This window comes from Amblyomma maculatum, chromosome 4, assembly GCF_055883805.1.
Source record: "Amblyomma maculatum isolate TAMU_Amacu chromosome 4, ASM5588380v1, whole genome shotgun sequence".
Classification (NCBI taxonomy): domain Eukaryota; kingdom Metazoa; phylum Arthropoda; class Arachnida; order Ixodida; family Ixodidae; genus Amblyomma; species Amblyomma maculatum.
Window position 1 is genome coordinate 123,444,066 of NC_139347.1, and position 72,089 is coordinate 123,516,154.

Genomic DNA, 72,089 nt, shown 5'->3' on the forward strand with positions numbered 1-72,089 from the left:
TGAGCAAGTTGAGAAGATCGCGTTAACCAGCATTTTTCACAATCTTCCCGGGGCAGACTAGACCACTGTCCTGTCTAGTTCAGGAAGGAATTAAGCCCTAATGAGTTTGATTTGAGGCTAGCCTGAAAGGTCTGTCCTACATTGTGCTCTCATCATACAGAAGGACTCCACAAGCACGAATACTGCATTTTGTGACAAGCCTTTAGAAGTGCACACATCAATGAAAGATCTTGCAAAGTACCCTAAGCCAACCGCAATTTGGATTTCGATTGGAAAGTCTCTCTTCACAAAATCTGAACACTGTCTCCAAGCATACCTCACATGCTTCATGAAAGGCACATTCATTAGCATACAAGCATACGAGGTAAAAAAGCAGCCTCCGTCAGTCATGACATTTCCCCCTGCATTCCACTTTTGAAAGCTCCAATTAACCTGTATGTAAGCTGGGAGAAAACATTTGAAGCAAATGCTTTACGGCTTTTCTTCTTTCCCCGCCGGGGTGGCGCAGTGGCTACGGCGCTCGACTACTGTTCCCAAGGACGCGGGATCGAATCCCGGCCTCGGCGGCAGCTTTTCGATGGAGGCGAAAAGCAAGGCGCCCGTGTGCTGTGCGATGTCAGTGCACGTTAAAGAACCCCAGGTGGTCGAAATTACCGGAGTCCTCCACTACGGCGTCTCTCATAGCCTGAGTTGCTTTGGAACGTTAAACCCCACAAACCAACCAAGCTTTTCTTCTTTCACAGCGGAAAACTCAAAAGCCTAATTCTGAGCTTGAATGAATGACTGTGTAGCTCAAAGCACCACACTGCGAAAAGAGGAGAGACAAGTGATGCACAGAAGCATTCCGTTGGACAAAGCAGGTGCACTATACTCCGTTTCATACATCAAGTGCACCGTAGCGAAAGCTATGCAAGTAGCCCGTCAGAAAAAAAAAAAGAAGGCGTATCACTACGCGCTCGTTTTGTGGCCGAATGGTTCCTGAGGAAACGGGCTCTATTCCGGCCATACATGTTTGCAATAGCTTGCTTCGCATGCCTAGACATCTTAGCAGTGCGGATCTTATAGAAAAAAATGCGCACCGAATAACCATTTTCTTAAAAAGAGATGCGCAGTGTGGAGGGCACAGCCAGCGCCATCTAGTGGCACAGGTGGCAAGGCTGCGGGGCCGCGAAAACGCGACACGAACGAAAACGGCTCAAGGGTGCCTTATTCTTGCAATCTATCAATTTGCACGCCAGCGAACAAAACTAGCGAAAAGAAATGAAAAAAGCCCTTAATTTGGAATGAAATATATTAAAAAAACTTAGTTTAAAAAAGCATACGTGCGAACAATATACACTTGAGTTAGAAAGTTCGCTCACGGCCTGTTTCGATCCCCTGGTTCTTGCTCATCAACTGTGGTCAGTCATTCAATACTTGTTTTTTTTAGGGTATTAATTTAGTTCACGCAAAGAAAAAGTTTTCAAAATGGTGGCAGTCCATGCTAGCTCATATACAACACAGTCAACACAGCGCTCATAAAAGTGACCCCCCCCCCCCCCCCCCCCGCCGGTTCCGGTGTCCCTGTGTGGGCTACCATGCATAACAAACATCACAGCTGATCTTGAGGGCACTCTAACACAATGCTTACTGCGAAAATGTTCAATGCGGGCTCAATCACAGGACCTACGCATTACCGGGCGTAGCTTGCATCGCGGCCCAGTAAAACAGCAGAAAGAAAAGAATAAAACGAGGAAGAGAGTAGTTTCCAGCGACGAGTCCGTGAGAGAAAAAAAAACAACATACAGTGCTTGTAATGCATAATAGGTCGCGTGTCCCTCAAGTTTTTTCGCTCCTCTCGTTCTGCGTATAAACCAGCCGTCCTCGGTCAAACGCTTCCCGAAATGTTTATATACAAATAAGATTTAATTACCAGCAAAATATTGCCGTCGCTGCGGCACTTGCTGCTATTGAAGCTTGGTCGCATTTTTTTTCCACTGAAGGTTTGTGCTACAGCTCCGTGTTCAGCGAAAATTACGCCCACGCTAGCAGAGCATCACCAAGAGCCGGCGCTGGTAAATTTGCCAGATATGCCAAACTACACGTGTTAAAATGATTCCAGTGCGCATAGGCTTCCAGAAAATTATGTGCAAGTCGTGAGAGCAGGCAGCAAGCTTTAATGGCCAAGAAGTTATAATTGTTAGAGCGGAAGTAATGGGCCTGTACACTTCTAAACATGCAAGTCCCAATATTATAAACGCGGTCATGACGTAACATGCAATAATATTTCAAAGACGCCAGTTGTCGCCCAAACGATTTGCCAGTGTGTCTTGGACGACGGCCCCAGGTAGGTACTTGGGAGTTCTGCTTATGGCTTACCGTGATGGTGAACAGTATTGGAAAGGGCAGGCTGATGAAATAAAGGACAAAGCTTAAAGGTGGAGAAGGACCAACGTATATATTTCTGCAAGGGCCACAGTTTGCAATTTGTTCTTCATCAGTAAGCTCTGGTATGTTATGGAGGTGGTGCACTGTTCACGGGTAAATATTCAGAAGCTGCACAGGAATTTCGCCGTATTTGTCTGGGCATCTGAATGGGAGCGCTGCATCCGAACTAATTCTTCAGACGAGTAAAAGATGATGGGCTAGGATTGGGCCACCTGTTTTTGCGAGAGCTGGCCAGTCGTTTTTTTTGTTTTTTAGAGACACGACTGACCCTTTCTTGCGCACCGTACGCCAAGTCAGACCGTGGCCGCTGCTATCAGAGTACGTTGTTTTAACTGAAGATATTTTCGCAGGGATTAAGGGCTTTTATAGAGAAGTCGAAGCAAGTGTTCGGTTCCTTTCACCATGGTTTTCAAGTGATTCTTTGTCCACAGTAAAACGAAAGAAATTGTACCGTGCATTGTGTGACAATATGTTCCCTGTGCCTTTGTACAGGGCTTTGTACAATGGACGTCCAGGTGCAGATGTTTTAAAAAGGGTAAAAAGAATGCAGGTAACGCCAGGAGAAAAATCTTTCTTTTTTAAATTGCACACCGGAACCTTGCCGGTAAAAACATGTTTGGAGAAAAAGGGATTATTTACACCCTGGGGATCATACTGTTTAATATGCAGGAACCCAAAAACAACAGACCATGTTTTTTACACTGTTGGGAAGGAGTATATTTTTAGGATGTATTGGGAAGAACACCAATGTAAGATTTTCCACTAGACCCGCATGACAATCGGTACTTATGCGTAGAAAGGGAGGATGGGGTGACATTTGATTTAATTATGCTCATGGGCATACACTGTATATGGCGCTAAAGAATGGCGGGTTACCATTGCAATAAAGATGCACGGCCTGCCAGAATTTATTTTCGGGAAAGCGGAAACAGGTTTTCGGCAAACCAGAAAGCAGCAGCAGAACCTCCCCAGTGGCTCTCAAGGCTAGAGCCTTTGTTCTATATGCATGAATTTCAGGGTGGCATATGTAAATAGCGTATGTAAATAGCATTTGTATGATTTTCGTTGATTTTGTTCTCGTGAAATGCAATGTGTCAAGACCAGGCAATAAAGAAAAAAAAAGTCGGCGTGGCTGAGTGGTTAGCGCAGCAAGCTAGTAAGTATGAGGTACCGATTTCGAAGCGCGCTAGTGCAGAGGTTTGCTTTTCTTCACCTAGTGGTATTTTTTTTCGATTTTCTTAGCTTTTTAATGCACTTGAGGTGCCTGGTTAGTTTTAGCTTTTACCTTTTATCTGAGGCGTTTTTTTCTCCGGACGAACAGTGCCATGAGCGCGGGGAATGCCAGTATGCCGCGTCCCAGTACGCCCAGTCTCCAGCGTCATACTGGGCCCACAATCAGGTATGGCGCTGGGGCCATTTTCAAGGAACAAATGTTAGTCTCTTGGGGAGCATCTGCAAGAAGCAACCATTCCTCCTATTAAAGTTCATCCTTTGAATACTAAGTGTTTATCCCCTTGCAGTTGGTCCCCAAAAGGATGAATGGTTGTGGCAAACCAGTTGGTCCCCAAAAGGACTAACCTCACTACCCCTTTTAGTCCTTTTTTTTTCTTAGAGTGCAGAAGTCATGCAGAATGGGAACCAAATGATCGAAGACACGAACTTTATTTTATTCCAAATGTCACGAGAACACGTGGAAAGACACAGCTAAGCAAAAACAGGGCAGGCTTGCGGAAGATAGGTGGGTTGAGTCCCCAGTGAAAAAGCACTATGAGTCACAATAACCTCATACAAATTCTCATACTAAGCTCGTACAAATCTCATACCATAGCATACAAATCTCATTCAATGCATGAGAAATATATGAGATTGTATGAATTTAGTAGGAGAAATCTGTATGAGGTTATTGTGACTCATACGGCTTTCTTTCACTATGGGTGTGGGGCTCTCTGCAGGGTCAAGGGGTGGCAGAGACAGCCGACAGGTGGGCCTGTAGGCAGGGGATGCGCGCCATGGATGCGGGGCGCTGCCCAGCGGAATGGCCCATCACAAGGATTCGCTGCTAGCGCCGAGAAGCGAGAATACGGTCTTGCTGGAAGAAAGTTTCGTCTTGAGCGTACCTTGGATTGAGGCTCCTGGCAGCCACTCTTGCATAACTCGTTACCGCCAGGTCCACCGCTGGCTTTACGCATATAACATCTGCGCAAGGAAATTGTGCAATGAAAACCAAGAAAGAAATTTCTCAGCAGCACACTCTGCACGCAAAATAAATCAAGTTTATTATTTGCAGATAAAAAAGAGAAGAGCGCTTGTTAAAATAATAGAGGATGTCGCGTAGTCATATATTGTATAGAATATTTACCCATTCATGGACCCAGTGTTCTGAAGCACTCGTGAAATATTGTCAAGATGTTGCGGTAAACTATACTTTGTGAAGGGCCGCCTACTATTACTGCTGATTGATACCTGCATTAAGTGACTATCATCGAAAAGCGGCAACCAGTAACGCGAGGCTTCTTCTGCGGATGTGCGCTTTCTTGAGTTTACCCGACTGGAAGGCCCTAAATTAAACACAGACAGTTAAATTAACAGCATATTCATCATATGTGAACTATCTGACAAACAATGCACAAAACAGTGTAGAAAACTCTATTACGTGTTTAGAGTTAATATTTCGATGATATACTGAAATCAAATAGTAGTGAAAGTCAGATTGAAATTTGCCTGGTGTACCCTGCACAGCTTCCAAACCTCATTTCCCAATCTGCCGCAGACACGGTGAAGCCACTAACTGCCACCGCTAATTCTAGGCAATCTCCTTCAGTTCATGTCCTTATATCCAGATGTAAAAACTGTAAATAAACGTTGAACAATGCTTTATTTTTACATGGGATAAAGAGTTTCTGTCCGAAATGAGAGCAGAATCGAGTGAAATACGCAGAACACAAGAATCGGAAGCCACTTATATATAAAAAAAAATGAACTTAAATAGTATGACTATGTCGCACCGGGTGCACGCAACTGTAGGCACGATTGGGTTGTCTGGAAACCCTTACAAAACAGCTGCCTGATAAGCGAGAGTTATAGCTTTTTCACTTAGAGTAAACTTCTGCAAAATTAGAATTTTTGTTGCGACGCCACCTCCTTCTGGCTGCGTTCGCTCAATCTCTTGCATGTGAACAAGTCTTGAGTGTCCCGCTGAACTGCAAAAACAAGCGTGTAAAATTCTTGAATTGCATGAATGATAGATGACCTACATTTCCACGATCTCATAAGATGCGATACCACATTTTACCGGATCCCGCTAATTAACAAATTTGTCAACGTCCCATGAACGCTTGCTAACAAAAGCAAATGTAATAATGCTCTCACCATTCCTGAAGAATTACTTAGCGTCCGACGTAATTTAGATATTTCTCAATGACAGTTGTCCCGGAAATCGGTATGCGCATCTGTTTTCCTCCTGAAAAAAAAAAAAATTGAAATGCAACGCTACATCGAAAAATCAACAAATCCGCCCAGAACATTATTCATTTCCGAAATAGCCTGAAGGTAAACAGATGGTGGTACTCACAAATAGGACTTTGTTGACCGGCTTCAGAAACATGCCGGAGCTCTCGTAAGGTGTCACAGATGTGGCTTGCCTTTTCGCTTGCACAGAACCACGGCCAAACGTAAGCCTCGACTCCAAACACAGACGTGCGTGGCGTCACCGGCACCATGGGGAACACGAACAGGTCACCTCGAGTGAGCAAGAATTCTTGTTGCGCTGGTTGTCAGGCGGGATACCAGACCAGACTCATCACCTATTGTACTCAACTGCTAGAGCGCACGCCAGCCGAGCGGGGCATACCGACCGAACACTGGGGAAGCACGCGAGAAGAGAAGGTATGCAGCTGAAACATTTGTTGAAGGACGAGGAGAAAGGCAGTAAGCTACGCGCAGCATACTCAAGTGAGAGGGAAAACAGGTTCGAGCAAGGGAGTAAAAAAAAAAAAATCCAAAAGATAAAAAGCGCATTGCGCGGGGACATGAGGGGCTGCTCTTCTGGGAAAAAAAGGCCAAGCCGGGAAAAGAGATGCGAAGGCAACACTCGGAGGAGGCGAACCTAGTAAAAGAGGAAAAAAGCACGGAAAATGCCTTGTGGGTCGTTCTCAGACAGACAGAATATGCGAATCGGATTAGCGAAAATTGCACGCTATTACATTGTTTAATTTAGAATACATGTGGCACACAAGCTAAGGTGCTAAAGCAAAAAAAAAAAAATATACAGCGGATAATCTATTCCTTTTGTAGCAAATCAGTCCACTACATTTGTTTACGGTAAAAAAGCGGGGGGGGGGGGGGGGGGGCGGCTAGGGACAGGATTGTGTGGCCCGTAAGTGCGTGCCTATAAGCTTGCTTGGACGGTAGCGAATTCAGGCCTGTTCGCATTGCAGCATTATGCAAAAAAAAAAAAAAAACCAATGCACAAAAACGATTAGATCTAAAATGGGCAACTACTTGGACGAATCTTTTCAAGAAATGCGACGTCGGAAGCAAAAAAGTCGGAAAATAAATATAAACACATGCACGAAGCAGCAATACAAATACACGAGAACACCAAAAATTCTGGAATTTACTACATTCTAAAAGGAAGGAAAAGGAAAACAAAACGCGAAATCAAGCAACGCAGGGGTCCATACATTTGCTATGTTCACAGTACCCATGTCCTATTCGCATACACTGGATTCGCGGCCATGCTCGCGATCCACATAACATACAAGCAGATGCTATGACGCATATCAACACATCAGACGATGCACCACCTTCCCCTCTTCCCCCAGATCCGTTCCTGTCCCACGTTTCCGATTCTCAAGTTCTGCGCCAGCGAACACGCGCCCTCATTCCTCTGTGTTCGCACCCTCTCCCCCGTAGTCTTACTCGGCAGGAGGAGGTAACACTGCGCCGGATCCGGGCAGGGGCGGCTCTGACCCCATCTGTTCGACATCGATGGCGGGAAAAAGAACTACCAGTGACTGACAGGTGCCCTCACTGTGAGACTCCACCTGACGTCTGCGATGTGCGCCACTTGTTGTGGACGTGTCAATCAACAACGCACATTAGGCAACGGATAATCATAAAGGTGGGCCTGCGGTGGAATCGCGATAGTGATTATGAGAAATGGACAATGGACAATCGCTATACTGCCAACTTCTCGAATACATAAGCACAACTGGACTGCACTTTTAACTTTCTATCTCCTGCATCCCATTCCCCCTTTCTCAACTTATGCCTTGTAGCAAACTCTTCGAAAAAAAAAAATAGCAACGCAGGGACATGTGCTATCACAAATGGCACGACGTACGGAAGCCCTCAATCATCTGCATTCTTAGAGCCGGTCGCATATATACCGCGTGCTCAAATTCTTATTTTAAAACACGAGGTGATCAATTTCATTCTCGTAATTGCTAAAGCTGCGTGTAAACGTCGCTCAGCCAATACACGTCTAAAACTGTAATGCAGCAGTTCTAATACACGGACGCAGGCTCTAGACTGTGGAAGTCATTGTTTCATGTTAGACAGCGTTCGGGCTGATTTCAAGGTGCTTGTACCAGCAAACATCAGAAAACGCCTAAGAATGCCATTCAATCCTTACGAAATGAGCGCGCTTTAATTCATGGAAATCAGGCAAGCGTCATTCCGTAAATGCTGCACCTAGTCTAAGACAAAGAATAGGAGCATGTCTAAGCCATACTCGATTCATTTCCTACAGGCCTCTTCGGCCCGCAGCTGTTGACTACTTGATTCTCTGGAACTTTCCGAAAGAGTATTTAACAGCTTAGTTTTCGTAGGCGTACTTGTAGGCGCTCGACTATATTTAACCAATGTTTACGAGCTTTAACTACCGGCCGCAGCTGTAGTCGCCGCGCATGATAAGTGTATTGCAGATCGGCTGGCTTGAACTTTAGTTGCTCTTAGGCCTGTGCAGCCAGTCTGGCGCGGCTGCGATCTCTGCCTTTAGCGAGACGGCTTATGTGTATGGCGTATTTAGCTTGGTTAAATTAAGGAGTGGCGCAGATGAAAGTTCACGAAGACGACGGGGACTATTGTACAGCGCGAGTGTTACCATTTTGCACAAGCGTGATCGGCTGGGGAAATAGCATAGTGCTCTCTTGCGTGGGTGACGAGACGATGGTGTTTGCTGCACTTTGTGAGCTTTCGAGGTCTCAGTTGCAGAGTCCAGTGACCTTTATCAAGGTTTGCGCATGAGAGGAGTAGAGCTAATGCTGAAAATGCTCAGTGGATATCGTCGTCACAAAACGCACGTAGCTTGCTTCGATGCCACCTTTACTTGCCACTCACATCTACTAATAGCCACTCACCAGCACTATGTCCGATATCACGTCCACGCAAAGCCACTCCATCGGTATTGGTGCACTCACAACATTCGTAGTCGCGCAGAACTCGTTATCTCTCACATCAAGCCCTACCACCTACCCACAACCACTCATTCGCACTTCTGCTCGTATCCGCTCACACTAACATCAACTCAGTTGTACTCACTCTCACGTCGAGTCAGTCTCAAAACCCACTAACAATAATACCAATTCAAACTCGCAATCATTTATAACTCATACTTACGTCCACTAGTGCTCAAAAGCAATTAATGGCTTTCACGCTCACGTCCAGTCACAGTCGAGTTCATTCTCTCAAAACATGGGCATGAGTGCGCACTCGTTAGTGAGCCTGCCAATCTTCCAGGCTGGCTGAAAGCAGTAGTCTTTGAAGATGACAAATTTTGTGGGCGCACGGAAACCTTGGCACTATAGTGTTACATATAAACATACATACGTAATTTGCCAGAGATTCATTTTTAGGGCTCTGCAACCGACGCAAGCCAGAATCAATACGGGGTAGGATTATATTCATACTAGCAGTGAGTACCCGGCGGCCCTGAAGATCGGACCGTACACCTACCACGACCGCGTGTTAGGTGGATGCTTTAAACACTTGATACCCACTGCAATTTTTCTGTCTTTCTACGACCACCGAAAAGTTTTGTTGCCGCAGTGCCCCCGAGTTGTGCAGTAGTAGGTGAGGTAGTCTGCTCAATACAGAACTTATTTCATTAGTACATTAGCTCGTTCGATGTTATGCCACAGCGCTGTAATCACCACATAACGTTTGTGCGGAGCTCATAAATATTGTGACGTAGTGTCGACAATGCCGTTGGCAACAAAATGAAGAGACGATCTTTGCAGGAATCAACTCCTTATTTGGCTGACTTGCACCCGCAAGAGAACTAAGCCATCAGTGATGGTGACAGCAACAATCGTCTTCAGCGGTCGTCGATCTACGAATGCCCTTTTCACTCTTTAGCGCTCAATTTAAAAGCGGCGTAGAAACATCTCGACAAAACCGCGAGCAGTGACTAGCATAACGGCGAACATTGTAGAAATAGCAGTGCGTAGTTGGAATCCTTCGAGACATATCTCGAGTGAGAGTGAATCAACTTTATTGCCCGCAGAAAATGGCTTTTTTCTAACCCAGGTCCTCCATTCTAGAGGAGAGGCGCCTTAGGGCAGGTGGGAATCATCTGCCAGAACAAAGGAAATGATAAGGTCGCGCCTCGCTACAACCAGTATGAATAAACAAAGAATACAGAAGTGATCCGTGCGCTATATTCACAATGATAACACCGCATTCCGGCGGCTGCCGAGATAGAGTAAATACACATTTGCATTATTCGAGGCATTATTCCCCTTAAAGAAGCATCGCCCCGATGCTTAGAAAGACTTAGTAAAAGTTCGCTTTCTTTTCCTCAGTCATTTCCATCGCACCGATGCTTCGAAAGTAAAAGTCCACTTTCTTGTCCTGAGCCATTTCAGGATTTGTACTGCGAAATAGGCGCTTTATTTCTTCTACGTAATTGAGAACTGACTCATTAGGCAGTTGAATTCCAGACTGAAGGTGGGCCTGGGCTCTTTCTGTTCAGATGGCACTAGTAAAAGCTGTCAAAAACTCTGTCTTAAACATCTTCCAATCCTTCAAAAAATCTCATAATTTTCGAACCAGATTTGGGCAGAATCTTCAAGAGCAAAGTAGATTTGCTTTAGCATCGTTTCCTAGGTCCAGGTGTTGTACATTGACACGCGCTCGAACAGATCGAGCTAGTATTCCGCATCCTCATCGGGTCGCCCTTGGAAGCTGGGAGGCTCACTAGATTGGGCGGAAATGAGAGGCTGTGTCTGCGGTGCCGGTTTCGTCTTCAACGGCATGGTCACGTTGACAGGGATTTAGCACCTCCACCAGATGTCACGTAGTGGTGACAATGCCGTTGGCAACAAATGAAGAGACGGATCGTCGCAGGAATCAACTCTTTATTGGGCTGATTGGCGCCCGCAAAAGACCTAAGCAATCGGCGGCGGCGAAAGCAACAATCGTGCTCGGAAGCCGTCGATCTACGAATGCTCGTTCCACTCGACGGCGCTTAATTTAAAAGCGGCGCAGAAAGATCTGGATAAAACCGCGAGCAGTGACTAGCATAACCGGAAACATTAAAGAAGTACAAGCGCGTGGCTGGAATCTTTCGAGATACATCTCGAATCATCTGCCACAACAAAGGAAATGATAAGGCCGCATCTCGCGACAATGAGCATGAACAAACAAAGAATACAGAAGTGATCCGAGCACTACATTCCAAATGATAAGACCGCACGCCGGCGGCTGTCGAAAAAGAGTAAATAAAGATTTGAATTGTTTGCGGTTTAGTTCATTGTTCCTAAAGCAGACTTTAGAAAGCATGCTAAGTGCACCATGTCACGACCGATATGCCTGGTATGTGGTCTTCTTACAAAATCGAAGCAGATCTTCTCATCTGGATTGCAGCGTGCGGAGGATAGAGAGAGGTTATCATACATAATCTTTTTCAGCAGATTTGCTTTCACTTGCTCACTCAAGTATTCGTCCTGCTGAAGTTTATCATTCATTAGATAGTTTCATACTTAGCGAGATGTGTACAAAGCCGATTTGTTTTCCACAACGCTTCAAAAAGCGATCTCGATAAAAACAAATTTCATTGACAATTACGACCGTTCCTGTTTTACTGCTGACCAGAGAAAAGCTCCAAAAACATCCGTCGTTGTCCGTCATAAAATTGGGACATTGGTTGATGGAGGATGTGCCTGCAGTACACCACATGAGATAGTCGAGTTTTCAATCGGGCAGGTCACATGGCAAGGCTATGAACGGTGCTGGCCTTCACTGAAGTGAGTAGTGGCGATTTGATGTGTGCAGACCTGTATGCATAGCTTCCAGTTTCAGCCTATAAGAGCGCCACAGACAATGCCGCTTTTGTCTACTGTAATGCGATTTCAGACTTTCATTATCATCAGCCAGACTATACTTACTGCAGGGCGAAGGCCTCGCCCATATTCAATTTCAGACATTCATATTTCAGACGTTAACGGCAATGTATTCACAACATTCATTTCAATTCATATTTGTTGTAATAAAGTGTCCCCGATGTTTCTTCACTCCCCTTTCTTTCATCTCTGTGAATAGTCTGTAAATACTGGGTTGTTTCATGAATTTCCAAGAAGCAGTGTAGTTTGTAGCTGCACCACAGACATGGCTACCTCAACATCGCTTTTAAGCAAGGCGCCTGTAGCATTCTCTCGACCTGTGGTACTTGCTAGAAGTTAAACTGTACAAACCATGCCAACTACAATGCAATGTTGCAGTAACTGAAATGAAGAATCGGATGCTTCACTCCATAACAGAGGTCAATATGTATGTGCTGGACAGATTCGTTGAGGTCCACTTCCGAGTCCAAAATAATCAGGTACTGTTTTTAGATAAGTAATACAGACATGCTCTGTTTTAATGAAAAAGCTTTTCTTGCCTCATGAGCGGCGTTATCGGAGCGTGTCATCAAAACTATCCATGAAAGCGTGTCGCCAGAGTTTGTCACTGAAGCGTTGCACGACAGTCTCCTCATGCTAAAAAAAATTGACACAACAAAATTAAATAATTGAATAAGAACAGGGCTGTGCGTCTAAACTTCCAAAAGCAGCCGCCTCAACGTTCACGCTTCCTCATTTCTCCAGTACAGGCTATGCAGTGCTACCGCCTTTTTTGCTGCTTGGCTCTTCACCGCTATGTGGCTTTTTGTCAAGTGCAGTTTTTACCGCGGTTCCTTGTTTTGACTTGTGGAATAATAATCACTGTCTGTTGTAAAACATTATGTAGTCTTCCTGCTCCTAATGAATTAGGAGGAAATAAAGTATTAGTAACGAATAGTTGCGAGGTGTGGCTCGAAAAGGGATGAAAATTAATGCTTTTTATTTCGCTTGTGACACATTAACAACTCATTATATAGTCCTTTGAGATCATACGACAAGGTACGGCGACCGATATGCGTTAGTCCTATAGATGCATTGTGAAGCATTCCAGCGCCGACAACACGCCATTTCAGGTCTGATTTGTTCGACCGCGCTTTGGCGTAAACAAAATAACCCTTGAATGTTGCTTTAGCAGTGATTTTGCATTGCTGAAAGAAAAAGAATGCAATTACTTATAGCAAACTTCCGATGTTCGGTAGGAGCATATGTTTCATGGCCTTGACTGAGATAAACTGCGCTTTAATGCAGCCACGCAAAGTTTACCTAGAAACAATTCTTAGCTTCAGGTAAATATCGAGAAAAATAACCTTACTGCCTGTACCCTATAAAGCTAAGTGGAAGCTTGGGGTAATTCGGAGTCGCATTGCCAAACGTTCATATATATATCCCATTATTTCCAATTGCGAGGCAGGCTAGCAGCGCATCAGTAACGCCGATAGAACTAAAAATTGTCCATTTTGCAGAAATTTTTGGTTGGTAACTTGCCAGCATCTGACGAGGCAGCATTTCAGAACTTGGACTCAAGTTTTCTAACGGATGCTACGGATATGAGCTCGTAACTTTAGTATATGAGAAACGAGAGCCACTCCTGAAAGATTCAAGAGCCAAAATCTTCAGTTCAGGCCTGTGAACTTGCCATGAATGTTCTTTTTTATTCCACTCGTAAGGACATGTCGACGTTTCATACATAGAATTAAATCTACATTTTCTTCCTCATTTGCCAACTATATGTCCAACACACTTGTAGAATAACCAACCGGTCTCATTTGCGCGATTCTGTTTTACTTGTCATACTTCCCGATATGCACACAGCCCGTATAAAGCCCTCACGAAAATCTGCGCTGTAAAGGAACAGGCGGAGACCAGGGGGATACCCATGTTACGATAAGAAACTAAAAAGACCAGCCTTGCACTACCGCCAAGGAGAACACGGTTATGTCTCACACTACCATTCCAAACCTGCTGTTGACTGTCGCACACTAGAACGAAGCACGGACCACGAAAGAACAGCAGCACGTTCATTCTCTCCGGGCGAAGGGAAGGTGCATAAAACTTTACAACGTGCGTAAACCTAGAATTTACAAACAAAACCAGCTTGTTCGAAGAACACCAAGATTCAGAAAAGCAGTATATTGTATCAATATTTTGGCGGATAGGGGCGAATAATAATTGAGAATATCAATGCGAAATGCTAAAAATTGCTTGTGAAGAAATAAGGTTCCATTAACTAACGTTGATTATGAAGAGGCCTTCAACTCTGTCCACTCGTTTGTCTGCATAAAATAGCATAATATCGAGCAAATGAAGTCAGCTGTGTAGTATATCTGCAAGTGACGTGTATACTGTGCAATAAACTTTTATTCGGCAGTGATGAAAGGTAAGTTCAGCAGCCGGAAGCGCCCTGTGTATGCGGTAACAGATAGTTGTCCGACAGAACATTTTGAACTGTAGGGTCGGCGGGATAACAATGACGGGTGGATTGGAATTATTCACACAGGAGTGAATAGCAAGTACAAGATCCAAAGAATGCAACAGAAAGTAGCTTGAAGAAATTAGTTATGCGGGAAAACACAGCAGAATTACAGATTAGCAGAACAGTGAGAATTACAGGACCGACGACAGAACTTTGACGGCATGCCCGCCTCAACGCATCACCATCCAGAAGACAAACGGTACACGACGGTTTTAAGTCATAGTATGAGGTGCAGTGCAAACAGAATACTGGTTCCAGAACGCGGTACAGCCGGAAACCTAACAAGAGCAAGCAAATGTTTTTGTTCTGGCAAACATGGTCGTACGAAGAACGATTCATTCAGGCTTACATTGTTTAATAGTGTAATTTATTAACTGTTCAAATCTTCACATGTCATCCCATCCTATGATGGGAATCAGAGTTGGTATTGTGATCCTAGATGCTCAACACCTTTGATGCACAGTCATGAACTTTATTTGGTGTATTGTGCTTAATCTATGTTGGTCACTAAAATAATATGAAGATATATAAACTCTCCATACACAACGAATGTGCTGCTCACTTTTCATGATAGTGACACTTGCACAATATATATGCATAAGCAAACCGTTAATGCATTGTGTTATCACGAGAAGATGCCTACATAAGCGAGACGAAGTACGCCACTTTCATTGAAACTGTCCCATATTTTCGTCATTTCCTAACCGCCAAAGGAAACGTCGCACCTGCTTCAAAAGTGACATGTTGAGACGTTTCAGTTGGGGCACAAAAATGATGGCTGTACTTTATGTTTCGTCGTATTTAATTGGAACCGGCGTTAGGGAGTCGAACTTTCTAGTTGCACAGACACGCACTCAGATTTAAGTAAAACCAAAGAAACAGATGTCCGCGTGTTCTCGTGGGCCATAACTGATGTAGTATAAAATTACGCTCAGATCACTTACTGCTTTCCAACTACAAACACCAGGGCATAGCAAAGAAAAACATCCCTGCAAGTTTTGAACAGAAACAACGACTCCCCTTCAACAGCAAAATTCATCACCACATAGAGGCAAGCTCAAATGCCCATCTCTTAAAGCTGTAATCTCCCGACATCACGGAAAAAAGTAACGATCAATGCAGGCGATTATTAAGTCTGTGGAGAGGTTGAGGCCATGGAGGACGATTCGGGACCTATAAAACTCTAGATGTATCCTCTGCGTTTTATAGAATATAGTATGGTTACTGGATCAGGGTGCAGGTTTCTACAAAGACCACGCATTTCAGTTTGCAGACCTGGCTAGCGATTGCTGTATCGATATTGTGAATCAATAATCTTACTATAGGCTTTATATATAAAAAACTACTGCATATTTTAGTGCTTGTTTTGGACACTGGTTTCAATACTTGTGACATTAACGCAATAATAGCTGCCTTTTTTCAGCTTGGTTTAGTATTTTAATACATTCGCGTCATACCAGCGAGCGTTAGGTCGGCGTACTCAGACGGTACCATATATGCAGTTCTATTGTCGCCATTTTTATTTAAATTTATGAAATATTTCTGTCAGCGAAACGATGCGCTTCATTCGATCGTGGAGAAGTTGCTGATTCTTCAAACAAATAAAGTGTAGGGTATTATTATCAGATATCAATTTCATTGCAGCCTTACAAGACGAACCATGAGCCCTCTTTAGTGTTCGATGCTAATTGGGTCAAGAAAAAAAGCGAAATAATGACAGCTTATACCGAAGCAGAAAGCAGTACTTCAGATGACTCGGCCATACTAGTTACAGTGCCTTCTTGAGCACCAGCTACGGCTCGGCTTCGGCGCTTTTTTCTGTATCCGGACAGCGCTATTAAAGCCGCCGCGTTCAAATTTGACCAATGAGACGATGCCAGAAAAAATGGTTTAAAATGGAATTGAAAGTAAGAAACGGACCTAATTTCTCACGCCTCTGTTCGGAGTTCTCTATTCTGAGCTGTGCATATGATCTCGCCTAAGGAAATCAATTGACTGCGGCGTGCTTCATAAAGTTTATTCTAGAAGGGAAACATGAGCCCACGAACCACTAGGAAAGCTGTCAAGCATCATAATGGCTTTGTGCAAGCCTAATTTAGCGCTTAGGGCTCCCACAATCTTGTTAAATAGGATTACTTCGTTGGTCCAGTAGATGACACTGTTTTCGCAAAAGGATGCACTCACTATGCCAGTGTATTAGTGTTCTACAGCAATCAGCTAACGTACCACTGCGTGTCATGGACGCTCCAACTGCGACTGCTGTCGCATACTAAAGACTGCGTATTGATTGAAATCATTGCGGCAAAGACCACATGAACGCAGAGAGGAGCTTAAAAAGTTCAAAATTGATGGCCCGACCAGGAAACAACGTATTAAAATGTATAAACAACGGTGTCATTTCTGTGATAATTTGAATCACTGTGAATTTCGAGTGCGAAGAGCCTCACCCACCCTGACGTCAGTGCCGTTGTATGGAGGCTCAATTACGTTGCCAGTACCAACAAGTCTTCATTTTATTTTATTCTTAGCTTTCCCAAATATATAAAGCATTTTATACTAACGACATGTAAAAATGCAACACATGATTTTGAAGCCAAATCGTGCCTGGTTCGTGATCTGTATAACAACATTATCATATTCAGAAATCGGCGTTCAGAAAAGAGTGTTCTACCACTATACTTACTCTTTTGAACACCTCTGGTCCGACTACTGACGCATTAGGGCCCCACTTCTCTATGTGCGTGAACCCCTTAGTTAGATTATTTAGGTCGATTGTGTACATCCTTGGAGGTAGCCGGCCCGCAGCAAGGATAGGGAGGCGAACGGTAACAGGAAGATGAAAAGGACTTTCTATAGTATGTCTCCATCGCCACATAAAGACACCAATGCACGATCTTCATTCTAAGCTTCTTTTGTTTTTGATGACTACTTTACAGGGCGCTAGTTTCGCTTGGGCCTGGATGGGGTGCCTGAAGAAGAGGAAACAACCGAACATTTTGCCTTATCAGCGAAAACAGGCTGCGTTAACCTACGTTATGGTACAGACAATTAAACAACAGAATACGTCAACGTTTTAATGTTTCTTCAAAAATACACTGTCTACTATAAAATCACGTCATATTACAGAAAGAGCTCCCACAGTATGTACAGTGGAGAGGGACTCCTAAGACGTGAACAAATAATGACATTCGTTCGCGATAAAAATAACATGCTAACATTAACTTAACTAAAGGAATAAGATGTTATTTGGCCGAACTCACAACATATTAAGAGAAACACAGATGAAATAAAATTTTTTCATTATGGTCAAGCACAAAGAATTAAAAATACGGATTTGAATTTGGCTTTTAAATCATACTCATGTGAAACTCAACTAATATGTTTTACACATGCTTTAAACCGTATCCTTGACCAGTCATCACTAGCTGACTGCATATCCCTAGATTTTAATAAAGCTTGTTCTAAAGTATCTCACAGACTCCTATTATTAAAACTAAGTAACCTAAACATTGACCCTAGTCTACTTAAATTGATTCAGTGCTTTCTTCTTAATCGATCGCAGTTTGCTACCGTCAATGTTTTTAATTCCGGTTTTACAAAAGTGCATTCAGGCGTTCCCCAAGGTTCAGTCTTTGGGTCCCTTTTGTTCTTAATATTCATCAATGATCTTCTTTCTCTTGTTAACTCTTATAATCTCCTTTTCGTGGATGATTGCGTTATTTTTAGAGCAATAACAGATGCTAACGATAGTTGTCTTCCTCAGTCTGATCTTACCACTATAGTTAACTGGTGTAAGGAATGATCTATGCAACTAAATATTAACAAATGCAAACTAATGCGTGTTTCCAGAAAATCTAGTGCCCTGCTTGCGTACTACATTGATAACTTAGTTTTAAAATCTGTAACATCATATAAATATCTTTACGTTTACATCACTGCTAACCTAAACTGGTCTCTGCATATTGAGCATATATTGAACAACACTAATCGCATGCTAGGTTATTTACGTCGCAACGTTTTCAACGTTCCTTCTTCATTGAAACTTCTGCTCTATAAAACACTAATTCTATCCAAACTGGAGTATGAAACTCCAGTCTGGGATCCTTTTTATGACAGTCATATTACAACTCTTCAGATGGTCAAAAATAACTTGGTACGTTTCATTCTAACAAATTATAACCGCACAGCAAGCATAAGTAGTAGGAAATTTAGTCTTTCTCTTTCATCGCTGTCACTTCGCCGAAAAGCATCTCGTATCGCATTGTTTCACAAGTTGTACCATTATACTGTACTGCGCCATCGCCTTATTCCTCAACCATTTTATGTATCCCATCGTATTGACCACCCTCATAAATTCGGTTTTGATTCATGTAACATCAATTATTTTTTTCAGTCATTCATGTCCCGTACCTCACGTGACAGGACTTATCTTAAAGCAGATATTGCCATCAATAATAATTATGAGATTTTTCGCGAAGCTATAGCTAGCATTGTATACTCAGGTGTTATTTAAATTTAACTCTGTGCTGTACATCCAAATTTATGCATTTTTGTGTTTTTGCCACTCCCTCTCTGTAATGCCTGTGGCCCTGAGGAGTACCATAAATAAAGACGGTGCATGTTACATTTAACTCGGTAAAGAATTCCAGAAAGTGATGAAAGAAAATCTAAAGCTTGCATGCCAGATGTAATACGAACTTTGGGTGATAAAATGTTTCCACGAAGGGAGAAACGGGTAACAGCAGGGTTAGTAAAGTTGTTCACGTGAATGAGTGGTAAGAGATTGCAATTAGGCGCGACGTGATAGCCAATTTCTCTAATCTTGGAACTTACTATGTGATGTACATGGCATATTTGGAGAATAGGCCTCGTTTAATTCATGTAATTATTCCTAATACTTCGTTCTGAACGTTTTGAAGACATGAGAAGTGTACGCCAAACCCTATGGTGTTATACATTATTGAATAGTATCGTTTTTAGGGATTCGAAGAATTTTAAAAACCTATGCTTTTCGTAACCTAGAGCGGCAAAAAAGAAGCAAACAAAAGTGCTGGTACACCTTTAATATCTCATAGCATTCGCCTGCACTCTTCACGCACAAAACAAATACGAATAGAAAGTTTCGCGCACAGAACACAAGGAAATTATTCCGGGCTCCTCACGCTGCATCCCCTTTACTGCAGCTTCAGAGGGCATGCTGCTGGGTCAACGAATATGCATATTGGCCGCGCATCCTGCTGCAGAAAGTGCGGTGTCTTGGCGGGTTCCATACTTTATTCACGTGGCCGCGTTAAAGGCACTCTTCCACAGAAATTGCAGTGCTTTCAGCGTTGTGAGCTAAAAATCACGGACGTGGCTCAGGCAGGAGACACTAGACAAGTTATATCCTCGAGCACTAATTTGCCGATGAATTGCGTGACGTAACAAAGCAATATGATATTACAAAGCCGACAGGAGCTGCCAACCCAGGTTGCTCATTTCAGCGGGAGCAGGGGGAATGAATCCTCTGGTCTCTTAGATATCGAGTTAAGCACGCTACTAGCGTACACGACGCAGGCACGCTCGAATACAGCTCGGTTAAAGGAATGCTTTATTCATTTGAAATACCTTACAGGCCTGTTAGGCATTGTGTAAGGAGGCAGAAATTTGAAAGCTGTATTGAAAGCAGAAATGTAAGACAACAAAGAAAAATAATATGCCTGTATATATGTACATACCTAAAGAAACTGCAGAGAAGAAACGATGTAACGCCACTGATAAGATTTCAACAACGAAAAGAAATAGGTGACGCAGATTAGAGCGCTACAAAAAATGAAACAATATTACGAGTGTGCGATATAGAGCTTTTGAAACAAATGGGTAAGAGTAACTAAAAGCGAAAAGCGTAACAGGCAAACATAATTACTCGTAAATAAAACATCAAAATGGCATTTTCACATATCTGTGAAAGGAAATGGAGACTAAACGAAGACTTCAATGAAATGTATAATGAGCTGGCGATGATATTGTTACGTATATGCCACTAAAGAGGACGACGATGGACTACGCAGTGATAGATGCCGAAGCTGAAGAAACGATTGGTGCTTGCCTGAACAACTACGTCTCTCATCACCTGTTGTGGTTCCCCTGTTGTGGTACTAGCCTTCTGCCGCGTATCATCTTGGTGGAGGTGAATCAAGATCCCCGTACGCACCGATTAGCCCATTTACGCTGCCAAAAACTGGACTTGCGAAGCAGCCGTCACCTACCTAGGATCACAACCACGTCTCAAACAGCCACGATGACCTCCGAAAAAGCCCCTACCACCGCGGGAACATCGCCTCAGCAAGTTTTCTAACGAAAATTCGCCATCCTCCCATATTTAATGGCGACGACAACCCAGACATTGACGATTTACTAGATGAGTATGAGCGCTGCAGCCGGGACAACCACTGGGACGCCACCATCATGCTCGCTAACATCATCTTTTATTTGGCGGGAACAGCTCGAATATGGTTTCAAAACCACGAACAAGAGCTCGTTACCTCGGATATATGCAAGCGAAAGCTCAAGGACTTGTTCGGGAACTTTCTTCTCGTGTTCAATCCCCCACGGAGGCCTACCTTGCCTACATTCAGGACGTGCTTGCGTTGTGTCACGAGATCAGCACCTCCATGCCGGAAAGTGACAAGATAGGGCACAACCTCAAGGGTATCGTGGATTATGCGTTCCACATCCAACCTCAAGACTGCTTGACATGGTACAATGTGGCGCGCCCACCATTTTCTGTGTCACTTCTCACTCTTTTGAGCGAGTGAATATTTACAAGTACTTGGACTGTCTGAAGAGCAAGTAAGCTAGGAAAACAGTCCCGGGTACGGTAAGTACAGTACTGAATGGCAAGGTCTTGAGCAGGCATCCAGCATCTTTCATTCTCCCAAAGCTTAAAACCAGCTATCGATAATTGGGCAACATAAATTTGAAGGCTTCTTATAGTGTGGGTAGAATGTAAAGAAAAGTAATAATGATGTGAAAAAATGCCTACATTCCCTTTGTTTTGTTGTGCTTCTCCCAGTAGGTGCAGTTTTCAGTGAGGCTCCAGGTAACGATGTTATGTTTTGAAGTATTTAGACGGTCGATGTATACCCAAGCTTGACGTTCTAAGTTTACATGCCGCCAATGTTTCCCTGCGATAAAAGGTAAAGATCCTTAACTATGGCCGCGCTTTAGCACAGCAAGGTACAGTATGTTTGCTGCAATTGTAGAACAGTTGTAATGGAGATGCATGGCATTTCGAAATGAGAGCTCCGGATTTCCGCCCACTTTCATTTATAAAACTAGAGGTTGTTTGCGTAGAGAAAATCTCCAAAGTTTTATATCAGAGACGGACGAAAACTCGCTGTGGTAAGATAGAAAAAAAGCTTATGACCAGGGCTAATATTGTACATTTATCTTTACCGCAAAATAAGCTAGAGCTAAAGGAAGGCAAGTATTTCCGTGGAATGAAGTTTCGTGAAATTGTGCGCCATCATGCATGCTTGCTACACAAACTTTGTTTAAACGTGGCTTTTACGCGCAGGTTTGTGTTCAGTTCGACAGGCGGACTCCCATGAATGTTCAGCTTGTGGCATCACCGACTCTGAATCATATATTATTGGTGTGCCCAGTATATGCGCGCGAACTAAAAGTGCTAGCCGCTTCTTGAAGCATTTTCACAAGAGAGCTCTGCGAGGCGCTTGGCAGGACAAGGGGAAGGGTATCTAGCCACCGCGGGCTGTCTACCGGTTTTGTGCGACACGGGACGTGACTCGCACTTATAGAGCAAGTTGCCGTGCCGGTATACATTTTAATATGCCTTCTCAAACATTGTCACCCATCATGATCCTCTTTCTTTTCCCCTTCCCCAGTTTAGAGTAGCACTCCAGATTTTAATCATTCCGGCACACCTCTGTGCATCTTCAATCGATAAACCTACCTACACACACACACACACACACACACACACACACACACACACACACACACACACACACACACACACACACACACACACACACACACACACACACACACACACACACACACACACACACACACACACACACACACACACACACACACACACACACACACACACACACACACACACACACACACACACACACACACACACACACACACACACACACACACACACACACACACACACACACACACACACACACACACACACACACACACACACACACACACACACACACACACACACACACACACACACACACACACACACACACACACACACACACACACACACACACACACACACACACACACACACACACACACACACACACACACACACACACACACACACACATGTATGTATATTATTTTCTCTGCATCTCTCGCCGTACAAGGATAATTTCGGGTCAGAATATGGAGATATTACGCACGGGAAGAGGCAATATGTAAGAAAGAGAGAGTCTTAAAGACTAGTTGCATTTTCTAAACGTTTGCATTTTTTACCCAGCACCTCCACCACTTGTGAAAGAAGGCTAGGTTGAGACGGCAAGGTCGAGACGGCAAGACCAGCGATGCCTTGTCTAGCGTTTTAATCCGGTGACAAAACCCAGGCGCGTGCCGGAGCCGGCGCCGCGGGACGATGATGATGGTATGTACAAATGAAAGAGGAAGGTCATGGCATATACAAATTAAAGAACATCCACGGAAGGCTCACAGCGGGCATTTAAAGGCTTCGCCTGAAGAATACCTAACTAGGTTTTGCCAGAAATTAAAAACCCTTACTCCCTCAGATGATTAGTAGTTGCAAGAACACGAAGATCATACCTATCCCGCTGCATGTGGTGACCTGTAACAAAACAAAAATGTATTTGAAAACATGCTCTACAGAATATATTCTTAAATTATTATAATGGGACGCTCACTACTCCTGATAACGATACCTTCTCTTGCGCGGAAAATATTTGCACCACCTAAAATTTGCTCCTTTAAGGCGAAAGCCTTTAATGACTCACACTGTCGTTCGCAGAAGGTGTCAAACATTGCGGCTACCTTAGATCCCGCGATGCCAGTAAAGATTCCGGCCACCATAGGTGAAGTTTGGCCGCCCTGGGCTTACGCCTCCCAAAAAGGGACTTAATAAGGCGCAAGCCTTAATACGCTTTCTTTACGTGGGAGGCGGTAGGTGGCCGCTGACATGGCCGAGCACTAACTGGACGTAGTGCTTCCTGACATTACATTGGGCAGAGGCTGCCAACTCGGGCCTCTCCTTTCATATGGGAGGATGATATCAGAATCAGCCTGCCAAGACCCTTGTATTCACGTTAACCATTGGCCACACAGGTACGTTCATCCGGCTTGGTTAAAGCTTTATATTTTTGATAGTCATACCGAGTCAGGCGTCCGTGTGGCGCCTTTTATTCGGCGCTTCCTCGAACGCCGCACCACACAGCCTATATAGAAGCAGATGCAGCAAAGCCAGGAATCAGCAAAAGTTTCGAACAAAGGCTTTCGCCTTAGCGCGCTTTAGTGGTCCCAAAGGCCACGCAAATTTTTTGAAAACACAACACTTTTAAACACCATATCAGAAGGTCAAATAGTGTTCACTGTTTGTTACTTAGAAGAGGCACTGTTGTTACAGCGTTAAAGGCCCCGTTGCCCAAACAATCCGGCGCCGGCTTAACGAGCGAAAAATCCTGGCTATAGCGGTGGGAGGTGGCAGCTGTCAACTGAATTGACTGCGCACTGATTGGAAATGGGGTTGAGCGATGTCAAGTGACACCGGGCATGTCTGATTCGCAGGAGCTTTCTGCTTAAGTTCTCAATTGAGAACAGAGGGACAGAGAAAGTTAACTTTCCGAGACCTTTGCATTCTGAATGAGGCATGTTACCCCCAGGCCACGCAGACACTTTGGCATGGCATGGTTAAGCGGGTTTTATGCCTATGTTGGGGGATCTATCGCATTACATGGTAGATTATGATCGTACGATAAAGCGACCTGCCAGTCTTGGGGGCGGCATGTTAGCGGCTCAAAGACGAGGGTATAGATAAGCGTGTCGAAAGCAAAGCTCGGGGTTATTGCCCGAAGGGAGGCCAGCCAGGGGCGGCCAGCGAGCTCAAGAACCAGCAGGATGTGCACGGATGTGCACGAAGACCTGCAAGAAAAAGGAAGCAGTGCCTACAGGAATGGCTTACTCGTGTTTGAGTGAGTTGCTGTCACGCGAGGAGCAATGTTCCTTGCGCCACCGTTAGCGCTTTGGCCCTGTCGCTCGCCCTGATCGAGCCGCAATGTGTTTTGTCTTCCCGCGGTAAAGCCCTGACCCTCGTTCTGCTTTATCTTCGGTGTTCTATTGTCGGGCGCCTCGACAGCATGTTTCCAGATTTTTCGTTTATCCGGAATAAACCGCTGTTTTAAAAGAGACTGGATTTATCACTCGTCGGGTGAGACCATGGCTCAAGGACCCGTTTTTTGAAGACGAGGCCTTCAATGTCGATAAAAAAGTTTACAGGATTGAACTCAGCTTAATGGCGAAATCGTTTCCCCCTTTTCTTCTCTTTGCCGACATCTTCTCTAATTCCTCTAACTTGCATGTTTGTGCACTTGTAGTAGTTTCTTTACATTCTATTCTTTGGCTTCGTTGTCAGAATCTATTACGAAGTCTTTACCTGGGTGATTATGTAGACGTTAGAACCTATTGCGATGTGTCACTGACACATCTCGCGGAATCTCGCAGAGGCATCTCGCAGACGCGAGATATTCGCCATGACACTAGAAAGGCTTTCGTCTTAAAATAGAGTACCACCACAATTGTCTCAATCCCGGACAGCTATTGCTAGATGGCGTTGAAATGCAGATAGATCAGTTTATTGAAAGCAAAAGCAGAGAGTTCGGCCGGAATGATTAAAATCGAGCTCCACCACCGGTTGCCTGTGGTATAACAATTCTGCTCAAAACTGTATAGTAATGTTTTACGCATCTTTGCAAGAGATAAACATCAATCCGAAATATAGGTGTCTATACTCCTTTAACGTACACTATGAGGTCGATATGATATCGGTTATTTCTGGATCAAACGCGCACAGATGGCAGTTGATCATAAGGACAAAACACAACGCAGAGCGCGAGGGAATGGCAGTTAAATGCAAGGAGGTATCGGCTTGGATGATAGCACGTCACCATTGTGTAGTAACTGCTGATATCTCGCGATGCCACCTGCACTAAAAGTATTCTCTACCATCTTTATTAAATTTCGTTCAAGGTCAGAGGGCGAGACATACACAGTGGCTTGCCTTCGGAGCAAAAGCCATATAGTTAATGCTTTAAAACAAAGTAGTTACACAGGCTGAAAATACGTTCAGGCAAATAATCATGATCATCTTGAAAGACACATAAGTACTTCCGTGATTCAAGTCCGGTTCTGTCACTCTAAAGGTCGAGCTATGTCCATTGAAACAAGAATCAAAGGAAACAATTTAAAACGAAGAGTATCAAGCTGAAGATTGAAATCAGGCGCTGCAAGAGGCGGACTACTTTAGAGTATTTGGCATAGGTGGTAATAAATCTAGCAAAGAAACAAAATGGCTCCATAGGATGAAAAAGTAGCTGCGACTTTCTTACATGGGATAAAACGCATTTATTCTATGGAAGGAGCTCGCACGGAGATGGCAAGAGACTGAGGAGGCGACAGTGGAAGGAGTTGGACAGTGAAAGGAGTTGGAGAAACAAAAATGCAATCACCACGGCTTTTCGAAAACTTCCCGAATCTCTACGTTCCATGTGTTTGCACAGCTAGAGACATTGACTCAACTGATTAAACAGTGTTAGTCAACGAGTAACCTGAAGCGAATATACGTCGTGCTCATAGTATTCCTGTACAGTGCTGTGGCAGTTTAAACGCAAGTCGACAACGGCTGACCCTACTGCATTCAAATTAACGGCTATTACTACGACCCAGGAAACTGACTTTCATCGTAAAGAAAAGCAAAGTCGGCATACAGACCTCAGATCGATCTTATGGGATTCGGGCTTGCTGCGGCCGCTCTTTGCGCGGCCGCCGCCCGCTTCACTGTTGTTCTCCTCTTTCCCTTCCTCCCGCCAGAGGCGGCGGAGACATGTCCGGACGACTTGTCACTGTCGCTCGGCCACAGCTCCCCCCTGGCGTCCCAGTGGCTGTTCTCATTGGCGCCTTTTGGCGGGAACACGGCACCCTTCGACGGCCACGTTCGCGTGATCCTCAGAGCGGGGCCCAGGGAGAGACCCCTCCGAGACATCGGAAGTTGCGCACGCTACTGTTCTTGTCTGTCGGCCTTTGTCCGCGCAGACCAGTGTGTACTCGAATTCGTCCGCTCCGGGTCGTACCTGAGAGCGCAGCTCGAGCCTGTCGATCGTGATCCAACGATCCGCGACAGGTGTACCTTGCGGTAGTTGCCCACTCTCTCTCAAAGGAACCCTTTGGTCACCGCGAGAAAGAGATCACAGCACGCCCTTGCGTGCTTGCGGCGCGCACTCCGTGTCACTTCGTGCGCATAGGGGAGCATTGCTCCTCGCGCGCTCCCGGGACACAATGACTGAGTATGTGTGTGTATGTGCGTTTGTATATATGTTTATGTGTGTGCGTGTGTGTGTGTGTACCGCTGGAGGATGGCGTTTCAATAAACGTCTCCTTTGTGAACTTAGAGGCTTGTGTTCTTGCAGCGAAGTGCTCTCCTCCCTGTGGAGGTTGAGCGCGCGTTGTATAGTGTTTCAGTGTGCGCGTGGTGACGGCTGATCGGGCTTCGGCACGCGCGACGTTCGAACCCGCGGTGGTTGGTGGCCTATGCCCACGTAGAAACCACAATCTGCTTGCAGAAACCTGTAGTGCATGTACCGACGCGTCCAGTATTGAAAACGACAGCGCAAATGTAGTTGCACGGTCGTGCATAATGCATAATAAACGTGCATAATGAACACATATCGGAATAACCGTACCTGTTTGTGATGAAACTTTATGCAAACTGCAATACTATCAAGGTCACAACTAAAATAGCCTATAACAGAATCACAATAAAAATTTTTAACGAGCAACGATTGGCTACAAATATTTAGCCAAATACAGGAGAATGTCCCAAACCTAAAGGCTGCGCAGAGGACCTCCTGTTACAAGCATACAAAAAAAAATGGTTTTATACAAATAACAGCGGACGAAAACTGGAATTATTATGTAATATAGACATAGAACACGCAGATATACAGGATGACGTAAATATAAACGAAATATAATTTTGGAACGTGTTATATAAATGTAAAAAAAGAGGAAAGCAATTCATTTTGTGATAAGTATTTCTTATCAATGAAAAACGATTAGCGTGATAGAAGAAAAGTACGAAAACTACGCTTGAAAGCATGAATATTAGATGATTGCTTTATACTGAATGGTGAGGAATTCAACAAAAATGAGGCAAATAAATTAACTATGAATTTGCCGTAATTACGTCCAGGTTTTTGGTAGTAAAAATTGTTTTGGTATGAAAAGCGAGTAAGACTACGTTGCAGAACTAGGTACTATTAATTATTGAAATGGGAAGTGATCCATTCTTGGATTTATAATATGGATGCAAATAGAATAATGAAACCTGGATGAGACTCCTATGATGTTATAAGCTTGCAGTAAGGGCGCAGACCTGCACAAATGCCTGTTAGACGTAATGATGCGTATGGCTGGATTTTGTGTGTGTTATAGCGGGGCTATGTGCGTTCTAAGAAGAAATGGAATAGTTAGCATGATTATAGATGAACGCATAGTAGGGTGAAATGAGTGTGTGTAAATTAAACCAGTTTCTCATCTTAATGGGCACCATTATGCCGTATGCTGTTTTCCTTATATGTCTGTTAAATTTTAAATGGCAATCAAGATCTATGCTAATAAAAATCGCGTGATCAATGCCAAAGAGTATTTGAGAGTTTAGAGAAATGTGTAGAGATGCAAGATATATTTGTGAGGAGATGAAAAGATGGCAAAGCTAGATTTGAAGGCATTACTACTAAGCATGTTATTTGGACACCAGGTTGCTGAGCTTGCTGCATAGGTATTCGGTTTATATGTTGCATAATCTATCTGTGTGTCAGAAGCTAGTATGGTAGTATCATCGGCGTATAATATACAATAAGAAGATTTAAGGCAAAGAATGTAAATGAGAAAGAGAAGTGGTGCAAGGATGGAACCCTGGTTCCAACCTTGAACGCCAACATTAGTAGTCGCCGCTGTAGAGTAAGTAGAAGAGATGCAAACTGATTAGATTCGGTTAAGTAGGTAGCTGCGGATAAATGTTAGTTAAACCAGCAAGAAAGCATTCGCAATGTAAAGAGTATTACGATGAATATGTATGAAGAAGAAATGAACAAAGGTAAATGGGGTACGCCTCAGTTCGCAGATGAGCCAACGTTTCGACAAGTGGACTTGTCGACAAGACAAGTCCACTTGTCGAAACGTTGGCTGATCTGCGAACTGAGGCGTACCCCATTTACCCTTGTTCAGTTCTTCTTCATACCGTGAAAACCATCTTCTTCCTGTCGTTCTACCACGATGAATATGTGTATCTCTTTGGAACTACTTTATTGAAGCCGTTGTAGGAGTCCTGTTTAAGAATGAGTTGATCCCTTTCTATTATTTTTAAGAATCACTACCAGCTTGGTTTATTTCAGATTAATATTTATTCCTAGCACTTTTGAGCAGCCTTGCGAGTAAATTGCTGTAAAGTTTATATCGTGTCATACATTAATATTAAATGGCTATTTGTTAGTCTTTTTATACAGGGTATCCCTTTTCCGTGGACATTTTTAGTGACCGCACGGTTAACCATGGGTTGCAAGGGTTGGAATATATTTTCTTGTAATATATCACTGTTCTAGACATTGTATCAAAAGCTTTAGGAAATGTAGCAGTGACTTCTTCAAAAGCAGTCTCAGGGTCATGTATCAAAGTAATTGGTAGCCAATCTGTGCTGGCAATTGTTTCAGGAAATAGAGAGGAATTGAAGCGTTTCTTGGTAACCTGCACGAGAACATCAACAGGGATAGATGTTATTGGCACAAAAATAGGGTGATGATGAGTTGTGTCTAGTTCGACTACACTATCATCGGAGGAAGTAATGAATTTGAAAGTGAACTGTTTCTGTTATTAGGGCATCTTGTTGGTACGTTTAATACTCATTCGAAGCCATGACCATTGATGCAGTTATTGTATTCATAATATGAAGGCCGTGAAGGAACTGGAAGGTTCATGCTAATGTCACCCATGATAATGACATTTTGTTTTGCTTCAGTGATAGCTTATATAAAATTTAGTCTATTGCCATGCAGATGAAGGTAATCGATATAAGCAACAGATGAACATTTTCCTTGAATCCTGTGAAAAAAACGATTTACCAAGCTTAATCCATACAGCTCACAACTAGACGTACTGACTGACAAGTCCGAGCATCCGAGATAATGAAACTTAGATGATATGAAAATGGCAACATCATCGTGGTTACTATTTCCTCGATGAGAGCATTCAGCTGAGTAAGACGAAAAAATGTGTAAGGTTTGGTCACTTGAGCTTAGCCATGTTTCACTGATACAGATAATCGAAAAATTGTGATGAATGGACAATAGGAAACTGGAAATGATATCGGAATGTTTTCGAAGGCTACGTACATTAAATTGAATAAATGAACGGCACGGAATAGAAAGAAAAGCTTCAAGCTGATAAAAAGAAAAGTATGCCGTCGCTGCAACAAAGAAAGACGAATACTTAGCACGAATGAGCAAATATATGAAAAAAAATGGAAAGATCAGATTCACTAGAGATACGGAACACGTCACGGTCGTTAGTTTGGTGCGCTTGGATACGGAAATTGTCGGCCCATAGAAAATTCCACTTCTTTTTATTCTTGAGCTTTAGGGCTTTTGCAAACAGCTTTTTGATATCTGGCGAGAGATGATCATTAACAAAAACTGGGTTCTTGTCTTCTCTTCGAAAGCTAAGACTGCTAGTGTCCAGTCTGGCCTTTAGTGCTCTTCTCACAAACTCGCTCCTGTGTGACCGGGAGTAGAAACGTGCTATGATAATTTGTTTGCTCGATTTTGGTGGTACACGATGAACGATCTCTAGGCCAGAGGCCAAAGCAGGGTACTCAATTTTTTCACCATTTGCCGATAGAATGGCCGTGCAGCCTCGCTTTGTGTGTAAAGCACTACCTTGATCTCAACGTTGTTGAATCGAGATATTGATCGAGAGTTCGGAGAGCATCATTCTCAGCTTTTAGTGCTTTTTTCGATGCAGCGAGATAAATCTGCCGGTCACGCATATCTTCAGCCAGTTTGTAAAAAAAAAAAAAAGCCCACAGCTATACAGACTGCGTGCAGCCACAAAACAATTGGAACGCCTGACAAGACACTGTGCGTAACCCTTAAAATTCATGCAGCTCACTAAGAAAGCAAGCGTATACATATAGGCTAGAAGCGTTGTTTACATTTTTGTGGTTTAATGTTCTTAGTATCATCCTGATGATAAGAACAAAAAAAACCTTAAACTACAAACACTATTGTACCCCCACCAGGCTCCCCTTCGATCACCGCTTCACTCTCTCTACTATATTATCCTCTTTAAGGGAAAGTACACGTATCGTCATTCCCCCGTGCACTTCCTTCCTTCCTCATAAGTATATATTGGAGGAGTTATTCTTTACATGGACAAGGACCGGGGCTTTCCTTACCTCATCAGTTGTGCATAGACAGGGCTCTGAAAAACACATAGGACTTGCAACCTGCTCGAAGTGTTCCACACCTGATGTTCACCACCTGCTGTAGACTTGTGCAGGTGCAAGGGCGTCACCGATTCTGCAGGAAGTGGGACTAACGCCTACAAGGGAAGATGATTTTCTCTAGTGGCTGACTGACAACGGGCCAGAGGAGGAGCCTACAGCGGTTCCCGCAAGATAGTGGTTTGTAGATTTCAATAAGTATACCTTACGGTAAGGTTGCGATATAAAAACCAGAAACCTGCACCCTTACCCTTAATTTGCATCGAGGTGAAGGGTAAGGGAGACGGGCTCATCTCGCTGAGCAGGCCGTCGCCGCACCTTGGTCGGCAGTGCTGATATTTTGTTTACATCTTCAGCGGCGGAATTGAAATTGAATGGCCTTTTATATTTTATTTTTTTAGGAGATACGCGCCTTCTACTTGAGAAGCGGCGCAAACGACCCCGCAGGAGACTCCAGAGGTAGGATCCCATTCTGACAAAGGACAATTTAGTAACATTGTCGCCCAGAATAACTAATGGTTGCCTAATCAGTAACTCAGCTTACAAGGGTATAAAGATGTGCAGTACCGACTGGTGCATTCTCTTCATCTGAAACTGCAGCCTAATACCTTGTACAGCTGTCTTGAATATTTTGCGCATTTTTCTACACATCAAGACGAGCACTATTATGCAGCTGCAGTCAGGAATACGCGCCTCTCAAGGAGAAAGATTCTTTTCCCAGCGCGTTTGAAGACCTAATTCAAAATGAAGTGCTAAAAAAGGACTTGCTACAGCCTAAAAAGACATAGACATTCAGAACCCTCGAACATGCAGGAACGTTAACCGTTTGCGACAAGCACCAACGTAGAAAAAAGCCTTTCCAGCAGTAGTGCTGCTTCTTGTGGTCGTGCTGTGCGTAGAAAGCTAATTAAATGCGCCTCACGGGGCTTTTGAGTAGTCACTTCTACAGAGAGGAAGACACCCTGAATAAGTTGGTGGAACGATCACTTGCAAATCATACTTCGCGTCGAGTGACGACGAAACGTCTCACCGTGATAAATGAATGACGGAGGCAAATCTCCGCAATGAGGAGCACACAGCGCATGGAAAGCACCGCAAGATGCATATTGTCTTACGAGGCGAAGGACTATTTTGCAGTAAATACCTGCATATCGACGAACCCTGCTTTTTGGCGCGCCTCACGAAGGGGCGTTCGCTACCAGGACTTTTTAGATAACAGTCTTGAACGACCGCACCGGACCGAGTGACAGGGCATAAAAACTGTAGGAGGCTATGGAAAAGCAATGGGCAGAACACACGGCATAAATTTAGGCGGAGTTGACATAAAGTCGTCACACAAAAAATAATCATAAAACAGAGTATGAAGAACTAAGAGCGAGCAGCCCTAGGTAGCTGCCACTTTTGTGATCCTTATGCTGCTCATAGAAATGAGCACTGGTATCTCAATTGGCTGCTCTAGTGCCCATTCTACTTTCTGTCCAAGCGTAGTGTGTAGCGGTTGAGCGCAGGCAGATGGTACGTTTTCGTACTTTTTGAGGAGCACGCAGGAGATAAAATGCTAGAAAAATTGCATCGATTGCTTCTTAACCACCTCTCCAGCTGAACGAAACGCATTTGACCTACTAGTAAATATTTAAGCCAGCACGCAATAATGCAATCAGTTCCATAGCAATGTTAAAGATTCTGTGAGCTCTCCACGGATCTTCTTTCATTTGTACATACCATGATCTTCTTCTTCCTCTTATACATACCTTCATCATCATCCCGCGGCGCCGGCTCTGGCGCGCGCTTGGGTTTTCTCCATCAGATTAAACGCTGACACGGCATACCTTGCCTTGCCTTCACGACCTTGCCGCCTGGACCTGGCCTTCTTTCACAAGTGGTGGAGGTGAAATTTGATCCCCTTGCTGCCTTGTGTCCTGCCTCTCGCTGGAGCTACGTTCCGGTCGCCGTTTAACAACTACCATCGTCATGTCAACCGAGAGCCGGGGATGTACTCATCGCACCATCTCATCGCCATCTTGCACGTGGAATCACCTTCCCATCAAGTCTTGTACGATTCCGCAGCAGCTCAGCGATTGTAGCTGCCACGAACACTTCCCGTGAATCCCTCGTGCTGACTAAAGGAGCTTCCCTGCCATGCATAGTGGATGCTCACCCTATATCCATGATGGTGCTCACTGCCGCGCTACCTCCGCAACGTGATTCATCGCAAGTCTCTCTTTCCATGCTGTCGAAGACAATCAATCCGAACCTCATGCCACCCCAACGACAAGAATTGCTGCAATTGCTTCAAACCTACCAAGCCATTTTTGATGCCACTTCCCCACCACTGGGAAGGACTAGTGTTGCACATCACCGCATCCTTACCGAAGGTAACTCAATTGTACGCCGACGACCTTATCGAGTTTCTCTCTCGGAAAGAAAAGTAATTGAAGAAAATGTCAATGACATGCTCCGTCGCGATATTATTCGACCATCAACAAGCCCATGGTCCTCCCCAGTACTATTAGTTAAAATGAAGGACGGATCGGTACGATTTTGTGTTGATTATCGCGCACTCAACAAAATTACCCGCAAAGACGTCTACCCGGTGCCGCGTATTGATGATGCCCTTGACTCTCTCCAAGGTGCCGAATATTTCTCGACATTGGACCTCCGCTCAGGTTATTAGCAAATACCTATGCATGAGGACGACGAAGAAAAAACCGCTTTCGCAACTCCCGACGGACTTTACGAGTTTAATGTTATGCCCTTCGGCCTTTGTAACGCACCCGCAACATTTGAAAGAATGACCGATACTGTACTTCGTGGTCTCAAATGGAGAACCTGTTTATGTTACTTGAATGACATTGTTGTCTTTTCGTCAACTTTTACTGACCATCTCACGCGCCTGAATGAAGTCCTCACGTGTCTTGCTTCAGCGGGCCTTCAGCTCAACACCAAGAAGTGCCACTTTACAGAGAAGGAAATTAAAATATTAGGACATCTGGTTACCCATGACGGCATTCGCCCAGACCCTGAAAAAATACCCGCGGTCTTGAACTTTCCTCGTCCGCAACGGACTACAGATCTGCGCAGTTTCCTCGGCCTGGCGTCCTATTTCCAGCGATTTATAAGACATTTTGCAACTATTGCTGCGCCACTTCATGAACTACTTAAAGCGCGCAGCCCTTTCGCGTGGACTGAACAGTGCAACACTGCTTTACCGACCTAAAGCACGCCCTCACATCAGATCCAGTTCTTGGCCACTTCAGCGACAGCGCTCCTACCATCCTGCACACTGATGCCAGTGGTCACGGTCTTGGCGCTGTACTTCTGCAGCGCGATGCAACTTCACGTCAGAAAGTGATTGCCTTCGCCAGTCGGGCTATGACTCCAGCTGAGAAAAACTACACCATTACCGAGCAGGAATGTCTCGCCGTCGTCTGGGCTGTTCAAAAGTTTCGCCCTTACCTATATGGTCGGCATTTCACAGTTGTGACCGATCACCATGCTCTTTGCTGGTTATCTTCGCTGAAAAATTTGACAGGCAGACTTGGCCGCTGGATTCTACGCCTGCAAGAATACCATTTCGACGTCGTTTATAAATCGGGCCGCCAACACCAAGACGCCGACGCTCTTGCTCGCTGCCTGGTTTCGGAATCAGCCTGCTGTTTTTCTTCACAATGCATTTCCACCTCTGACCACAGCCGATCATCGCTTCCACTGACGCATATTAAGGTAGTTTCTTTTGACGACCCTGAGAACAAGCACGCTCTCCGCTCACAGCAATTAGCTGATGCCTACTGTCGGCCCATCATCGACCGCCTTATCGGCGCTTCGAGCCCACCCAACAATAGGCTTCGCCGACAGCTTCGCAATTTCAAGCTTGAAGATGGCATACTACGCCGCTACGTGTATTATCCTGATGGAACTCGTTGGCTCCCAGTCGTACCGCGTGTGCTTCGCCCACGTATACTAGCGGCTTTCCACGATGACGCTACTGCAGGTCACCTTGGTTTTAACAAAACATACGACCGCGCAAAAAGACGATTATTTTGGCCTGGCCTGTCTACCACCGTAGCTAAATACGTTGCTTCCTGCCACCTGTGCCAACGTCGCAAGCGGCCGACTTCTTCCCCCGCTGGTCGTCGACAGCCCCTTCTCTGTCCCGCCACACCATTCGACGTAGTCGGCATCGACTTATATGGTCCCCTACCTCTCTCCAGTGGTGGTAACCATTGAATTATAACAGCTGTCGACCACCTTACACGTTATGCTGAGACGGCCCCTGTACCGACTGGTTCCGCTGAAGAGGTAGCTAATTTCTTTTTGCGGTCAATTGTATTGCGTCATGGCGCTCCTCGGGTGCTTCTAAGTGACTGCGGGACGGCCTTCTTATCGACAGTCGTATCCGAAGTTCTTCGTGGGTCATCGACCCTCCATAAGACAACCTCAAGCTACCATCCCCAGACTAACGGTCTGACTGAGCGATTTCACCGCACCCTATCGGATATGCTATCCATGTACATCGCACCGGATCATCGAAATTGGGATACTGTTCTACCATTCGTCGCATTCGCCTATAATACTGCAGTACAGCGGACTACCGGTTACTCCCCATTTTTCCTCGTTTTCGGCCGTCCTCCCACTACAATCCTCGACACTTCCTTCTTCTCTACGCCCGACTGCTCCTCATCATTATCAGCTCAGTTCTTATTCCGTGTGGCCAGATGCCGTCATCTTGCCCGCCTAAACACAGAAGCGCGCCAGCAAGATCGCAAGAGTCGCTACGATTCGAAGCATCGCGTCGTCTCTTTTCGTCCTGGTGACGAAGTACTGCTCTATACACCACTGCGCACCCCTGGCCTTAGTGATAAATTTCAGCACCGCTATCTTGGTCCCTACAAGGTAATCAACCAAACTTCCCCAGTAAACTACCAAGTCACACCTGTTGATCCCCCAGCTGACCGACGCCACCGTGGAACTGAAATTGTTCATGTCTCTCGCTTGAAGCCGTTTGTGCGCCGCGGTACATCGGTTGGTTAGGAGCGGCCAGGCTGGCCGCTTCCGCCCCCCGGGCAGATTGTGTGAGCTCTCCACGGATCTTCTTTCATTTGTACATACCATGATCTTCTTCTTCCTCTTGTACATACCTTCATCATCGTCCCGCGGCGCCGGCTCTGGCGCGCGCTTGGGTTTTCTCCATCAGATTAAACGCTGACACGGCATACCTTGCCTTGCCTTCACGACCTTGTCGTCTGGACCTGGCCTTCTTTCACAATATCAACAACCTCAAGAGCGGCACAGGACAGCTAAAAGGTGCTTTTCATTTCTTCAGCTACTGCGTTCTTGTTATTTTAAATCTTTTGGTAAGTTTGCTCAAATCAATGTGTCTCCGTAGAAGCAAGGATGAAAACATTGACCTCTTGGAAAATCAGCTCTTTGTAAGTATGATAGGTGACCTCTTATCTCCAGCGATCGCACAAGGGTTATGACCGATATAGCACATTTTTAGAGTCACAACCTACAGTACCCCACTCAGATCTGTATACGTATCCTACACGATAGTAGATCGTGCGTCTGCCTAGTTAGGCAGGGCTGCAAGAGTTCTTATAACAGCGCGAAATAGATTGGAGAACAGAAAAACACCACAACATTGATCTGGTTCAGTCTTTGTGTTGCTTCTTGACTATTAAGTATATTTTGACTTCGCCATCCTGACATTCCGAAGTGGTACTGCTTCGGCGCATGAGCGTTTATTATAAAAGCTTCCTTATATTTTCCTGGACATGGGTATTTTCCTGGCATCAGGGATACGTTCATCACTAATTGTTGTATTGTATTCGTAGATGTATTTTGCGTTAAAGTAAACGTCGAAATTAAAGTGGCATCTGTTTGTTGAATTTAGCATTCGTAAGCTGAAATATGTTAAATTAAAAAAAAATAATTTCTTAGGTGCTGTCTTCAGTTACTCCGAATGATTCACATAATACAACATCCAAGTATATGTTAAGGCTTCGTATATCAGTATGGTTTTATGATGCAAACAGAGGCTGTTTTTATTCGATAAAAAGTATTATACTTATATAATAGTAACTGATCTCTTATTGTTTGGATTTTTGACGTTAGAAATTTTGGGCTTGCTCAAGTTTCTTTACGTAATCTAAGCGGCCCTCTACCGTTTCGGGGCAGATATCAAGCCAATTAAGGCCCATCAATGCTACGCATGAAACCAAGGCCGGAACTTGAAAAAAGCTGTTTATGGTTCCTATACGTTTAGAAAAGTGCAGATGTGCTTTAAAGGGCAACTTCGGTGGTTATTTCATCATTTTGTGTTTTTAGTTGAATTAAATTCCTCGGCATGTCCAGACTCCAACACAAAAAATCCGTTTTTCGAAATTCCAATTACAAGTATTTTTAAAAAAGAAAAAGGCAAATCGAAACCGAAACTGTTTTCACGGCCAGACATGATGTCCTGGTTGACAAAATGGTGACGTCACACTTAGTTTTACAAAAACACTCGTACGTGCGTTGGATGGTGAAAATAAAGTAATGAAATCATGACGCACTGCATAAAATGACTGAGGTAGTTCAATATAAGCCTCGAAAATTCATAATCACGCGAGAAGTGGACAGTAACACTGGTATGTATGCTGTTGTGAATTCAGAGACTCAGTGTTGCCCGCAGAAATACTCTCAACTTAAGCCATGAAAACGGCATATTTGAAAGCCGTGTTGCGCGTGAACGGATTATCGTACGGCGCCCAAATTTTGTAGAATGCGTCAGGACAGAGAGGAGAACTTATGATGAAATATTTACTAGAATTTCAAATGTCGAAAAACCTCCGGAGTTGACTTTTAAAATGCCCCTATGCAAAATACCAAGATTGACAATCAGCTCAGTAATGCCTCTTGAGAGGCCAAACTACTAAGTAAGATACTATGTTCTTAAAACAAACAGTGAGAATGAGTGAATATGATTTTCTATCTGATATTTCAATTTGCCACTGTCACATAGGTGATGACAAGAAACCGGTGCGCACACTACTGCAAGATTAAGATATTCAATCAAGCGGTGACTTATAGATTCTTCTAGGAGTGAATGACCTTGACACTGTTGGAATGAAAAAAGTAGCATAAAAGGCGATAAATTGCAATTTGATATAGCGGCATTCCTGCACTGCGCGTTGAGGGTGAGGTTGTTATACGAAGTTGGGCCGACGTCTGCAGCCGTTGTTCAACACATGCTAGGCTGTGAGTTTCTTTCCTTCAAATGTACTGGCCAACTTGTTCTGTGGCTTATTCCGGTAATTACCAGTAATGGCCGTGCTGGTAATTACGTCATACAAAGGCGTCGGCAGGCAGCTAGCAATAACCTTGCCTGTGAAGTATGGCGGCTTGATAATGACTTCCGCCTCAGGCACTTCGATGTTAGAACCATCCGCTAAACGTAAGGATGCTCGTTCGCCAGTGTACGCAGCCTCGGGCACCAGAGCCTGAAGCACCACGATGCTATTAGATCCACTATCACGCAGCATCGACACTGCTTGTCCGAACACTTCTTCCTGTTCCTCCGGCATGCTGGTATTCATTGGAGTTGGACTAAGAGCCGAATCTTCCCCTCGAACATCTCGGCATGTTCTTCCCTGCTGACGACCAGGGCAAGAATCTCGAGCTGATGTGCAGGCAAGCAGATGTCTCCAGGTCATTTGAACTTCTGCTTCTACAGAACTGAGCTTCATGCCCTGATCAGCGACATAATGTGCAATATGGGGGCTTCGGTTCTGCACGGCAATCCGTCGATCTATGTCCGACCTTCTCGCTGGTGAAGCATCGAATTCGAGTCTTTGGGTTTGGGACTGCCTCCTCCGGTTTCTCTGAAATTCTGCTCAGCTCTATCTTTAAAAGCGGGGAGGTTATTCTGTCGCTGAGCCTCAAAAAAGTGATCGGCGGCCTCATCAATCTCGTCCACCGTTTTGCAATCACGCTCTCGCAAGAAGAGAACTAAACGATGGTGGCAGCTGTTCAAAAACTGCTCGGCCACTATCATGTTCCGAACCACTTCAAATGTGCGACCTTGGGCTCGCATCTCAACCCAGCGGTCGAAAAAAACTTAACAGCCGCGTGGCGTACAGGGAAGCTGTCTCGCCATCTTACGGCTTGCTTCCACGAAACGTTTCTCTATAGCCCTCAGCCGTAAAGCGGAATCTCCAAAGGAACGCAAGTTTCGCGACCACGTAATGCACTGAGTCCTCATGAGAGAGTCGTCCAAAAACTCTGAGAACTTCTCCACCAAGGCACAGGCTCAAAGCTGTGGCACATTTCTCTTTCGGCCAGCCCTGGCTAATGACGACGTGTTCAAAACGCTTCAAATACGCGTCCAAATCGTCCCTTTCCTCATTAAGCAGTGGCATCAATCCACGAGGACTTATTGGGAAAGCCGGAGCCGGTACGGCATCGTACTCAGCACTTCCAATACTAGGAAAGGTTTCTCCCAATTCCGCAAGTCGTACTTGTAGCTGAAAATTCCTGCTTTCTTGCTCCAAGCGCTGCTTCGCTCTTTCATGCTCTGCAGCTTTGCAGTGATCGGCGGGGCTCTGTCAAGCATTACAGTAGACGCAGCCCCGAAGGCTTTTGCCTTATAGCTGTAAAGGGGTATATATAGCGCCTCAAGAATTTTTTTTTTGGGTTATTGTCAGGTGCTCAATCCAGAAAGTTGTAGTTTACAGATGTATCGTAATCAGTATGAGAGAATAGAGACAGAAATTAAGAGATCAGTAGTTAAGGTGGGAGGCCACTTTCAAAAGTTATCTTTATGCAAAAAAAAAACATTTTTTTACGTAATTCAGATACATTTTGCAGAACCAATGGCTCTATCATGAACCGTTTGGTAGTTACAACCAGTTTTTTAATGCTTATTCTGTAATTTTGAAACTGAAAGTACTTTGCATCGGTTTGTGAAACTTCTAATGCTTTTGTGTATTATTATCATTCGCTATATTTTTAAGGTTTTGATATCTGGTACATTAACTGCATTCTAAAAATTATTTATGAATTTATTATTATTTTTAGTTTATTTAAAGCGGCCAGAAGGGGGTTGACTGACGCTTGAATTTGTTGTTTAATTTCACCTGTGCTTTGATTATGCACTGTTTAAATAGCAAAGCAGCGATTTATAACTTTAACAGGTGTTGAGTTAGAGCATTCAGAACATTCACACATTATTTCGTTAAGTATGGCCAAGTCCCCAGCTCAGAGAAGGCGGGAACTTGAGTTTGCTGGGAATATACACACTACGCAGCATCCGTCTTCTCTGCCATCAGATGCGGGTATTTCGACGAGTGCGAAGAAGCTTGGGAACATTGCAAAAACATTTGAAGCCCTCCTATAAATTCTATACTCCAAGGAAACATGATCGTTGACATAGACGTCCTTTCTTATGTGTTTTCCTTGCTGGAATGTCTTAAATGCACGAATACAGCACTCACGCTCGAAGAATGTGCTCCACAAGGTGCATGCTCTGCTTGTGCAGCGCTGTGTGTGGAGTGTGACTTGGAGCATTCATTTGACAAATCGAAACATGTTGTACGTGCAAGCTAGAACAATGTTCGACTGATCTACGCAATGTACTAGTTAGGTATGCAGATGCGTCAACATTCTGCAAGCTGATGAACATGCCTCTTCCTTAGCGACATTCGGCCTACTACAGGGTATTGTCTCTGCACTCAGCAGTGACTGGAACAGTAGCGCAGGAGTCGGTGTTTAATGCTATTGCAGAAGTTCGTCGTGTGGTGGAGCGTGATGAGTACGTTGTTTTAGGCGATGGAACATTGCAGTAGAGTAGACATTGTTCTTTGAACGGGTGTGTATCAGGAATTTCGTTTGAAACAGGAAAATTTATTGATGTTGACGCTCTTTCAAGCATATGTAAGGCTTGCAAAACAAAAAGCAAGCGTAGCCCAAAACGTGTTTTATTCCAGGAGGGGAAGGCAAGTCACACTTTCTGCCCTGCAAACCATACCGGTAGCGCAGGTATTGTGGAGGCGGTTGACCTGTATAGGATGTGCTTAAGAAGTCGCAAGAAACAAGAGGCTGATATAAGCAGTGTTAATCGATTACGTCACCCGGACTAGGACTACTACGGTTACGGCGATGCCACTGTAAAGGATGTGTATGGAGATAACAGCGTCTAGAAGCTTTAATTCATTCGACGTGTACCAAAGTGTGTTGGCTGCCACCTGAGAAATCTTAAGAAAGCAGTGCGTAGACTTGGCGGTGAGGGAACGTTTACGCAAGCCACTATTGATCGCCTGAAAAATACTGTGGGATTGCCATAAAAGCTAATGTGGGAAACCTTTTGCCAATAAAAAAAGCGACCCTGGCCACCTTATTTCACTGCTGTTCTACTGACCAGCAAGCAAGGCTTGGCCTGTGCCATTTCGATCGAGCAGCTGGTGGCGGTAAAAATGAGTTGAAGCACTTGGCGAATGGGTGTTCGTTCTCAAAGGAGGGCTTCCAAATGATGTACTGAACCGGATAAAAGCTGTGTACAGTGATCTGTGTTCAGATGAGCTCCAAGCAAAGTGCCTACATGGCAAAACGCAAAACGCAGATGAGTGTTTCAACGGGCTGATATGGCAGCTGATTCTCAAGGAGGTGTACGTAATCTTTCGTCCCATTCTGTTTGACTTGTATGATACTGCAGCATACTTCAATAAATAATGGCAGTGGAATCACCCTCAATATACTGAGCAAGGCTGCTATTGAACCGGAGTACTAGGAAACAAGAGCTTGCATCGCAAGGAACCACCAGCGAATGCTGACGGTTGCACGCAAAAACTGACGCAACAAAATGGGCTGGGAAGAAATAAAGCGCAGCGACACGAATAAAAGGGTCTGGTGGAACTCAAGAGGGACCCAGCTATGAGAATGATGCATTTTAAGGTGATCGAGAGCCTTTAATGGCTTACTCACGGCCATCACGCTGTCCATGCGGCCACGCGAAGTGTATTTCTTCGCGAGATTCCGCGGGATACCGCTAGACTATGAGGTCATCATCTGTGAGGTCATTGCCCAGTCTACCATGCGCGATAGTTAAAATGAAAGAAATAGCCGGTGGTTTAGCCTTTGTCAACCCTGGAGGGAAGCAAAACCCTCATGTACATGGCCAACCTTGGATGAAACACGTTGTGCGCTTCTCCAAACGTAAAACGCGTTCTTCATCGGTTTCTCCGGCATGCCGCCTTTTGAGGGCCTCATTCCGAAGTGTCTTCTTCACGTTCCGACGAACTACTCTAGCAGGGTGTTCGTCCTCCCCCATCTCACGCAGTGCTGTAAACTAGGCAGCTGACCAGGGGCTCCTATTTATGCACGTCATCATGATCATCATCAGCCTGACTATATCCACTCCAGGGCGAAGGCCTCTCCCATATTTCTCCACTTAACCCGGTTCTGTGCTAGCTGCATCCACTTGACCCCCGCGAACTTTTTAACCTCATCCGCCCACCTAACTTTCTGCCGCCCCTGCTACGCTTTCCTTCTCTTGGAATCCAGTTCTTCGCACTACATGTCCTGCCCATGCCCATTTCTTGTTCTGAATTTCCACTAGAATGTCGGTAACTTGAGTTATTTCTCTGACCCACTCTGCACGCTTCCTATCTCTTAATGTTACCCCTACCATTTTTCGTTCCATACCCCTCTGGGTTGTCCTCAACTTAAGTAGAACTCTCTTGGTTAGCCTCCGCGTTTCAGCCCCATAGGTGAGTACAGGTAAGATGGAACGGTTGTATACTTTCCTCTTGAGCGATACCGGTAAGCTGCTAGTCAAAATCTGCGAGTGCTTGCCAAATGCGCTCCATCCCAATCTTATTCTTCTTGTTATTTTCTTTTCATGGTCCGGATCTGCGGTTACTACCTGTCCTAAGTAGACATAATAGCCAACTACTTCCAGTACTTCGCTACCCAATGTAAGCTGCTGTTCCTTCCCGAGGTCGTTGAACATTACCTTAGTCTTCTGCATATTGATTTTCAAGCCTACCTCTCTACTTTTCCTGTCTAGGTCATCAGTCATTATTTGCAGTTCATCCCCCGAGTTGCTTAGCAAGGCAATGTCATCAGCAAATCGCAGATTACTGAGGTATTCTCCATCTATCCTTATCCCTAACTGCTCCCATTCCAGTCTCCTCTAAGCAAGCTGTGAATAGTACTGGGGAGATTGTGTCTCCTTGCCTAACACGTTTTTTATGGGACTTTTGTTACTTTCTTTATGCCGAACTGTGGTTGCTGTGCAACCACTATATCTATCTGCCAGCACTTTCACGTATGGCTCGTCTACCCGCTGATTTCGTAATGCCTGGATCACCGCCGATGTTTCAACTGAGTCAAATGCTTTTTCGTAATCAATGAATGCTATGTATAAAGGCTGATTATATTTCGAGCATTTTTCTATCACCTGATTGATGGTATGGATATGATCGATAGTAGAGTACCGTTTCCGAAAACCTGCTCGATCCTTTGCTTGATTGCAGTCTAAGGTTGCCCTGATTCTATTAGCGATTACCTTAGTAAATGGCTTATACGTAACAGACAGTAAGCTGATTGGTTTGTAATTTTTAAAGTCCTTAGAGTCTCATTTCTAATGAAAGTGGATAATGTTTGCAGTCTTCCATGGTTCCGGTACCGTCGATGACACCAGGCACTGCGTATACAGGGTGGCCAGTTTTTCTAGCACGATATCCCCCCCGTCCTTTAGCAAATCTGTAGTTATCTGATCCTCTCCAGCTGATTTCGCCCTTTTCATAGTTTCTAATCCTTTCTCGACCTCGTCCTTTGTTACTGGTGGAACGTCTGACGGTTTTTCCCTGCCGCCAATCTCATTACGGTCCTGACTACTTTGGCTGCTGTAGAGATCTGTATAGAACTCCTCGGCTACTTTGACTATCTTGTGCATATTCGTGATGACGTTGCCCGCCTTGTCCCTTGTCGCATACATCTGGTTTTTGCCTATGCCCAATTTCTTCTTTGCCGCTTTAAGGCTTCCCCCGTTCTTTACAGCATGCTCAATTTTCTCTATATTATACTTCCTTATATCAGCCACCTTGCGCTTATTGATTTGCTTTGATATCTCGGCGAATTCGATCTGGTCTGTTCGATTGGAAGCTTTCATACTCTGGCGTTTCTTAATCAAATCTTTGGTCTCCTTAGACAGCTTACCGGTATCCTCTCTAAGTATCCTACCGCCTACGTCTACCGCACACTCAGTAATGATATCTCTGAAACTATTGTTCATTGCTTCTAGGGTAATGTCGCCATCCTCGGTTAGAGCTGAATATCTATTCGGTAGCGAGATCTTGAATTCTTCTGCCCTCCACCTCACCGCTAATTTGTTGATGGGTTTCTTTCTTACTAGTCTGTTGCGTTCCTTCTTCAAATTTAGGCTAATTCGGGACCTCACCATCCTGTGGTCACTGCATCGCACTTTCCCGATTACCTCTACATTTTGCACAATGGCGGGGGTTGAACACATTATGAAGTCAATTTCATTTTTAGTCTCCCCGTTAGGACTTTTCCATGTCCATTTCCGGTTCATCCGTTCGCTGAAGAAGGTATAAAATGATTCTTAAGTTATTGCGCTATGCACACTCAACTAGTAACTCCCCCCTGTTATTCCTAGAACCAATGCCATAGTCACCTACTGCCTGGTCTCCTGCATGGTTTTTCCCTACCTTGGCATTGAAGTCGCCCATTAGTACAGTATACTGCGTCTTTATTTTTCGCATTGCCGGTTCTACATCTTCGTAGAAGCTTTCAACTGCCTGGTCATCACAACTACCTGTAGGTGCATAATCCTTTACAACCTTCAGTTTATACCGCTTATTAGGCCTGATTACGATGACTGCCACCCTCTCATTAATACTATAGAATTCATCTATATCACCCGCTATATACTTATTGACAAGGAAACCTACTCCTAGTTGTAGCCTCTCTGGTAAGCCTCGATAACACAGTACATGCCCATCCTTCAGTACAGTATATGTCTCATTCGGCCTGCTAACCTCACTAAGACCTATGACATCCCATTTCATACCTTCTAGTTCCTCTAACAGCACTGCTAAGCTAGCTTCACTAGCTAGGGTTCTAACGTTGAACGTTGCCAGGGTTAGTTTCCAATGGCGGCCTGTCCAGCGGAGCCAGAAGTTCTTAGCACCCCCTGCTGCGTCACAGGTCTGACCGCCGTCGTGGTAAGTTGTTCCGCAGACGCTGGTGACTGAGGGCCGGGATTTTATGGAGCTTATCATGAGAGGTTGTGGCCAATTACTGCACCAGGGTGGCCAAATCCTGTTCTGGTGAGGGTGTGCGCTGCCGGAGGTGTTCACCGGCATCAGGTCGCACCCCGAACCTGTTTATGCAATTCCATCGACACGCGGAATTTCGTTTTTAAATCCGGTGAAGAATTGCGCGGCACCGGGATTTGCACCCCGGTCCTCTTGCATGCGGGGCGGATGTTCTACCACTACGCCACCGCTGCGGTCTTTATGCACGTGTCGCCGCTCTAATGCCCTCTACTTCCACTCACACCCATGTCATCTCACGTAACTTTGCCCTTGATAGTGGTCACAGGACACTTTGTGGTATACGTGACCACGCCCCAATGTCACATGAAGACCACTAGGTGGCGAAGGGTGGCTGTTCCTGGCCCTACGGGGCTTGTACGGTAGGTCAATGTCGCTAGCAGTGGGGGCTAGCCAGCCACCGAATGATTATTTGTTGTAGGCCGTCATTGCACCCGCCACCACTTAGGTGGTGGACGACGGCTGTTGCGGCGCGCGTCTTTCTCTCCCCCTTTTTTTCTCATTCTTCTCTACTTTTTCTCTTCTCTCCGCACGAGTCAGCGGTGGTGACTCAGCTACAGAGCCAGTAGCAGGCCCGTGCATTTTGTTCCTTTTTCCTACAATCAGGACAACCTCAACCAGGTCATGTGCCTTGACCTTGGCAATGGTCCCGGGGGGCTACTTGTTGGCATACGTGTCTATGCCCCAAAGTCATATGGCGACCACCAGGCGTCACACAAAAGTCTGAGCTCTAAACCTGCCTCAAAGTAGTGAAGCTTTCGCTTCAATAAATAAGTACCTGTATCCACCGGGAAACGAACCTCCATTCATTGGATCCCCAGCCGAGCGCTTTAACCAACTGCACCATGCCCGGGATCGTGAAGCGAACATCATAATTCTCCTTGACTACCGTAAGGATGATAGCGGAATTCCGCAAGTGACAGATACTACGTCTTTCCTTTCTTGTAAACGAATAATAGAAAGCCGGTGAACTTTTAAACCGTTCCATGAACTACTGGTTGTGTTCGACAATGGGCGCGCGATGTACCGTATACAGATGCGTGCGCTTGTTTAAAAATTTATATTTTTAAACCTCGGCTTAAGCAACTAGGACACCAAGATATAACGTGCATGTGAGCATATAAAGACAATGGGCGCGCGATGTACCGTGTGCACCTTCAACGCTTAGGCTTTCGCATTTCTCGAGTCTAGATTTCTTAGTGCCCTCGGAGTTTAAGAGCTGTATATGTTCGTTTTCATACCCGTAACGAGTTTTTAAATCATTATGCTTTCCTCAAAGCAAGATTTTCCTCCACCTCTTCTTACGCACTCTGACAACTTGTTTCTGAATGAATATTTTGAATGCAATTTTGGCCACTGATTTCTCATATACAGATGTTTGCAATAAACTAGGTTGAATGAAATCTATTTAGAGTGATTTAATTTACAGCTTAATGTTTGCAAAACTTGGGTGAATTCCGATTATTTTTATCACTTAGTTAAGTTTTTTTAATGGTTACTTTTTGAACATTCATTACATTTTTTCTAGTTCATTGCACAGGTCACCCATTGAACTACGTAATTGGTAAAGCTTTCCTGAATTTAGCCTTCCAGTTGTTAATTATTATTGCTGGCGCGAATAGCAACTGTAACATAGTTTTGAGAAAAATTAACTCGCCAAAAACAAATTGAACTATTAGTTGTATTTAATTATTTGAAAAGTTCAGCAAAGTATACTTAATTAGAAAAAAAAACATTATTATAGCCCTGTCTGCCAATTTAAAAAGATTTCCGGTTGTTGCCTCCCACCTTCGATTAGCGAAACGCTTATAGTTGAATATGGATGCGCTAGTGTCGCCGCAATAGAAGCTATTTACGCTTTGGTGTTGTATACTTTTAGGCTTAGCTCATGTGCTCATTGGCATTATCTTCTACTTCCTACTTATTATCTTTCCAGAATAAAATGATTGCATTACTATTCCACAATTCAACACGACATATTTAAAAGCACTCATCGTCCTATGATCTCTATGATATCGGTGGTCGTTGGTGGCCTGTGTAAGTTATAACTGGCCCCTAATTTGCACGTGTTTGGAGCGAAGTGGACGAACATCTTGAAGAGCAGCAGGTTTGCCTGTGGCATAAAGGAGCTTCCCTACCTCATTTCAACGAAGGTCTCTAAACATCACGGGTATCCTAGGCGAGTGAAACCAGCTGAGCAGTGCTATGTCTCCAGCTGAGAACTGAACCCCCTTGTGCATATGAACTCCCAATAAGACACGCTGAAACCCCATACAGGCATGCTCTAAGGCTTTAATGTAAGTGAGGCTTTGTATTGAATATAATTTAATTTACCACTCATCTGTATGGTTTCCATGGAAACAAAAACCGCTTTGTGGAGCTTTAGAGGCTGGAAAAAGCATTGCACAGCAGCGGCGTCGATACAACGACAATATAAACAGCACATGACCAAAATATACAAAATGGGCAACAAAGCATATGGTGTAAATTACCGGGTTATTTCGGAAAATATGGGAGAGCCTTTTACTTGCAGAAGGTTTGACAACGCAGATAATTATGATGAATGACAGCATAAAATACCAAATACAGTGCGAAATGCAGTTATGTGATGACAACTATATTTACTAAATTGACAGACGGCCAATAAACGCAAGTACCAAGGTGGCACACATGAACTGTACAGCCAGTGATACACACTTCTAAAGTAAGTGCTGACGGCAGTAAAATGGTGTAAAAATCTCAGCCCGCAAATCTAGGGGAAATTGTATCGAAATGCCGTTAGCATCTGGAAGCTATAGACAGCCGGTTAAAGGCGCTTTTTACCGACAAGCATCGCAGTGGCTCGCTTAGATGCGGAGCTCTACTTCTCACCTAAAGGCTTCACCACGATGACATTTCCGTGGGTGGCATTTTAGTGCGATAACGTTAGTTCACACAGTCAAATCTAATAATCTACACTGTAGCTTTCGTGTGACGTGCGCAGGCAAAAAAAAAGAAAGAAAACAAATTAGGCCGAAGCTAGACCCTCCTAAGACTAAGCAACCAAAACGAAAGCGGCGGCACGTTTTGTTCAACCAGCTTCTCTTGGTCTCTGCGAGGCAGCCTCTCGACGAGATACATCCACTGGATGATCCGTTCGGTCTGTCGTCTACGAAACGTCTGAGACGCAGACAGTTCACAAGAGTCTCGTCTATATCATCCATATCGAGTGGTGCCGTTAAATTGTTGAGAGCTGTTGCGATCCGTTTGCGGCGGCTAAGAGGCAGCGGTAGCTATCTAGATAGATAGTGCGCCACGGCTGTAGCGTTGCTGCATTTGGGTGACGTTATTGTTGTCATGCGAGTGTGCAGAGGCAAGCGAGTGGTTACTCGGTTTCGAGGGCGGCGCCGTCGCTGGCGGCTGCGGCGCATGAGTGATGTCATAACTTCCACGTGGTTTTTCCTCGGTTCAAGGACAAACATGCGCACACGGCGAAGAGGCTACGGAGGGAAGTAGTAAGGGCTGTCGCTTTTACAATCCATCGTAGCGAATTAGAACCCAGCAATTACCTGTGGGAAGCCAGCACAGAACTTCGTAACTATTTTTTTCAACATGTCATTGACAATAGGGAAACAGTCTGCTAGATGTATGGCTATGTGTTGTTTATCATGAAAGTATAGCCTCAAATAACCACGATGTGAAATACGACGCATGTGGTAAACAAAGCTTTAAATAAAGGCAATAAAGAGCATCTTATTAAGAGTGAGTGCCGCCCCGGTTCGAACTAGGCTTGTACATATCGTTCTCTTTAACACTCATTTTATTGAAGTTTTTTTTTTTTTGCGCAGACAAGGTATTCATAATTTTGGTCATTCAAGCACGTTTTAAATATGGCCCAAATAGAAAAAGTATCTTTAAGGGCTCATCAACAAATGGCAGTACACCCAAGCACCATAGCGAATGTTGTGTCAATATAATTTTTGCCATGTCTTTTACAGGAGCAGGAGCGCTCGCGCTAGGCCCGCTAACTTCTTCCTTGTCGTCCGTAACAATATTATCTTCGAACAATATTGAGAGAGATTTTAATAAATACTACAATGGTCAGTTGTTTCTTTGAAGTCAAAATGGCGGAAATTTAACATAGACACATAAGTCCCTATTTTTTTCTAACAAGGTTGTAAAAGGCAAAGTCTCCGCGTGTAGCTTTCAAAAAAAAAAAAGTAATTTTCGCACTTTCTTGAGTAATCATGCCCACATACACGAATGTACACTAAGAGGTATACAGGTGCAAGGATATGAAATCCATGTACAAACGCTTCCTCTAAGATGGAAACAGAAGCTCTGCGGAGAAACGAACAAGTAGGAATCGATCAGAACAGCGACATATACATCATGCATTGCACCCCATAAACATAAATGGTGAGAAACGTTACAAGACAGTAATTTTTATGATGAAGCACAAACCAAATTTTCTTGCAGTAATCATATAGTAGTTGAAGAGAAGTTCCACGGAAAAGACATGCAACGTGAAATTGTCTTTCGCGTAATCGCGGAGGAAACCAACGCTGTCAGCGTTTGCATGTCGGAAAAGATTATTATGCATCAGAGAGTGAAAAAAGCGATCCTCTACAAGAGAACCGAACACTATAAATACACTCAATGTAGACATGCACGGTTAATTTTTTCGAGTGATCAACTAATTAAGGGACTGAAAAGGGAGAAATTGCTGATGGTGTACGATGCGACCGCTATAGCAATCTGTAGCTGATTTTCTTCGCTTGCCTCCAAATTTATATTTTTAAACCTCAGCTTAAGCAACTAGGACACCAAGGTATAACGTGCATGTGAGCATAAAAAGATGTTTGACAAAGCTGCAAATTCTAGTAGAAAGCAGTGAACGATTAGACAGAGGTATGAAAAAATCTAGAACTCTGCAGCATTGCCACCCGGGATCGTTCACCTTCTTTTCTATGCCGTGCAGCTCAGTAGCAAAGGGAGAGCATAGTGCCGATAGTAACAGCACTGTAAAAACCCAACGCTTGAACGCTTGTCGGAAATCATGCCCTGAGATGTAAAGGGTTAAACTTCTGTGGAATATAAAAGCATGCAGGAAAAAAAAAAACAGTCAATATATACATGAAGTATCGAAGATATGTACTCTTTGTGCATCGCCATGGTGACGTCTTTACGGCAGAGGAAATATTTTTAGGTAGTGCCTACTCGAGCACTTCCGAATAGCAAATAATAAATTTCCCCCTGCAAATTATGATGGCTTGAAGTTATTTTAAAAAAACCCTCACCGTAAGAATAAGCAGCAGGAGGGTATTCTTTCTCCACGCCATAATTAAGACAACTGGAAAGAGAACAATTCTCGTTTTTATAAATATGCGTACGTGAATTGGTAAAACGTTTTGTAATAATCTTAAGCCTTAACAATACCAACAGCAATGCCCGCTTGCTCTGCAAGCTGAGATATTACAGTCTCACTGATTGGCAACGACGTAGAGACCAGAACAATGCAGCGGCGATCACTTCTGGGCGTCAGTCGTATCTTCGAAAAAGTAAATGTCTTGCATGGCCCTTCAGACCACTCATTATAGTCCCATGAAAAGGCTTTTAGAACGCAGTTACGTTCTCGGTTCAGACTAAATACACGCAATTGGACGGATCACAAGGGCGCAAATATTCCCGCACAGAGAAAACGAAAACATAAAGAACTGTCTCCCTTGCCGTTAAAGTACACTGGGTTTGTAGAACGCTCTAAGCAGAAATGCACTGAAAGGAGAGGGGAAAAGGGAGGAGTAAGAAAAGCTCAGCACAGTTTTCGTCTTCTAAAACTTGCACTTTAAAGGAATAAATAAGTGAAGGTTGTTGACACTGGAGCCTCAAGAGTCCAACTGAGACAGAGCTGAAAACAAAATCCAAAAATGTTCGTATAAACGACTATGAAAAAAAAGTGGGCACACCCCAAGATAGAGCACTGCAACTGCGCTTCATATCATACTTGACGAAAACTGTATTGTATTATATTTCACTGCTGTAAACGAAAGAACCTCGTAAAATGAAACAAATTTCACGTTATCGCATTTAAAACAAGCTGTATAAAGATTAGAAAAGAACAAAAAACACTTGCGCTCGGGCCGCTAGTGCTTGAGAATAGTGCTTGATCGTGGAGAGGTTCATGGCTCTTTCATCTGAACAAGAAGTTCACAGAATATAAGCACATTTGCTTATGCTGTAAAATTTTAAATGTTGCTTGAAATTCTCTTAAAATGGCAGGCAGGACAGGGCTTTGCCCAAAGGGTGAAACACTTGTGAGAAGGATTTTGCAAATCACGAACCTTTCACATGCAGGTCACCCAAGTAAAAAATCTTTCGTCCTTAACTTGCTTTAAAGAAGCACTGAACGAATGTTCATCGAGGTCAATGAAAGCCGATGATAAATAGGCAGACACCCATTATCATCCTGCAGATATTTTCAAGCTAACGTAGGTAGCATCAAAGATATCACCGAGTGACAACCACAGCGTGTTTTACCTCGACTGGCGTACCCGGGCTAAACGAGAAACATAAGGAGAGGAGGCCAGTACTGCGCTTCACTAATGATTCCGTAATAAAATTGATCCAGCTCACCTGGGCGTTCTTCTGCCGCTTTCCCTTCCCGCAAGAGTTGACACCAAATGAGTGAAAGTAGGAAAGCCGCACCTAGCCTTTTTCGCCAGTCCCTTTTGAGTGAATGACCGCGTCTTCTCCGGGATGTCGCGCTTACCTTATGTACTAGATTGAAATGCAGTATTTGCCCGAAAGACCAGCGTCAGCAGTCAGGGCGAGGCGCGGGAATGGCACATTTAAAAATTGCTCGTAAATTATCGCCTCATTTCTAGGAATTTGTATTTCACCTTCAAGCTTATAGGCAATGCACAATGCAACCTCAATGCAACCAATGTAATACACAATGCAACCATGAAAATGTTTTTAGCTTTTCTCGGCATGTCTAAGTGCTATTAAATTAACAACCTAACCAATTACCAGTAAAAAACTGGCTAGATATATGATGTACGCAGATCTCATTACTATTAAGGGCAAAATGGGCTGAAGAAAACTGAAGGGACATCACGGAGAGAGAGAAAGAGAGAGAGAAAACTTTTAATTAATAATCAGTAAGAATTCGCAGGAGCTGGGGGGTCGGTGCCCCTAGTCCAGGGCTCCGCTGGCAGCAGCTGACTTGCGGACTAGCTGGATAATCCAGGCTTGCTGGTCCAGGTTGTCGCTGGTCAGGGCCGCCTCCCACTGCTCGTGTGTCGGGCATGGCACTAGTAACGTTGGGTCAGGTTTGTCCTGGCATTCCCAAGAGATGTGATACAGTGTGGGGCTTGCACCGCACCAAGGACAGTAACTCGTGTATTTTGTTGGGCTTATCTTATTTAAAATGTGAAGATTAGGGAATGTGTTTGTATTTTTCTCCAGTCCATAGCGTCCGAGGAAGGAAGTTGTTTGTGTGGTGGTGAGAAAATTCTTCTTTCTAATCGTAGGTGTTCCAGCCTGTCGCCGTAGGGTCCTAGGAGAGGGGTGGGGATTCGCCCGGTTTGTGAGAGCTCGGGCTAGATCATTCGCTACCTCATTTCCTTCTAGGCCTTCGTGTCCAGGTGTCCATGTAATTGTGTGCGTCTGGGAGATGGAACGTAATATTCTTACGGACTTGTTCTCAAACAGAGCACGGAGGAAGAAAGAAGGAGGAGGAAGAAGTGTGCGCGCCCGTTCGACCTTTGTCCTGTGGCACCTGTGTCGTTCCCGCTGGCCGTGTGTACCTAGCATACTGAACCGACTAGAACGTCTCAGTCGCGACGCTCAGGGCGTAACAATATTGCACACGCTCTTCTGTGAAGTTTTCCGGCCAGGTAGTCCCTGCAGGCTGGTTGGGAGTCCGTCACTACGTGTGATGACTTCTTTTGGTGGTCTTGTGTTTTTATGGTGACGGCTATTGCCAGTGATTCCGCTTCCACAGGATCCTTGGCATAGATCGAAGCCTGAATAATTGGCCTCTTCTGGTGGTCAACTGGAGCTATTGTGAACTTGCCAGGCTCGCCATAAGCCCCTATGTCCACGTAGACAACTTCCGCGTCTTTAGACAATTGTTTTTCTAATGATTTGACTCTGGCTTTCCTTCGAGCCTTGTGTAGCTCATGGTGCATGTGCTTTGGTATCGGGTTCACATAGATGTTGTTTCTTGTGGATGTAGGAATTTGTGATTTGATCTCGGAAGTTCTTAGTGCCCGCCATAGCCCTAGTTTTGACAGGGTTTCCCTACCCGCCTGCGTTGTTGTTAGGCGTTGTTTCTGACTCTCTAGAACCGCCTCCTTGAGCTCCTCGAAGTTGTTGTGCACTCCGAGTGCCCAAAGATGTTCCGTTGATGTTGTTGGCGAGAGGTTTATGGCCGTTTTATAGGCTCCTCTTATGATAGTGTCAATGGCCCTTTTATCAGTGATTCTAATTTCGTGATATGGGAGCCCGTAGGTAATCCTGCTAACGACTAGGGCTTGTACAAGGCGGAGGGCGTCCTCCTCCCTCATCCCTTTCCGGTGCCAGGTCACCCTTCTAATCATTCTGGAAATTTGGTTGACTGTGATTTTGAGTGTTTTGATTGTATAATCCACTCTCAAATTGCTTTGCAATCACAGCCCCAAAACTCTGATCTTGTCCTTCTCTTGAATTGTCTGGTCCCCTAGAGAGAGCTGAATTTCTCCTGGGGACTTGTAATTTCTTCTGTGTAGCCTGATAAGTTCGGATTTTTCTGGGGAGCATTGAAGACCGCTCTCCCCGGCAAATTCCTCGACTAGGTCTATAGCGGCTTGCAGAGCTTCTTCATTTTGCGCCAAGGTTCCTTGAGTAGCCCAGATGGTGATTTCGTCCGCGTATAAAGTGAAGCCAATATCATTGCGGGTCAACAGTTTTTTTGCTAAATTTATCACTGCTATGTTAAATAGCATTGGAGAGATTATAGAACCCTGCGGTGTACATTTGTTCGGCATGGGTACTTTTGGTGATCGGATCTCTCCAATTCCTATGGTGGCTGTGCGATCTGAGAGGAAAGCCTTCACGTATTTGAAGATTTTCTCCCCGCAGTTGATATTGTTTAATTCGTGCAATATGGTTTAGTGGCCAATGTTGTCGAATGCTCCTTTGAGATCTAGTGCCAGAATGAAATTTTCGCCTTTTCAGGGTATGGTGTTGACTTCTTCCCTAATCTGGAGGAAAGCGTCTTGCGTGCAGAGTCCCTTGCGGAAGCCCAGCATGCAGGAAGTAAAGATGTTGTTTTCGTCGATGTAATTTTGGAGCCTGAGGTGGACTACTTTTTCATAGAGTTTTCCCAGGCAAGAAGTGAGGGAGATAGGACGGAGACTCTCCACAGCCGGTGTCTTTCCAGCCTTTGGTATGGTGATGATATCCGCGTGTCTCCAAGCTGATGGGACCTGTCCCTTCTCTCACAGTTCTTCGTTGATGTACTTCGTTAGGTCTTGCAGATGTTCGGTGCTTAAGTTCCTAATCATGGCGTAGGTGACTTTGTCTCCTCCAGGGGCAGTGTTTCTTGTAAATGTACGGGCGGCTGAGTAGACCTCCGCCAGTGTTATGGGGGAGTCAAGGGAGGGGTTTGGTTGACCCGCATATGAAGTTTGGTAAGCCGGAGTAGGGTCTTCTATGTATTTCTTGTGCATTGCGGTGATCAACTCTGCATCTGTGCCCGGGTATTTATGGGCTATGGTGTGGAGGGTTCTTCTTGTGGCCGTTTTGGTTTTTGAGGGGTCTATCATGCTTTTTAATATTGACCATGCTTTAGCCGTGCTCAGGGTACCTTTCAGCGAATTGCAGAAATCTGCCCAGTTTTGCTTGGAGAGCTTTATAGCATACTCTTGTGCTTCAGCCGTAACCTGTGCTATCTTCATTTTAAGTTTTTCTATTTAATTTTTGCATTTTCCACCGTTTTAATAGACTTTTTCGGGCTTCCCATAAATGTAGGAGATGTCTGTCTACTTCTGGGGTTTTTGTCGTTGTGTTGATGGTCTTGGTCGTTTTTGCATGAGCATCCTTTAGGCTTTGAACCCAATCTTCAACTGTTTTGATGCCGTCGTGTGGCGGTTTAATTTGTTGAACTTATCCCAGTCCGTTATTTTAGTAGCGCCAATGTTCCTTTTCATACGGGTTGTCATTAGGGATAAGCTAAGGATTTTGTGATCGCTAGTGTTTCTTGTTGATTGGTCCAGGTGCAATGTCTTATGTTTTTGGTGAAAGCTAGGTCTGGGCAGGTGTCTCTGCTTACACTGTTTCCTATTCTAGTGGGGGACATGGTGTCCGTCATAAGACAGAGATCCAGCTGCTCAGCCGCTTCCAACAACTTGGTTCCCTTCGGGGTGTCCTTGTGGTAGCCCCATGCCGTATGTACAGCGTTTAGGTCCCCCATAATAATAAGGGGGTTCGTTCCCGCTATGCGTGTGCATTCCAGTAAAAGTGGCTTGAAATCTTCCTGCGTGTTGCTTGGAGGACTGTAAAGGTTTAGGACAAACACACTCTGCTTTCTTCTTTTTTGAGAGATGACCTCGATGAGAACTTGACTAATTTCACTGAAGTGAAGGTCGTGCGGTATGACTGTTAGTGTGGGGGCCACTAGTGTAGCTATTTTAGGTGCCGTGTCATAGGTGTATGTGAGGTATCCTTTGAGGTATGTTGTGCATCCTGTTTCTTGGAGACAGATGACGTCCGGAGGTATCGGTTGATTTTGAATAAACATCTGCAGGGAGCTGCGTTTCCTCTTGAAGGAGCGACAGTTCCACTGCCAGAGCTCTAGGTGGTTTGGTTGCTGGTTAGGGGAGGCAGCCATCAGCATTGCTCGCCACTGACTCGCAGTCGCTGAGATCTGTCATGCCAGCGGACCTTCGGTGGGCTTTTAGTCGAGGGTGATCGGGGATTCCCGTGCGTTTTCGCACCCCCTGAGTTATTATTTGGATTTTCGAATTGAATTCTTCTTGAACTGCCGCAAATTGAGTTTGCGTGGCAGTTTGTTGGTCTTGGAGTTGTTTGGTTAGTTGTGTCATGGTCTGCTGCATTTGAATAATCATTTGTTGCATTTGGCTAAGAATGCTTGGTGCGTTTTCATGAGTGTGAAGTCCGAGAGTTTGTGTAAGCGGTTTCTGCCGTTGCGTTTGTAGTACACTCGCCTGTTGAGTTTGAGATGCGGAGATGTTTACAGCATTTTGTACCGGTTGTGGCTGTACCGATACTATTGATGAGGGTTGGGGGGCAGTTTGCTTCTGACCCATTTGTAGGAGTTGTTGTAGTTGTTGTTCTACCTTATTAAGGCGTTTCTGTTGTTCTGATAGTTTGATTTTCAGTTGTCTATTTTGCTCTTCGAGCCTAGTGCAATCCTGGCATGGACCATACCCGTTTAGAGCAGTGGGAGAGGCAACCTGAGCCCAGCTTACCCTTTTGGTGTCATGCTCTAGCTTGTCTGGCGTCGCCCCTATCGCTTCTGGTGGTCCCTGCTGGTTGGGCCTAATCTGTTGTGTCTTCTGTTGGGAATAGTAGGCTGTCAAGTCCCGTCCCTTGGATCTCGATCGGGACTGGGGTCTCTGTTTCTCTTCCAGCTGCTGCTCCTCCTCCTCCGATGAAAACCAGCGGCGCTCCATCGGCTTGATCTGCTGATCTCTCCGGCTGACGTGCTGCTTGGGGGGCTTCTGTTGCTGATTGTTATTGCTTTGTTCAGCTTTGTTGATATAACGTCCGATATGTGCCCTGAGGCGCTGCTTGCAGGCCTTGTCTCCCGTTGGGTGGTTTTCCTGGCAGGCCACGCAATTGGCTTCACAGGTGTGGTTTTCCTCTGGTTCATGAAGGCCGCAGTTCCGACATACTTAGGCGTTGGGTGTTGGGCAGACATCCGCTCTGTGGCCTGCCTTGAGACAGTCTTGGCAGATCTGTTGGGTTGGTCGATATGGGTAACATGCCGTCTCTCCCTCGTAATAGATGACGTAGCGGGGGAGAATGGAGCCTATGAATGTTAGCACTGCCGTGCGAGACTTTCCTAACATTCGTGCTTGAACGATCTTGACCCCTTGTGTGCGTAGTCGGATGTTTGATAGAAGCTCCTCTGATGGTGTGTTTGGATCCACTCCAAGAATAACTCCTCTGATGACGTCTTCAGGCGGGGCCAGGTAGACGTTGACCACGTAAGCCTTGTTTTCCAAGGTCAGACTCTTGATGTGCCGTATGGCGTCCGCAGTCTCGTCGTAAGGAGTGCTGACTATGATGATGTTCGATCCTGTGCGGGGTCTCACAATAAATTTGGGGAAGTCGCACAATGCTTGTTGCAGGCAGCCACGATGGCTCTTGAGAACTGGGTAGGAACGCATTTTCTGACTTCCATGCCTTTCTTGGGTCTTATTATCACCTTACAGTCAGTTTTAGGAAGGGGTGGTAATTTCCTCCTCTTCTGAGACGTTGTTTGATCCATAGCCGGCTGTACTGGCGATGCTATCGTTTTCTTCGGTTTCACGACGGTCTGCAGCAAGTGCGTCGGGGGAGCATAGATCTTTCCTGCGATCACGACTTGTTCGCCTCTTGCTAACCTATGGCGATTCTTCTTGCATATGTTTACGTGCCAGTTGGAGTAAAGGTCATCCGGCGTCCAGGCGCGGCCCTCTTCCATGTTCTTAGAAGTTTGGATTTGGACGTCTAATTCCATTCCTGGTGTTTAGCAGAGTGAGCTGGGTTAGCGGTTGTTGAACACAGACCACTAGATCCCGCTTCGCTTTGGTCTAAGGTATCCATGCGGTATCCAGAAACGGACGTGGCTATTCTATAAATATTGACTCGAAAGCAGACAATAAAAATGACAGATGCAATGAGAAAATTAAAAGGAAGACAAAGCGAAACTGCTTATGACAATTAAATTTCACTAACCAAACAGCGTTTTCTTTGAAGGAGAAATGGTGCGAATGGTGAGGTCTTAAAAATGAGCCTTGGAAAGTTGGAAAGGGTTGATAAACTAAATACGCATTATTCTAATCAGCGGGGATTTAATAGCTTGGTCGAACATCTAGCGCTGCCAGTAGGCCGGGCACAGCAGGATAGAACTGCCATGCCGCAGGGCACAGCATCAGCGCGAGAGGGAGGCGCCGGAGCAAGCGAAGGTGATGGCGATGCCGCGGCGCTGTCTGTTCTTTGTCTTCCTTACAATGCCGCCGCGTGAAGAAGTCGCCATCCTAGTGACTAACAGTGAAGAGACGACAAAAGGGTTGTAATACGGCTTGAGGCGGCTAACGTGGACAACCTTGCGACCGGGACGGCGATGGTCGGAACAAGGGGTGACTGGCTCTATGACGTAGTTTACAGGGGATGTGCATTCCAAGACGCCATAAGGTCCATGGTATTTGGTTTCACGTTTGCTGGGGGCAGGAACGCATAGCCACACGAAGCTGTCGGCGTGAAACATTGGAGCAGTGGTGTCGCTATCGTTTTGATCTTTGCGATAGCCTTGAGTGTTGGAGGTAAACGTGCGAGCTAGCTGACGGCATTCCTCGGCCTTCGTTGTAATATCTGGCAAAGCACTGTACCACCGAAGCTGCATCAAGGACATAACTGCCGGAACTTCAAAGTGCTGTGCAGAATACAGACAAGGACATTCAACTATGGGCCGTCCACCAGGCCCGGGGTGCGCTCGAAAAGCACAAGCCTCACAACCCACAACAAACGGGCCAAATGAGGTAGTGCAGAGTAGGGCTTAACCCCAGTAGACGCTTGGCCAGCGCCCCGACGCTTTTACCTGTTCTTTGCCGGCTGCCTAATAAAGTTATTAGGCTCCAAGATTACCTCGGAAGGAGACTGCAGCCATGAAATTAGGAGACGCCTGCTTCTGGGAAAGAGAGCAATGGTTAGCCTTGACCGCCTAGTAAAGAAGAGCAGAGACATTAGTCTGCCAACCAAGATCCGTATAACTCGTGCTATGGTCTTTCCAGTTGTGATGTATGGATGCGAGAGTTGGACTGTGAAAAAGGCTGACCGCCGAAGAATTGACGCGTTTGAATTGTGGTGCTGGCGAAGACTCTTGAGAGTTCCTTGGACTGCCAGAAGATCAAATCAGTCGATATTGTCGACCATAAACCCTGACTGCTCATTGGAGGGCCAAATTCTAAAGTTAAAGCTCAGCTACTTTGGTCATCTGATGAGAAGAGAGGAGTCGCTGGAGAAAGATTTGATGTTGGGAAAGGTTGAGGGTCGCCGGAGAAGGGGTAGGCAGCGAACGCGTTGGTTAGATGGCATCCTCGAGGCACTGCAGATGAAGTTATGTGATGTTAGGAAGATAGTGAGAGACCGGAAAGCGTGGCGTGACATGGTCCACAGGGTCACGAAGAGTCGGACACGACTGAACGACTAAACTGAACTGAATAAAGTTATACATACATAGTGTACTCAGCAGAATCTCTATGGTATGGCGCAATTGTGTCAAGAGTGCAAGATGGTTCACGGCCGTATAAAAGAAAGAAGGCCGAAAAACCAGCTGTTGCTTGGGGGCAGTGCTGGATGCTGTGTTTAGTTTACAGCGATAATGATACGTGGTGCACCGTATGCAGCAGCATTAATCTCGCCTTCGTAAATGTCTGCAGGGCAGATTCCACGTGCTGTCAGAAGTTTTTCAACACTTGGCTAAAGTTTGGAGCACTATCTGTGTTAGCTACATCCACGCATATACTTGGCCCTGCGAATTAACCTCATCAGCCGACCTACCTTTCTCATGCCCCTAATATACGAAATACAAACTCCGAATATCTAAGCGGGCTTCGCCCGCCTAATTTCGACTTGTGCCTCATGCTGGTTCCAACGCAAGAAGCCCTGTTACCTGCTTTAAAACCATGACTCTAGCCGAAATTTGCTTTTCCTGCTCATTCTTAGCATATAGGGAGCTTGCATGAAGCGATGCATGCTAGGTAATCCGCCATGTTGTTTTCGTTGGCAGCAGACGACGCAGCACGGCCCTGCCACACAGCCTCGTCTTGCATGGTTGCGTAATGCGCGCGGACGATGCTGGTGCTATTGGACAGGCCGACTGCGGGTCCTTCATTGATTCTCAAAATACGTCTGCACGAGTGCGTGAAGGCAAAGAATTCCTTTAGCGATGCCGACGCGAATGACTTGCACGGGCTAACAGATGCGAGATCGGTGCCAATTCGGGCAAGTATCAAACTAGTCTCAAAAACTAGAAATCTTGAATGACGGCGATGTCGACGGGCAGCCAGAGGCCCAGACGCATGGCGCAGTCAGTCGTTCGCGCGTAGCTTGACCGGGTACGCGCCGCACTACGCCGCATTTTTATAGGGTGCCCGATATTTCGTGGTTAGCGTCGACGCATGCGTTCCTCAGGAATCTGCCAACACTCTGCACGCACGTAAAAGCAGCGCACGAACCGCCGCGTGTTTTCTCAGTGGCCCGTAGAAAACAATAAGGCACTCGGCAGCCTAGCTACGCTATGATAGCTGTGCTGCCCGTCATCTGCTGTCGACAACATCATGGCGGATTACCCAGCAAGCATTTCATCATGCAAGTGTCCTATTGACATTTCAAAAAATTTTCGTGGGTGCAGCCATATTAAATGCTGGACTGTGCTCCCAGCACAGGAAAAGTTGAGGATTCTCTCTCCCAAACCTGTCCCACAGCTCCGTCGAACTGATTCGCCGAGGCTCGTGCGAAGGTCTATAGGGCACCTTCAATCTAAAGCAGAAGCTACACGAGTTATCACCAGCTGCCCTGTCTATCATATTGTCACGTAGTGGTGACGAGGTCGACGACACAAATGAAGGGTCGATGATTGCACTGAAGAAACTCGTTATTTGGGCTGACTTGCGCCCGCAAAAGAACTAAGCGACTCGGCGGCGGCGATAGCAACAAACGCGCTCGTCGGTCGTCGGACAAAGAATGCCCGTCACACTCGGCAACGCTCAATTTAAAGGCTGCACAGAACAATCTAGATAACGACGCAAACAGCTACCAGCACGGGCTGGAACATTGTGGAAAGACACCCGAGTGGCCGGAACCTTCGAGACAGATCTCGGTGCATCTTTCGCTACAACAAAACTGATAAAGGTGTGACTTGCGACAACGAGCATTAACAAACAACGATTACGGAACTGATACGCGGTCCAGAATCAGAGTGATAAGCCTGTATGCAGGCGGCTGTTAAAAAACAACAAATACTGTTTGAAGGTTTCGCGGCATTACTCCCCCCTTAAAAAAAACGTCGCCTCGATGTTCCAAAACAAAGAAACTTAAACATAAACACTGCAAAGTTTAAACACCACAGATTCTTCAATGCGCGTAATATGGGTTCAGTCGTACAACATGTACAATTTCTGAGCGTGCGCGTCGCCGTTGTGATGCTGACGTTCCGTCGGGAATGACTTCATAGTCCAGTGGTCCGACGCGGAGAAGGATTTTGTATGGCCCAAAGTATCGACGCAACAACTTTTCACTTAATCCGCGACGGCGAATTGGTGTCCAAACCCACACTTGGTCTCCTGGGTTGTACTCTGCATGGCGTCTTCGTAAATTGTATCGTCGACTGTCGGTGCGCTGTTGGTCTTTAATACGCAGCCGTGCGAGTCGTCGGGCTTCCTCTGCACGCTGCAGGTAGGCGGCGACATCAAGGTTGTCTTCGCTGGTTACGTGCGGCAGCATTGCGTCGAGCGTCGTCGTGGGCTCCCTGCCGTACACAAGCTTAAACGGGGTCGCTCTGGTCGTCTCCTGGACTGCCGTGTTATACGCGAAGATCACGTACGGCAAGATGGTGTCCCAGGTCTTGTGTTCAGCGTCGACGTACATAGCGATCATGTCCGCGATCGTTTTGTTCAGGCGCTCCGTGAGGCCATTGGTCTGGGGATGGTACGCAGTTGTTCGTCGATGGCTTGTGTGACTGTATTCCAGGATGGCTTGCGTCAACTGTGCCGTAAACGCCGTTCCCCTGTCCGTGATGAGCACTTCTGGGGCGCCGTGTCGCAAGAGAATTTGTTCGACAATAAATTTGGCGACTTCTGCCGCGGTACCATTTGGTAGTGCTCTTGCTTCGGCGTAACGGGTAAGGTAGTCAGTGGCCACGATGATCCACTTGTTACCCATAGACGAAGATGGAAAGGGGCCGAGGAGATCCATCCCAATTTGCTGAAAGGGCAGGATTGGGGGCCGAATCGGGTTTAGTAGTCCTGCTGGTCTGATCGGTGGCGTCTTGCGTCGTTGGAACTCACGACACGTCTTCACGTAGTGGGCAACTTCGGCAGGCAGTCGCGGCCAGTAATACTTCTCTTGGATTCGACGCAACGTGCGCGCAAATCCGAGGTGGCCTGCTGTGGGCTCATCGTGCAACGCCTGCAGAATTTCTTGCTGAAGGGTTTTAGGCACTACGAGAAGCTGCGCGGTCTTGTTGGGTGCGAAGTTCTTCACGAGGAGGCCATTGCTTAACGTGAAGGATGATAAATGTCGCCTGAACACACCAGGAGGGGAAGCGGTCTTTCCTTCCAAGTAATCGGCTAGCGCTTTCAGCTCAGGGTCTGATCGCTGTTGTTCTGCGAAACTGCTGGCGCTTACCGGTCCCAAAAAGGCGTCGTCGTCATCGCCCTTCGGGGGAGCATCGACGGGAGCGCCGGGTTAAGCAGTCTGCGTCGGAATGCTTTCGGCCCGACTTATAGACTACAGTCATGTCAAATTCTTGAAGTCGTAGGCTCCATCTGGCAATGCGGCCGGAAGGATCTTTCAAATTAGCCAGCCAGCAGAGCGCATGATGGTCGCTTACCACCTTGAATGGTCGGCCGTATAGGTATGGACGAAACTTAGAAGTGGCCCAGATGATTGCAAGGCACTCCTTCTCGGTCGTCGAGTAATTGACTTCGGCTTTTGTGAGTGACCTGCTCGCGTAGGCGATTACTTTCTCCTGTCCGGCACTCTTCTGGACGAGAACGGCTCCTAGGCCCACACTGCTCGCGTCGGTGTGAATTTCGGTCTCGGCGTTTTCATCAAAGTGGCCAAGTACGGGAGGGCATTGCAGGCGGCGCTTGAGTTCCTCGAAGGCTTCTCCTTGCGGCGCTTCCCATTTAAAAGGTACGTCAGCCTTTGTAAGCTGCGTCAAAGGCTCGGCGATCCGCGAAAAGTTTCTGACAAATCGTCGATAATAAGCGCACAGCCCAAGGAATCGGCGCACAGCTTTCTTGTCGGTAGGCGGTGGGAATTATGCGATTGCAGCTGTTTTCTCCGGGTCTGGGCGAATACCGTCCTTGCTAACGATGTGACCTAGGAATCGGAGTTCTTCGTAGGCGAAGTGACACTTCTCTGCTTTTAGCGTTAGCCCCGATGACTTGATGGCTTCCAGCACTGTCTGTAATCGTTTTAGGTGGTCTTCAAAGTTTGACGAGAAGACAACAACGTCGTCCAAATATACCAAACAAATTTGCCATTTCAAGCCTGTCAGGACTGTGTCCATTACTCGTTGAAACGTGGCTGGTGCGGAGCAGAGGCCAAATGGCATCGCCTTAAATTCATAAAGGCCGTCCGGTGTGATGAATGCGGTCTTCTCGCGATCTCTTTCGTCGACCTCAATTTGCCAATATCCGCTCTTCAGGTCCATCGATGAGAAATACCTTGCATTGCAGAGCCGGTCGAGAGTGTCGTCGATGCGGGGAAGCGGGTAGACATCCTTCTTCGTTATGCTATTCAAGCGGCGGTAATCAACGCAGAAGCGAAGTGTGCTGTCTTTCTTCTTGACCAAAACGACTGGTGCCGCCCAGGGGCTGTTCGATGGCTGGATTACGTCATCACGCAGCATTTCCTCAACTTGATCGCGAATGGCCTGGCGTTCTCGCGGCGATACACGATAAGGGCTCTGGCGCAGAGGTCGGGCGTGTTCGTCCGTTATTATGCGATGCTTGGCCAGTGGTTTTTGTCGTACCTTCGATGACGATGAGAAGCACTCCCCGTAGCTTCGAAGCAGACTGAGAATCTGGTCTTTCCCGTTGTGGGTCAATGCCGGGTTGATGTCAAATGTGGGCTGACGGAATAGGTCCGGTGCGTCTTCCAGCGTTTGGTCGTGGAGGGTGAATACGTGTTTGAGGTCCGCTAATTCGTCGAGAAAGGCGATCGTCGTGCCCTTGTTGAGATGCCGATATTCTTCGGTGAAGTTTGTTACCAGAACCTGAGCTTGACCTCTCCGGAATTTCGTGATGCCTCTTGCGATGCCGACACCTCGTTCTGAAAGCAATTGGATATTTCCTTCGACGATGCCTTCAGCGGTTTCGATGTTGGCGCTACCTACACAGACTGCGACACTTGATCGGGGCGGGACGGTCAGTTCTTCGTCGAGGACGTTTAGAGCGATGTGTTGCATCGACGTCGTCGTAGCAGGAATGGCTTTGTCTGCAGAGAGCTTGATGAGCTTGGATCGCAGGTCGATGATAGCCCTATGTTCATTTAGGAAGTCTATACCTAAAATCACGTCGCGGGAGCACTGCTGCAAGACCACAAAGCTGGTGGGTTAAGTACGCCCATTTATGGTTATTCTTGCAGTGCATCGTCCCGATGGAGTAATCAGGTTGCCACCTGCGGTGCGAATCAGCGGGCCATCCCAAGCGATGGTAACTTTTCTGAGCTGAGAGGCTAACGGTCCGCTGATGACTGAATAGTCAGCTCCGGTGTCTACAAGGGCAGTTACTCTGCGACCGTCGAACTTCAAGGTCACTTGTTCGCGTCCTCGCATTGCACGTGGGCCTTAGTGTCCGATCTCGGCTCCGTCGTTTCTTCAAGTCATGGCCGGGGCATACCGTTGTTACTTCGCTAGGCGGCGGTGTCTGCTTGCAGTCTGGTCGTGTTGTCGTCGATGACGTCGTGTGGAGCGGCGGTGAAATGGCTGCGTCGTCGTTAGTGGTCGTCGGCGGCAGAGGATGCTCGTCTTTTCGCCGTTGAGCAACCTCACCTCCAAAGGTTGCTCTGTTTAGTTTCCCCTGCGCGGGCTTGGGGACCTTCCGCGCATACTCTCATCATAGGTACGGCCTGGCGACGCAAAGCGGGCCCTGTACGGCGATGGAGATCTGAACCGACGGCTTGGTGGCACAATCTCACCGCTACGCAGGTAGTTGTCAATTTCTTGTGGTCGTTCACCTGGGCGTGGTCGTGGAGCGTCGACTGCAAATCCGCGGAGACCGATTCGTCGGTACGGGCAGTGGCGCAGAATGTGGCCGGCCTCACCGCAGTGGAAGCATAATGGCCGGTTGTTTGCAGTCCTCCAGGCGTCGCACTTCCTGGGGTTTGGGGGTCGTTGGTAGGCTTGGCGGGCGGGGGCCAAGGGGCGGTTTTCAGGAACAGGACGGTAGCGGCGAGGGCTGGGAAAGTCATCACGTCGGGGCGGAGGGTGACGTAATGCACCAGCGTAGTTCATCGCTGTTGCTTCTTGTGCTGAAACAGTCGCAACCGTCGCTTCAGGAACGCCCAGCGCCTGCTGAACGTCTTCACGGACGACGTCCGTGAGCGTCGCCACCTGGGGTTGTTGCGATGATGGCTGCATTCGGCGGAGCTCCTCTCGCACGATCTCCCGGATTAGGTCCCGAAGGTTCTCTCCGCTTGCAGATGTGCTGGGGTAGTGGCATGAGTAGTTTGGTTGAAGTGGTCGCTCGTAGTGGCGCATCCGGGTATCCAACGTCTTCTCGATGGTCGATGCTTCACTCTCAAATTCTTCCCCAGTTTTCGGCGGGTTCCGGACAAGCCCCGCAAAAAGCGACTCTTTAATGCCTCGCAGTAAGAATTTCACTCTGTCATTTTCGGTCATGTTAGGGTCGGCGCGGCGAAACAGGCGTTTCATCTCCTCTACGTAGGCCAGGACGGGCTCGTTTGGTAGTTGAATTCTTGATTGGAGGAGGGCCTGAGCTCTTTCTTTTCCGACAGAACTTGTAAAGGCCATCAAGAACTGTGCTTTGAATATCTCCCAATCCTTGAAAGAAGTCTCGTGATTTTCAAACCAAACTCGGGCATGTCCTTGAAGAACAAAGTAGACCTGCCTGAGTTTCGCAGCGTCGTTCCAACCGTTGAATTCTGCCACATGGTCGAAAAGGTCCATCCAGTCACCCGCATCTTCATCCGATCGTCCACGGAAGCAGGGGGGCTCACGAGGTTGGACGAAAACAACCGGTGCTGTAGGCTGGGCCATTGTCAGCGTCGATGCCTTCCGAGATCGAATGGAGTCAGGCAGCAGACCGTGTTCGGGTTGTAGGCCTTGAAGCCGGCGGCTGGCTCGGTGACCTGTAGGCTGGTCTTCCAGGGCGTCTGGAACACGGCTTGGGTCCTCGCTTGAAGGATCAAAGGCAGCACCTCCACCAGATGTCACGTAGTGGTGACGAGGTCGACGACACAAATGAAGGGTCGATGATTGCACTGAAGAAACTCGTTATTTGGGCTGACTTGCGCCCGCAAAAGAACTAAGCAACTCGGCGGCGGCGATAGCAACAAACGCGCTCGTCGGTCGTCGCACAAAGAATGCCCGTCACACTCGGCAACGCTCAATTTAAAGGCTGCACAGAACAATCTAGATAACGTCGCAAACAGCTACCAGCACGGGCTGGAACATCGTGGAAAGACACCCGAGTGGCCGGAACCTTCGAGACAGATCTCGCTGCATCTTTCGCTACAACAAAACTGATAAAGGTGTGACTTGCGACATCGAGCATTAACAAACAACGATTACGGAACTGATACGCGGTCCAGAATCAGAGTGATAAGCCTGTATGCCGGCGGCTGTTAAAAAACAACAAATACTGTTTTGAAGGTTTCGCGGCAATATATTGTGGCTTGTGATGTCATATAATCCACCGATAAATCAGTGACCGCTTATGTCACATGTCAACTATTACTTGATCGTGCTATCTTCGCGGCTTTTCGTTCGCAACATCGACTCCGAATTTTATACAAAACGGCATTTTCAGTGCCGCCGTATTGAAATAAGCGGACTATCAAGTAGCGCACCAGCGCCGGTTACTCCTGTTTTGTTGAAGCGGAAGTGTGCAAGATATTGATGATAAAATAATGGCGCGTCGCGTCGCTTGTCAATGGCTTTCACAGCTACTTGCAACGACTGGCGAAGAATACGTCCGGCAAGCTAGGCGAGAGGAACACCAACATTAGAACGAACAGAGATCTAGCTCTTGAGAAGCCCTGTAAAGGCTTTGAAATATAATGAAATATACAGAATAAACGGGGAGAAAATAGAGATGTAAAGAAACGGGTGCGATGCTTTGGGCAGGCCGGAGGGTGGCGCAGTGGTTACGGCGCTCGACTACTGCTCCCAAGGGTGCGGGATCGAATCCCGGCCCCGGCGGCAGCTTTTCAATGGAGGTGAGAAGCAAGGCTCCCGTGTGCTGTGCGATGTCAGTGCATGTTAAAGAACCCCAGGTGGTCGAAATTTCCGGAGCCCTCCACTACGGTGTCTCTCATAGTCTGAGTTGCTTTAGGACGTTAAACTCAACAAACAAGCAAGCAAACAAGCAAGCAAACAAACAAACAAGCATACTAACAATCAAGCAAACAAACAAACTGAAATGGGGTTTACTGAGGGTTCAACGGAATATAGTCCTCTGTAAGCTTCACGGCGAACAGCACAGTAACACAGTCCATCTAGGCACAAACCAGCGAGCTCGAGCAGCGCAGCGGCACTTTGTTGGTCTCTTCCTCGTGTTTCGTGACATCCGCTCTTCGTCCGCTACAATTTCCCCGGGACCGAAGAGGAGCCACCCTGGCGACCTATGGCGAGGGCAAGACGAGCGGGTCGTAGTATGTTTTGAGGCGGCTCACGAGCACAGTTTCGCGGCCGCGATGACGCATGTCCGAAGAGGCAGTGAGTGGCTCCACGTTATAATTTACAGGGGAGGTTTGGTGAACGATGCGGTAGGGGCCATGGTATTCAGTTCGAAATTTCGATGACAATCCCGGTGGGGTGCCAGGAACCCAGAGCCAAACGAGAGACCCTGTAGTGACAACATGTGGCGTCTGATCTTTGTCGTGACGATGCTGTTGGCGGCCTTGTGATTCCGATCTTAAACTGCGGGCCAGCTGGCGACATTCCTCCGCATGCTTTGCAGCGTCAGAAAATGGAGTCCACTCGGAGGAGTCGGGACGATATGGTAATATAGTGTCCATCGTGGACAAAGCCTCACGCCCATAAAGGAGGTACAAAAGGCTAAATCCGGTGGTTGACTGCGTGGCGGTGTTGTAAGCGTACGTCACGAAAGGAAGAACAGCGTCCCAGTTAGTCTGATCGGCGGCAACGTACATCGTGAGCATATTTCCGAGAGTACGATTGAAGCGCTCAGTTAGCCCGTTAGTTTGAGGGTGATAGGCTGTGGTGGTCCGATGTACAATGCGACATTCGGCCAGTAGAGCTTCAACGACATTGGAAAGGAAGACTCGGCCTCTGTCACTGAGCAGCTCACGCGGCGCACCGTGGCGAAGAACAAAATGATGAAGCAAGAACAGGGCAACCTCACGGGCAGTAGCGGCAGGTAGGGCAGCGGTCTCCGCATATCGGGTGAGGTGGTCGATGCCGACGGTAATCCAGCGGTTCCCAGAGACCGTGCAGGGAAGTGGCCCGTAAAGATCAACGCCAATGCGATCAAAAGGACGGGCCGGGCATGAAAGGGGTTAGGGGCCAGAAGCACGAAGTGTGGATGGCTTGCGGCGCTGACAGGCGATGCAGGAGCGGACGTATTTGCGAATATAACTGTACATACCGCGCCAATAGTAGCGTTGAGAAATTCTTTGAAACGTCTTGACTACACCAGGATGGGCACACTTAGGGTCGGCATGGAAAGAGGCGCAAATTTTATGTCGTAAATGGCGGGGAATGACGAGAAGCCACCGTCGACCATCAGTCATATAATTACGGCGGTAGAGAAGACCGTCTCGTAGGACAAAGTGTGGAGCTTGACGGCGTAAAGTCCTACAAGGCGCAGCGTTGGGAGAAGGGAACACGATGTCGATAAGAGATGCGAGCCACGGGTCTTTGCGCTGCTCCGCAGGCATATCAGCGATGGTTAAAGACGAGAGGACGGGATCAGCCGCCGTGGAGCAAGCAGGTTCGCTGGATAGGGGAGAACGAGACAGAGCGTCGGCGGCCATGTGTTTACGGCCAGAACGATATACAACGCGAATGTCAAATTCCTGAAGGCGGAGGGCCCATCGTGCGAGGCGGCTGGACTGGTCTTTAAGAGAGGACAGCCAACATAACGCGTGGTGGTCCGTGACGACGTCAAACTGGCGACCGTACAGGTAGGGTCTAAATTTCGTTAGTGCCCACACAATTGCCAAACACTCCTTTTCTGTAACTGAGTAGTTGCACTCAGCTTTAGAGAGAACATGACTCGCGGAGGCGACGACGTATTCGTGAAAGCCGTTTTTCCGTTGAGCCAAGGCAGCTCCGAGGCCAACGCCACTCGCATCAGTATGGACCTGGGTGGGTGCTGTCGGGTCGCAGTGGCGAAGGATTGGTGGCGATGTCAAAAGATGGCGCAGTGTGGTGAACGCTTCGTCGCACTCAGCCGACCAGTCACTTAGCTCACTGTTTCCCCCGAGTAGCTTCGTCAGGGGTGCAATAATAGAAGCAAAGTTCCGTACGAAGCGTCGAAAATACGAGCACAGACCTATGAAGCTTCCAAGTTGCTTGACTGAGACCGGTTTAGGAAACTCTGCGACCGCGCGCAGCTTGGCCGGATCAGGACGAACACCTTCCTTAGAGACGATGTGACCCAAAATTGTCAACTGCTGGGCACCGAAGTGACACTTCTTAAGATTCAGTTGTAGGCCAGCGTCAGTAAGACAAACCAAAACTTGCTGCAAGCGCTCTAGCTGCGTAGCGAAGTCAGTGGAAAAGACAACGATGTCATCCAAGTAGCAGAGGCAGATGTGCCACTTGAACTTCCGCAAGATGTTATCCATCATTCTCTCGAATGTGGCGGGAGCTTTGCACAGACCGAAGGGCATCACATTAAATTAATAAAGGCCATCCGGCGTCACAAATGCGGTCTTCTCTCTGTCAAAAGGGGCCACTGGTACTTGCCAGTAACCGGAACATAAATCAAGGGACGAAAAGTACTCGGCACCTTGCAGGCAATCAAGAGCATCATCTATACGCGGAAGGGGGTAATTGTCCTTGTGGGTAATTTTGTTGAGGCGTCGGTAATCGATACAAAAGCGAAACGAACCATCTTTCTTCTTTACTAGCACCACTGGTGAAGACCAGGGGTTTTGAGATGGACGGATCACACCACGTTGTAGCATGTCCTCAACTTGGGCATTGATCACGCGACGCTCTGCCGCTGACACACGATAGGGGCGCTGTCGAAAAGGCGTGTTAGAGCCGGTCTGAATGTGATGCGCGACTGTTGAAGTGCGGCCGAGAGGTGTGTGGGCGGCGTCGAACGTGGAGCGAAACGTCTGCAAAAGGGCCACAAGCTGCGTCCGGTAGGTGGAAGGAAGGGCGTCATCGATGGCGGTTCGGAAGAAGTCGTCTGGCAAAGAATCAGGCGTCGGATCGGACTGCAGAGCATCGATGTAGTTACCATGGTTGGTCTCGGAGGCATACAGGTCAGAGAGAAAGTGGGCTGGTTCAATAGAACCGGGAGATTCCCCACGTAGCGCGGAGACGGATTGTAGATGAGTAACTTCGTGAAGCCGCCGTGAACATCGAGAACAGCAGACGGCAGCGGCAGGTGCTTGCGGTGGATGAAGGATGCAGACGGCGTAAACAGAACACTAACGGCTGACACGGCAGGACACGAAAGAGGCACAAGGGCACAAGCCTCTGGAGCTACGTCGACATCTTCAGCGACGGTGAGCTTTTGAGGACACACTGAACGGTTGTCGTCGTGCAGTACGTCACACAGTGCAGAAAATTCCACTTTAGCTCGAGCGCAATCGATCACGGCTTTATTTTTAGACAAGAAGTCCCATCCAAGGATCACATCGTGAGAACAAGACGGCAAAACTACGAACTCGACACTGTATAAAAGACCTTCAATAACGACACACGCTGTACATGCTGCTAAAGGTGCAATCCTCTCTTAGCTGGCAGTGCGGAGCGACAAACCGGTAAATGGCGTTGTAACTCTTCGTAATCATCGGCAAAGTCGCTCATGAATCACAGACACTGCAGCACCTGTATGGACCAGCGCATATACAGACAGACCATCGATAGAGATTACTATAACGTTCGTGGGCAAAATATGAGGCCTTGAGCTTTTCGCAGAGCACACAGTTCTCGCCTCATGAACCGCGGAACTTAGTTTCCCTCATCAGCAGGGGGTGGTCGCCGGCGCATTGGTGACAGTGACCTGCGACGTGGAGAAGGAGAACGATGGGTCGTATACGAACGCTGTTCGGCGGCGTATGCAGGCGAAGACGGAGCAGAACGAAGCAGCGGTGGGGAGTACTCCGAAGACGCAGGCTCGGGACGCGCAGCCATGCGGCGACGGCACCGACGGACCACGTGCCCAGGGCAACCACAGTAGTAACAAATTGGGCGATTGTCCGAAGTGCGCCACGGGTTGTAATAGCGCGGAGTCGCAGGATGAAGCGGAGCCGTTTGAGGAAGCGGCGCATGGCGTAGGGCAGGCTGCATGGGTGGTAGCGGCTCAGGCGGAGGCCGC

General features: G+C 46.2%; 2 long non-coding RNA genes and 1 pseudogene across 2 annotated transcripts; 1 reads left to right on the top strand and 2 right to left on the bottom strand.

Annotated features, from left to right (window-relative positions):
- Nucleotides 1-4,078: 4,078 nt before the first annotated feature.
- Nucleotides 4,079-6,317, bottom strand: LOC146192285 (uncharacterized). The gene is made up of 3 exons (XR_014706388.1): nt 5,999-6,317; nt 5,797-5,887; nt 4,079-4,623 (listed from the first exon to the last, which is right to left on the bottom strand). It is a non-coding gene; the product is annotated as an uncharacterized LOC146192285 (long non-coding RNA).
- Nucleotides 6,318-12,735: 6,418 nt separating this feature from the next.
- LOC146192286 (uncharacterized) lies at nt 12,736-50,961 on the bottom strand. Its single transcript, XR_014706389.1, has 6 exons — nt 50,828-50,961; nt 50,685-50,737; nt 23,113-23,134; nt 21,308-21,449; nt 16,967-17,252; nt 12,736-12,958 (listed from the first exon to the last, which is right to left on the bottom strand). It is a non-coding gene; the product is annotated as an uncharacterized LOC146192286 (long non-coding RNA).
- LOC146192287 (uncharacterized) lies at nt 38,375-41,997 on the top strand (annotated as a pseudogene).
- Nucleotides 50,962-72,089: the final 21,128 nt, after the last annotated feature.